This window comes from Pistacia vera, unplaced genomic scaffold (assembly GCF_008641045.1).
Source record: "Pistacia vera cultivar Batoury unplaced genomic scaffold, PisVer_v2 Contig656, whole genome shotgun sequence".
Classification (NCBI taxonomy): Eukaryota; Viridiplantae; Streptophyta; class Magnoliopsida; order Sapindales; family Anacardiaceae; genus Pistacia; species Pistacia vera.
Window position 1 is genome coordinate 1,549,665 of NW_022196508.1, and position 50,607 is coordinate 1,600,271.

General features: G+C 35.1%; 5 protein-coding genes and 1 pseudogene across 5 annotated transcripts; 5 read left to right on the top strand and 1 right to left on the bottom strand.

Moving 5' to 3' along the window:
* Positions 1 to 7,582: 7,582 nt before the first annotated feature.
* On the top strand, positions 7,583 to 9,473 carry LOC116112186 (anthocyanidin 3-O-glucosyltransferase 2-like). Its single transcript, XM_031398361.1, has one exon. It carries the CDS (start codon positions 7,721 to 7,723, stop codon positions 9,212 to 9,214), a length of 1,494 nt encoding a protein of 497 aa, XP_031254221.1. The 5' UTR covers positions 7,583 to 7,720; the 3' UTR covers positions 9,215 to 9,473.
* Positions 9,474 to 11,122: 1,649 nt separating this feature from the next.
* Positions 11,123 to 13,008, top strand: LOC116112068 (anthocyanidin 3-O-glucosyltransferase 2-like). Its single transcript, XM_031398253.1, has one exon. The coding sequence runs from the start codon at positions 11,220 to 11,222 to the stop codon at positions 12,672 to 12,674; it is 1,455 nt and encodes a 484-aa protein (XP_031254113.1). The 5' UTR covers positions 11,123 to 11,219; the 3' UTR covers positions 12,675 to 13,008.
* A 4,833-nt stretch (positions 13,009 to 17,841) lies between these two features.
* On the top strand, positions 17,842 to 19,929 carry LOC116112067 (pentatricopeptide repeat-containing protein At2g03880, mitochondrial-like). The gene is given in 3 exon segments (XM_031398252.1): positions 17,842 to 18,115; positions 18,118 to 18,403; positions 18,405 to 19,929. Coding segments are annotated over 3 exon segments (1,743 nt in total). The 5' UTR covers positions 17,842 to 17,907; the 3' UTR covers positions 19,654 to 19,929.
* A 4,843-nt stretch (positions 19,930 to 24,772) lies between these two features.
* On the top strand, positions 24,773 to 27,415 carry LOC116112148 (uncharacterized mitochondrial protein AtMg00810-like). Its single transcript, XM_031398327.1, has 2 exons — positions 24,773 to 24,875; positions 26,910 to 27,415. Exons 1-2 carry the CDS (start codon positions 24,773 to 24,775, stop codon positions 27,413 to 27,415), a joined length of 609 nt encoding a protein of 202 aa, XP_031254187.1.
* A 7,889-nt stretch (positions 27,416 to 35,304) lies between these two features.
* Positions 35,305 to 37,229, top strand: LOC116112191 (anthocyanidin 3-O-glucosyltransferase 2-like). Its single transcript, XM_031398366.1, has one exon. The coding sequence runs from the start codon at positions 35,305 to 35,307 to the stop codon at positions 36,787 to 36,789; it is 1,485 nt and encodes a 494-aa protein (XP_031254226.1). The 3' UTR covers positions 36,790 to 37,229.
* A 5,502-nt stretch (positions 37,230 to 42,731) lies between these two features.
* On the bottom strand, positions 42,732 to 44,157 carry LOC116112168 (annotated as a pseudogene).
* Between the last annotated feature and the right edge of the window lie 6,450 nt (positions 44,158 to 50,607).

Consider the following 50,607-nt stretch of genomic DNA (forward strand, 5'->3'; position numbering starts at 1 on the left):
AACCAATCGTGTTATCGGTTTCAGGACATTATCTCTTGTAAATGTATTATGAATAAAAGAAAGTGTTCTTATTTCACATGTTGATTTTCTGCTTCATTTATATTATATTATATTTAATATTGCATGTGAAATGTCCGAATGATATGGATCTTCAGACGATCAAATCATCAAAGAATTCCCTACGCAAGTAATGTTAATTGGGCGATAACATTGCATAGTAGGCATGTTGAATGTCTCCATTGAATATCATGTGATTGTATTAGTGTGGGTGATTATAAAAGGTATGTCACTAAGGTATTAGCATGGATAAACGGTTAGTGAACTGTTTATCGAATACGACCGATTACGATGAATCACATGGATGTGATCAGTGATGCATCGCAGGATTGTACTAGTGTGTTACTCATCCTTAGACCAGAGACATCACGGTTGGATTCAACATAGGATGCATATGGTTCATATGGTGTATAAGCACGAGACTAGTCATGTCTTGTGTAATAAGCCAGTTTGGTCATATGTTATTCATGTACAAAGACAAGTGATGGTCAAGATGGGATCCGTTAACTTAAAATAGTCCAATCTCGAGTTCCCAGACGAATGTCAATAAACATTGGAAAAGAGAAATCTCTGGCTAGAGTATAATGAATGTTAGATGAAAAGTAGTTTCATGTTGACAAGTTCCATTGTATCGATTGACAATTCGATTAAAGATTAAGTTAAAGGTTTTGACATACCATGAACCATTCATTATCAGGATTAGATAACAGAGGGATTTGACTACACGGTACGTACGATCAGAATAGGTTCATTAGAGTTTACACTTCATTGTGGTTTAGAGGTTATGAAACACTGCTAGACGTCTACCATAATCAGTTGGAGTTTCGATTATAAAGAGTTATAACGAAACATATCCAAATCTTATATTGGGCCCACGGCTAGATTACAGTGAACCAAAATGTCCACACATAAAACCAAGCTCAAGGAGAGAGAGTAATACATATCATTAATCAGATTAATGATGTTTGGATGTAAATAGTTGCATCAGAATTAATGTATTGATGAGAATGATTATCCATAGATAGCTAGCACAAACCAAGGCTAATAAGGATTTATTAAATATTATTATTGAATCGGATTTAATAATGGGGACAAAAGTGAATTGGTTTTATTCTAAAGAGTTAGAATATTTAATGGGATTAAAATTTGGGCTAATTATGAATTAACCATAAAACCAAGGACTTGACATAAATGCTCTTTTCCAAGATTAATTTTAAATTGTTTGAGGACTTCCCAAGACAATTTAAAATTACACTTTGTGCCCATGGTATATAAACCAAGTGCCCTTGATTGAATTAATATTTATTAATGTGATGGATGAATATTAATTAGGGGATAATCATGGGTGTATATTTAGTTTTCCCAAAAATATTTGATATTTGGGCATGTAATATTCTTTCAATGGCTTGTAATAATAATTCATTTTATTATTAGTTTGTTATCCAAGCCTGCGTGTCCTAAATTGGTTTATATAATCATACGACCGAATGGAGGATGGAGATCCGAACAATCACCAGATGAAGATCTGCAAGGAGTGATAGAATTAGGTGAATAGTTTACCTAATTAGGATGTATTTTCAAAAACCCCCCATGATCATCCCACCATGTTTTATATTTATATGGATGCATTTGAATTGATGTATGTGATAAATGTAAAACATTTTTTTTTTTAATCAAAGGTTAAACCTAATAATCTCCCTAACGAACAATATTAGATCTAAGCGTTCCATTATGGGCCAATTAATTCTTTCACATAAAATTAGAGAACCCAAGATTTATATTATGTGAGGGATGCTAATTTTATAACATGGAATTAATTGTCTTAGTTCTTGGATAGAAATTTTCATAATACCCAAGATTTCTATTGTGTGAGGGTATAATAGAAATTCTATTTTAAGAAAGCATAATGGGTTGGATTTAACTAGTCTAGGGTACTAAGATTTCTATTATGTGAGGTATCCAAAACTAGAGGCAATGAATGAATCATACCTTATATAGTGATATAAAAGGAAATAGTTTCCTACTTGTTAAATTTAATTGACCAAGATTTCTATTATGTGAGGTTTAATTAAATTTAGCAAGAATTTGATTCCCTACTAGAAATTTATTCCAACAAAATTTCCAAATCGTCATTTAGGGGAGTATGAGATTTGAATAAAATAGTGGGAGCTAATAAGATTACGATTAAAGGGTTTAAATTTACAAGACACTAATAAAACTTATATTTTTCCTTGCAGTCTTTCAGTATTTTTGTGATATTTAGTTAATGAAAATGAGCAATAACTGGCTTTTGATGATTCTCGATGAGAACAAGTTGATCGGACCAAATTTTAATAATTGGTTATGGAATTTGAGAATTGTTTAAAATTCCGAAAAGGTCAAGTATGTCTTGGAAGCACCCATTCCACTTTCTTTACCTCCTGATGCCACACCGCAAGAAAATGAAGTTTTCGAGAAGGGGCAAGAGGATGTTTTTGTAGCTTCTTCTAGTAAGGCTAAGAAGAAGCAATAGAAGCAAAACAAAGGTCCAAAAGTTGGGCCACATAAAAGCCTTTTAAGAATGATGCTTCTAAGACCAAGAAGGGCAAAGAAAAGGTCGATGATAAAGGAAAGTGTTTCCACTGTAAGAAAGATGGACATTAGAAGAGGAATTGTCCTCTTTATCTGTAGAGCTTTAAGAAAGCTCAAGCAGGTATGTTCCATTCTTATGTTATAGAATTTGAATTAAATGTTAGTTCAAATGATCATTCTTGGATATTAGATTCAGCTGCTACATCTCACATTTGTGTTTCATTGCAGGCACTACGGAATACTTCTGCACTGTTAAAAGGTGAAGTCATTTTGAAGATGGCAAAGGGAGCAAAAGTTGTGACTGAGGCAGTACGAACTTGCAATTTGACATTGCCATCGGGACACGTTTTGTATTTGTACAGAACTTTGTATTTTGCCAAAGCAATTAGAAACCTCATTTCTACTTTTGTTTTATGTAAATATGGTTACAAAATACAGTTTAATGGAAATGAATGTCTAATTTATTTTGGAAATGAATTAGTTGGGAAAACAATTAATACAAATGGTTTGTATGTTTTGGTAATGAATGATTATGACATAATTAATACCATTACAAATAAGAGATCTTGAAATGAAATTAATCCAAAATTACTTTGGCATCATCGATTAGGTCATATAGGAGATAAAAAGATAATCAGGTTAGAAGCAAATGGGCTTTTAAGCCTATTGGGTTCAGAACCCTATCCAACTTGTGAATCTTGTCTTCAAGGAAAAATGACCAAATGGCCCTTTAAGGGTAAAGGGGAAAGATCCAAAGAATTTCTAGAGGTTATACATTCAGATGTATGCGGACCATTTAATGAAATGGCTCGAGAAGGTTTTCAATACTTCATTATCTTTACCGATGATTATTCTAGGTACGGGTATTTGTATTTAATGAAATATAAATCTGAATCTTTTGAGAAATTTAAAGAGTTTAAGAATGAAGTAGAGAAATAGACTGGAAAGAGTATTAAGTCTTTGCGATCAGATCATGGCGGTGAAAACTTAAGTACAAAATTTTGAGATTTTGTAAAGGAGAATGATATAATATCCCAGTTGACTCCTCCTTATATGCTGCAACATAACAGTGTGTCTAAGGAGGAACCGTACTTTATTGGATATGGTACGGTCGATAGTAAGTTTTACGGACTTGCCAACGTCACTATAGGGATTTGCCCTTGAATCCACTGTGCATATTCTGAATAGGGTACCATCTAAATCTATTGAGATAACACCATATGAGATGTGGTATGGTAAACCACCTAGTCTCAAATATATGAGAATTTGGGTTGTCCAGCTTATGTCAAGATTGTCAAGACAGATAAGTTGGACGTTAGATCTGAGAAAGGTCGGTTTATAGGGTATCCCAAAAATAGTTTGGGATATTATTTTTACTTCCACACTGATCAATGAATTTCGATCAGTAGGAATGCCCACTTTCTTGAGAAAGAGTTTTTAGAAGAGTGTGGCGCGGGAAAAAAAATTATGCTCCAAGAAGAGTTCGGGGAGCCTTAGACCGAAAATACTCAGATAGGTGGTCCTTCTCAGGAAACCTTAATACCTGAAATGATTTCGATTCGTAAATCATCTAGAGTATCTCGACCTCCAGAAAGATATGGGTTACTTCATGAAGAGATTTTTGAATCTATCATGATTGGAGAAGTCAGTCATGGGGATGATCCTAGAAGTTATGAAGAAGTGATATTAGATATCGATTCTGGAAAATGGCTAGAAGCTATGAATTTTGAGATATAATCCATGTATGCTAATCAAGTATGGACTCTCGTTGATCCTCCTGAAGGAATAATTGCTATTGGATGTAAATGGATCTTCAAGAGAAAGATTAACAAAGATGGAAAGGTAGAGCCCTACAAAGCAAGACTGGTTGTGAAAGGGTATACTAAAAAACAAGGGTTGGATTATGAGGAAACTTTCTCACCAGTCGCTATGCTTAAATTAATCAGAATTATGCTAGCCATAGCTGCACACTATGATTATGAGATATGGCAAATGAATGTCAAAACAACATTCCTCAATGGATTTATTGAGGAAAATATCTACATTCAACAAACTGTAGGTTTTGTATCTAGTTCTGAAAGAAATAAAGTGTGCAAGCTGCATAAATCCATTTATGGGTTAAAACAAGCTTCAAGAAGTTGGAAATCCGGTTTGATGAAATAATCAAAATGTTTGGTTTTATAAAAAAATCTGGATGAACCTTGTGTTTATAAATGGACAAAGGATCATGCAATCATATTTCTCATACTGTATGTAGATGACATACTATTGATGGGAAATGACAATGGGATGATGATTGAAGTTAATATGTGGCTATCCGGAACTTTCTCCATGAAAAACTTGGGAAAAGCAACCTACATCGTAGGAATTCGTATCTATAGAAATAGAACGAAAGGATTAATAGGCTTATCCCAAAAGATGTACATAGAAAAGATGTTGAAAAGGTTCGGCATGCAAGACTCCAAAAGGGGAATTTTGCCTTGCAATCACAAAATTCATCTTTCAAAAGATATGAGTCCAAAGACTGATAAGGAGCATGAGCGGATGCGTGGGATACCTTATGCTTCAGGTGTAGGTAGTCTCATGTACGCCATGCTATGTACTAGGTTTGATATTGCATATGTTGTGAGTGTTACAAGCAGATATTAGTCCGACCTAGGGTAAAAAGACTAGTCAACTGTTAAGACGATTGAGAAGAACTAAGGATCTAATACTAAGTTATGGAGGTTCAGAGTTGAAAATTGATGGATACTCTGATTCCGATTTTCAATCAAATGTGGATGATAGAAAGTCTACATCCGGGTTTATTTTCACATGCAATAGAGGTACAGTCAGTTGGAAGAGTTCAAAACAGTCGACTACTATTGATTCCAATATAGAAGCTGAATACATTGTCGCTTCAGAAGCAGCAAGGGAAGTTGTCTGGATTCTCAAGTTCATGATTGAACTTGGTGTGGTTCCAAACATGGTTTATCCGATAACCTTGTACTGTGACAATACTGGTGCTATTGCACAGGCGAAGGAGCCAATAGCACATCAGAAGTCAAAACATATTAAGCGTAAATATCACATTTTGAGAGAATTCGTTAGAGCTGGGGAAATTTTGGTACAGAAAACACCTTTAGCAGAGAATGTAGCTGACCCACTCACTAAAGCGATGACACAGAAGCAATTGGACTATTGTCTTGAGAAAATAGGTATTAGATACTATAGCGATTGGCTCCAGTGCAAGTAGGAGTTTTGTTAGTGTATGCCCTAGGAACCAACGTATTGTCGGTTTCAGGACATTATATCTTGTAAATGTATTATGAATAAAAGAAAGTGTTCTTATTTCACATATTGATTTTTTGCTTCATTTATATTATATTATATTATATTTAATATTGCATGTGAAATGTCCGGATGACACGGATCTTCAAACCATCAAATCATCAAAAAATTCCCTACACAAGCAATGTTAATTGGGTGATAACATTGCATAATAGGCATATTGAATGTCTTCATTGAATATCATGTGATGGTATTAGTGTTGGTGATTATAAGAGGTATGTCAGTAAGGCATTAGCATGGATAAACGGTTAGTGAATTGTTTATCAAATACGACCGATTACAATAAATCACATGGATGTGGTCAATGATGCATCACAGGATCGTGCTAGTATACCACTGATCCTTAGACCAGAGACATCACAGTTGGATTCAACATAGGATGCATATGGTTCATGTGGTGTATAAGCACGAGACTAGTCATGTCTTGTGTAATAAGCCAGTTTGGTCATATGTTATTCATGTGTGAGGACAAGTGATGGTCAAAATGGGATCCGTTAACTCAAAATAGTCCAATCTCGAGTTCCCAGACAAATGTCAATAAACATTGGAAAGGGGAAATCTCTGGCTAGAGTATAATAAATGTCAGATGAAAAGTAGTTTCATGTTGACAAGTTCCATTGTATCGATTGACAATTCGATTAAAGATTAAGTTAAAGGTTTTGACATACCATGAACCATTCTTAATCATGATTAGATAACGGAGGGATTTGACTACACGGTACGTACGATCAGAATAGGTTCATTGGAGTTTACACTTCATTGTGGTTTAGGTGTTATGAAACATTGTTAGACGTCTACCATAATTAGTTGGAGTTTCGATTATAAAGAGTTATAACGAAACATATCAAAATCTGATATTGGGCCCACGGCTCGATCACAGTGAACCAAAATGGTCACACATAAAACCAAGCTCAAGGAGAGAGAGTAATACATATCATTAATCAGATTAATAATGTTCGGACGTAAATAGTTGCATCCGAATTATTGTATTGGTGAGAAATGATTATCCATGGATAGCTAGCACTAACTAAGGGTAATAAGGATTTATTAAACATTATTATTAAATCGGATTCAATAATGAGGAAAAAAATGTATTGGTTTTATTCTAAAGAGTTAGAATATTTAATGGGATTAAAATTTGAGCTAATTATGAATTAAACATAAAACCAAGGACTTGACATAAATGCTTTTTTTAAAGATTAATTTTAAATTATTTGAGGACTTTTCAATATAATTTAAAATTATACTTTGTGTCCATGACATATAAGCCGAGTGTTATACCATTTTCATATATTTGAAAGAATTAAAACAAAAATCACTCTTTTTCTCTCACTCCCTTGGCTCTCTTTTCCTTGATTTGTGTGTATCATATTTTTAGGTTATCCAAGTCCGCTTGAAGACTTATGACTCCAAGAAATAAAATTAAGTGTTGAATAGCAAAAGCATAGATCATTTTCCATCATTTTCATATATTAATATTTTAATATTTTAATTGTTTGTATTCTACTGGCATCCATCAACTTGTCCATTATTTCTATGCCTTTTCAATTTATAAAATGCATGAATCCCACCGGCGTCTCTGGGAGTCAACAGTCCTTCTCTGCTCTTTGCACTGCTAGCAAAGCACTGATATCATCTCTTACTAGCTGTCATTTTCACGTATGGCAAAAAATCATCATTTACAAATTTTTATTTATAAATCCATTAAGCTTCATATAATTATACTCACAACCAACAAAAAAAATCATCAATCATCCACACAATGAACAAGAAAGTTGAGCTCGTCTTTATTCCTACACCAGGCGTCGGCCACCTGGTCTCCACCGTGGAGCTAGCCAAGCTCCTCGTCCACCGCCACCAAGACCTCTCCATCACCGTCCTCATAATGACACTACCTTCTGACACCAAAGTCAATGCCTACCTCGACTCACTGTCTGCACCCAGCCGTATCAACTTCGTTCATCTTCCCAACGATCACGTTTCACTTCCAGGATCCAACCCCAGAAAATTCTTCCCTTCATTTATTGAATCTCATAAACCCCACGTCAAACAAACTGCCTCTAAGCTTCTTCACTCCCAGTCAGCCTCCGATGACTCACCCAGACTCGCCGGGTTCGTTCTCGATATGTTTTGTACATACATGATCGATGTTGCTGATGAGCTTGGACTTCCTAGTTATATCTTCTTCACGTCGAGTGCAGCGTCTCTCGGTTTGACGTTTCACGCGCAGTCTCTTTATGATGAGCTCAACAAACACACCGCTGAGTTGAAAGACTCGGACACTGAGTTGAAAGACTCGGACACTGAGTTGAAAATTCCGACCCTGGTTAACCCAATTCCTGCTAAGATTATGCCTTCTCTGTACTGGGAGAAAGATTGGTCTATGATTTTGTTAGAGCAATCGAGGAGGTTCCGAAGGGTTAAGGGTGTTGTTGTAAATTCGTTTGCAGAGCTGGAATGTTATGCAATCAAGTCCATTTATAATGGTGATACCAACATCCCGCCCGTTTATCCTGTGGGGCCCATTTTGAATCTTCAGGGTGATGGCATTGATCACGGGTCAGGTGGGTACACGACAAAATTAGAGATCATGGAGTGGCTTGATGATCAACCACCATCATCGGTTGTGTTCCTATGCTTTGGGAGCATGGGAAGCTTCAATGAGGATCAGGTGAAAGAGATTGCTTGTGCGCTCGAGCAGAGTGGGCATCGGTTCTTATGGTCTCTACGTCAACCTCCACCAAAGGGTCAGTTCGCCACACCGAGTGACTACACTAATCCAACGGACGTGCTACCGAAAGGATTTCTCGATCGAACGGTCAAGATTGGAAAAGTAATCGGATGGGCCCCACAAGTGTCAATCTTAGCCCACAAAGCGATCGGAGGGTTCGTATCACACTGCGGGTGGAATTCAACGCTAGAGAGCGTATGGTTCGACGTTCCAATTGCCACATGGCCGATAGGCGCCGAGCAACAATTGAATGCCTTTGAAATGGTGATTGAGTTGGGATTAGCGGTTGAAATAAAAATGGATTACAGGAAGGATTACTCAGGAGAGAATCAAATGATTGTGAGCGCTGGGGAGATAGAGAGAGGGATCAGGAAATTGATGGAGAATGATAATAAGACAAGGAATAAACTGAAGGAGATGAACGAAAAGAGTAGAAAAGCCATGATGGAAGGTGGATCTTCATTCGCTTCATTGGGTTGCTTCATGGATGATGTGATTAGCAATTTGGATGTTCACAAGAATTGATTCATTCAAAAACTTGTAATTTCATTTTCCCTTTTTGTGATAATCAGTTACATGGATTGCGGAACTCAGAAAGACCATGTTTACTGTATAGCACATCATCATCTATAACCATTATAACCTTATGAATAATGGCCTTATGTGATAAATGTATAATCCTGTAAAGGGTTGTTCTGTGATGTTGGTGATGGTGGTAGTATAGTGATTCGTGGTGTTGAATATGCTTTTAAGCACTAATTGTTAATATGTGCTTTTGTATTGTGTTGTTGGTGAGGAGTTTGTTTTCATGGAGTACTTTTGTCGATTTGAGTTAGAGTTGTTCAATTCTCATGTTCTGCACTTCATTCTCTGTTGTACTCATTGGCAGAGGGCTGAAATCCACATAATTGTATACGCCGTAAACGCTATAAGGGTAAAATCTGAGTGTAACAGTGGCAATTGATCATATAATGATTTGGGAAACTGCAGAAATAACTTGAGCATTATGTTTATACTGAGAAAAAGTTAATAGATATATTGGGATGGAATGGGTATTAGATTATTTGTTATTAAGCTCTGTTTAAGGGATTTTAGGGAATTTAAGGCTTTGTTTATTTCTTCAACTTATATTATCCAATTTGAAACTTGATGATGCATGAACTCCAATCTTTATTATTTGTGTGCTGACAAAATGCTGTTGCAGTGCATTGCCTTTAATTTACCTTTTTAAAATTATGGTTTTGCTCTATCATGATACCATGCTGAATGTTGCATATAACCTTTTCCTCTCAGTAGATCACCTCTGCTTGTGTTTCATTATTTCCTTCCCCCATGAGAGATCCCCTCAGCGCTAGAACATATAACCTTTTGAGTAAATAGAACCTGTTTCAGTTGTTATCAGTACTCAACGGATTACATGCAGATCCCTTAGTGGTGACTAGTATTGGTGCAATATCATATATTTTGTTGGTAATTTCGTCTTCCATTATCACATGATTAGTGACTTTTACAATGGATTTTTCTTGATTAAATGACTCAGCTATGTGTTTTGTGCTTTCTTTGCAATTTTTCTCTTTTCTTCTTGCAAAAAACAGTTGAAATTATTGGGTTGGGAAGAATTGGCATGGCTATTGCGAAGAGAGTATTAATGCATTACGAAGTTACTCATTTCTAGTTTTTTAATTATTATCACAGTAATTAAAATTATTATGGATAATTTTTTTTTATAAATTGAGTGATAAAAAGTTTACCAAATAATTATTTAATATTATTTAAACTGAAGAAAAAAAATTAATAATCAAGTAATAAATATTTTCAAAAATATAGTATCAAACCATTTTGTCTTAAATTTTTTAAAATATATATATATATATATCAAATTCGATTTTATTCAACATAACTGAACTCAAATCACGTCTGAGAATGAGAATAACATTTAAAAAATAAAAAAAAAGGTAACAACAATCCCAATATTCTTCTTTTTCTTTTCGAACTCAATTTAGTAGTTGTGTAATAAATAACAACATTTCCAATCTTTTATAAAAAACCTTCGTATAATTTTACTGCCAACCAACAAAACGAATCATCAAATCATCCACAAACAAACGTCCACACAATGAGCTCGTCTTTGTCCCTACACGCCTACACCTCAGGAGAGATGAGGGTCTCAGGCATAATAAGCCTGAAAAACTTGGTAAGCAAGGGAAGTCTGTTAACTGTGCTTATGTCCATCTGCACGTAGCTGAGTTGATAGTGATTTTGATTGGTCCCAGTGCCTTTGAAAACATCATTTTGATAAAATATGTGAACATAAATCACTCAGACTTATCGATCTTTTTACTTGCATACGACAAGCATTTAATTATAAATAATTCTCAACCTCTATTCGCTGTTAGCAAAGCACTGACATCATCTCTGAGTTATCGTCTTGCTTTCTCAAATAATTTTTTTATATAAATTCCATTCACTTTCATTCAATTTTACTCACAAAAATCAAAAACAAATATAATCCACACAATCAAAAGGTTCAATGAACAACAAAGCCGAGCTCGTCTTCATCCCTACACCAGGCGTCGGCCACCTCGGCTCCACTGTGGAGCTGGCCAAGCTCCTTGTCCACCGCCACCAACGCATCTCTATCACGGTACTCATCATGAAATTACCATCCGACTCCAAAATTAACACCCATCTAAACTCACTCTCTGCTGGTGACCGCATCAACTTCGTTCATCTCCCAAGCGACCAACTTCAAGGATTCGACCCCAAAAGGTTCTTCTCTTCGTTCATTGAATTTCATAAACCCCTCGTCAAAGAAGCCGTCTCCAAGCTTGTTCACTCCGAGTCAGCCTCCAATGACGCACCTCGACTCGCCGGGTTTGTTCTCGACATGTTTTGTACAAGCATGATCGATGTTGCTGATGAGTTTGGAGTTCCTAGCTATATTTTCTTCACGTCCAGTGCAGGTTTTCTGGGTTTGATGTTTCACGCGCAGGCTCTTTATGATGAGCAGAACAAACACACTATGGAGTTGAAAGACTCGGATTCTGAGTTGGAAGTACCAAGTCTTATTAACCCAGTTCCTGCTAGAGTTTTGCCTTCGGTATACTTGGAGAAAGATTGGTCCATGATTGTGTTTGAGCAAGCGAGGAGGTTTCGGAGAGTTAAGGGTATTATTGAAAATTCCTTCATGGAGCTGGAATCCTATGCGATCAAGTCTTTCTCAAATGGTGAAACCAAAATCCCACCCGTTTATCCTGTAGGACCCATTTTGAATCTGAAGGGTGATAGCATTGATTTAGGGACAGGTGGGTCCAAAACAAAAGCAGAGATCACGGAGTGGCTTGATGATCAGCCGCCATCGTCAGTTGTGTTCCTGTGCTTCGGGAGTATGGGAAGCTTCGATGAGGAACAGGTGAAAGAGATTGCCTGTGCGCTCGAACAAAGTGGGTATCGGTTCTTATGGTCTCTACGTCAACCTCAACCAAAGGGTCAGTTTGTCGCTCCGAGTGATTACGCAAATCTAACAGACGTGTTACCAGAAGGGTTTCTCGATCGAACAGTTGGGGTTGGAAAAGTGATCGGGTGGGCTCCACAAGTGTCGATATTAGCCCACAAGGCAATCGGAGGGTTCGTATCGCATTGCGGGTGGAATTCGACCCTAGAGAGCATATGGTTTGAAGTTCCAATGGCGACATGGCCGATGTATGCGGAGCAACAATTCAATGCATTTGAGATGGTGATTGAGTTAGGATTAGCGGTGGAGATTAAAATGGATTATAGGAAGGAATTTTCGGGAGAGAATCAGATGATTGTGAAGTCAAGGGAGATAGAGAAAGGGATAAAGAAATTAATGGAGGATGAGAACGAGAGAAGAACAAGAGTGAAGGAGATGAGCGAAAAGAGTAGAAAAACCATTATGGAAGGTGGATCTTCGTTCACTTCAGTGGGGTGCTTCATTGATGATGTCATGAGCAATTTGTCATAAATAATTATATTTACAATAAACAATGTTAAATTAATCAGATACTCTTTATCTGAATCTCCTTTGTTGTGAAATATATATTCTAATCCATAGGCAACCATTTATCTTCAGTTGAAACACTCGGATACTGAGTTGGAAGTATACAGTGTCTTGTTAACTCAATTCCTGTTAGGGTTTTGCCTATCGTGTTGTTGGAGAGAAAGAGCGGACTACGGGAACAACCGCCGTCATCAGTATTGTTTCTTTGCTCTGGGAGTATGGGAAGATTAGATTTAAAAAAATGAATGAAGGGGGTGTAAGTTTTGCCTTTTTGGAGTAAACCCATTAATGCTTCTCACGTTGTTTTCCAGTTTCCACACATCCACCGACGCTATCAAACAAATCTTTCAAACCATATCTTGGCCAAGATGATGGTAGACTGCCAACAGTTGGTTTAGAAGATGGGTTTTTTTTTTTTTTTTTTTTGATAAACTTTTATTTTGGAAGATATTTAGCTAAATTAAGTTAAAAAATAATATAAATATTTTCAAAAAATATATCAAACACATTCTCATAATTTTATCCATTAACTAGGTATCGGGTATGCACGTTGCACAGGTACGTTTATTTAATATTTTTAGAATAGGCTGTAAAAATAATTTTTATATATGTACAAGTTTTAGAGTAAATATAACTTTTATATACGTATAGAATTGTGTTAACATAAAATTAATAATGGTACCTTTATAATTATTAATGTCAATTAATATTATGAAGATCAATTATTTGAACTTAAAATTTATATTGAGTTCATCTTCAGGTTTGCTATTGATGCTTTTTTATTTTTATATATTTTTCTTGAAAATGGCTAGATTTTTGGAATGTTTATGCAATGTACTTATATAATTATTGTTAGTACTCATCCAATATGTAAAGATGAAAGAATCAAATCAAAAGTAAACGTGTTACGATGGAGAACAATTTTCAATCAATTAATGAGTAACACCAAAATCAAGATAAAATTGAATATAGAGAATAATACTTTTATTATAAAAGACATAAGTACATCATTTTTTTATACAGTGAAGTGAGTTTGGACAATATAGACTTTATTTCATATTTTTCTTATAGTTGTTCAGTTCCTCTAGTGCATATGCATACTCTCTTTTGTTTAGGTTATAAATAACATCCATGGTAGATTCCATGATTTGTAACAACTGGTCAATGACTTCTGTGCTCTTACAGTATGTAGATCATCCAGATTGGTCTCAACTTTTTTGAAAATCTTTTTCAATTCCGGCATTCCCTAAAAAATGTATAAACCAATTGCAGAAACAATATACAATCAATTTTTATAAATATATAGAAACAGTAACATGAATGTGTAAGTATAATTATCATATGTACTCTCGACATATCAAAAAAAAAAAAAAAATTTAGTGGTTTTTATATTCCTGCAAATATGTATCATGGTTTTGTTTGGGATTTTGTATTTTAGGATACAAAAGATGTAGAATGTTTATACCTTCTGGTTTCCTCGGTGGAGAATTATTGTTGTTGAGGTCGTTGCAGGTATTCGCTGCAGATTCTTCTGGTTGTGATGTTTTGTCAGGCATCTTCGAATTAAGTTTTGGAGAAGAAATGAACAATTATAGTGTATAGTATCTGAAGAAAGTTAAATGGGTGATTGATGTCAGAGTATTATTTATAGGAGAATAGGATACAAAAAGATGGAATATGAACAGACATCTGGTAATAAATAAACGTGTCGATCGAAAAAGGGTTAATAATTATTTGAAAAAGGTAATATGAAACGTTAGTAGATTATCTGTACAATATTAAAGAAAATCATAATAAATATTTTGTGAAGCATGTGGCACATTAGTTAGGTAGTTAATAATGGTTAGGCAATATGTTGAGTTATTATGATAAACAAAAATGTGATTTACTGATAATAAAATCTTATGGATACATTTTCAAAGGGTGGACAATAAATATTTTGTCAAGTATCTGTAGACGTAAAAATCTACATGTACGGAAGGAGGGTCTGATCCCGTGAGGTTGAGGCCACTAGCGATCCGTTGCACCTGCACACGTAGAGAAATAAACGCGTGAAGCGAATGGGAAACACTAGGGTGGTGTTTGCCGTAGGCACTCCGACGCTCAAGTCAGCAAGGCTGAAAGAGACTAGTATAGTGAGGGCTAGGAAGTAGAGAGGTTACCAGAAGTCTAATCGAAGACTGTGACTACGGCAGTGATGTGAAGCTCTCAAGTAGAAGCTTCGGGTGTGAAGGTGTAGTGTCATCTCCCTTGTGAGAGGGTTGACCTCTGCTTATATAGTGATTGTCTGGTCTCCCAGTCCTTGTGGGAGTAGGAGTCCTAGTGTGACTCTGATACGAACCCTAGAAGAAATAAGGCGATGGTGAGCTGTCTTACCAGTGTTCGAATAGGAAGATGATCCCGAACAGGAAAGTAACCTCGAGTAGGAAAGTGATCTGAACAGGAAGGTGACCTTGAATAGGAGATTGATCAGGAATAGGAAAGTGATCTGCAGGGGCCATGGGCTCTGAACTCGCATATAGGTCCAAGAAGTGAGCTGGGATTGGGAGGCTCGCGCCCAGATGGTTTGGGCTGGCTGTATCTCGTATCAATGGGTTTAATCCGAATTGGATCGCATCGAGATTGGGCCTGGTCTCTTCCATATTGTCAGGCCCGTTTTCCTATTTGGGCCAAGGACGATTTTAGGCCCTAACAGTATCAAAATAATATTTATAGCCTTTATTTTTTTTTTTTTGAACTTTCAATTTAATTACCTAAAATTTGATCTTCAGAGTAAGGATGGTGGAGATATATAGCATAAGGGAAGGAAATGAAATATTAATTCTTTTAAAATATACATATAAAAAGTAGAATAAAAGACATATATGGAATTTATGGCATTGTTTTAAAACCTGGATCGGAGGGCAACCCGTTTTGCTGCTCGGGTCACGGGTCAACCTGTCTAATTGGTTCGACTGGCCAGTTGGACTGATGACGTCAACGACAATTTTATTTTTTAAAAAATACTATTAATCCCTTAAATTTTAATATATTACAAAAATTCCCCTAAAAAGTTTAAATTAGTCCCTAAAATTTTTACTTGTTTAAAAAATGCCCCCCCCCCAAAATTACCAATTAATCCCTAAACTTTTTGACATATCTCCAAAACACCCCTATAAAATTACAAATTAACCCTTATAATTTTGAAATATAACAAAAACTCCTCTAAGACCTGAATCGGACCGAAGAAGCTGTCGGATCCTGGTTCGACTGGCTAGTCTGGTCTGGTTTTTAAAACAGAGATTTATGGGATGCAATAAGAAAACATTTTAATTTTACAATTTGGAAATGGGGTATCTTGAGAAACGAGGCTAGTGGGATGCCAATAGTAGCTCCACTCCTTCGAAAATTGTTTCACGAAGATAAAAAGGCTCAATGAGTTAATGGGTCACGAATCCACAAGTCTAACACTAAAGCCTAAAACGTACAAGCCCAAGTAAAACTAAAGAGGCCCAAGAGAGAAGATTAGTTGAAGTTGTAAAATTACCAATTAATCTCTTTGACCGCTAAGCCAACTCTTTAGGGTTTTATTGGGTGCTTGTTATCTACTAAACTTATGAGTGTCATCACTTGAGTTGTGGAAAATGCATGAAAACAACCATCATAACCAAATAAACCTTCAACAACCATAACTCTTGATCTATAAAATTGGAATTCTATTTCAGGCTTCTTCATATTGGTTCGATAAACACAGATTCAACTAATTACTACTCAAAATAATCAACGTGTAAAAATGCAAAATATCAACAAAATTTTGCATGAAACAGGAGACAAAATAAATAGAGAAAAACAGAGCAGCTCATTTTACTAGTACAGTTTCAAACAATAATAGTTGAAATGCAAATCATACATCTAGCAAGCTCAAGTGACATAGTATTAGTGTTTATACATTAACCTTAAAAACAATAATCCAGTTACAAACAAAAAGATGAAACATTACAGCAACAAGAAGCCGAAGGCAAAATCATGCAAAAACAAAAACACACTTTCAGAAAAACTTATCACAGGTAAACCTCTTTAGCAGGAGACTTTGAATTTCTTTTGGAGGATTGGCCCATCAATAATAAATGTTTGGATGAATTAGTTCCAAGTTTGCTCAGGAATCAGCATATCATACTCTTTGTAAATGTAGATCTACACGTTTTTGAATTTAGAATGGCAATCTAACCCATAACGGCAACGCATCAAAACTGAAATTGAATCACTCTCCCACTGAAGCTTGTGCCATTTCTCAGCGAAAGCAAGATTACCCTTCTAAGTCGTAATCGAGGAAGAGCCAAAAGCTTCTCCTCATTGATACAAGAAAAATATTTCTTGCTGTTCCTGGGAAGTATGACAATTGAAAACCATCAAAATATCTAATTATAAACAGAGCATCCAGCTTGTCGAATGTAGCTCCTAAAATATGTGGACAACAATCCAATTATAAACAGAGCTAGCAAAATTTAATTAGTTTCAAATATCAGAGAACAAAGTTGGTTATGTAGAAACAAAAGTTTAAGCATTGGTTACAGGTCTAAGCGGGTATGAATCCAAAACGGGTTCAAAATATTAGACCTCTACCTTACCCTATACGGGTAGGGTAGACCTGCGAGTGTCCTTACTGTTCACTTTAAACCCCTACAAAAGTTATAGGTTGAATTGATGACATTTTCGAAACCAAAAGGTGGTCACCCCAAAAAAAAGTCAAACACACGGGGTTAAAGGTGTATATCTTAAACCAGCGGCTGCTCACTAAAGTAAGAGTGACTGAAAGACCAAACATACAGGGGTTATGGTTTCATTTCCAAAACCAACGGACACTCACAAAAATAACCAAACACATGGGGGCTTTAAAAAAAACCCCTTCTCATTAGGCAAAGAATTTAAGAATGATATATATACATACCCACTTTGAGTTTTCCGTTGAACATAGATGGACAGTTCAGTTGTTCCAAGTTTCAATTATAATCGGCAAAAGGAAAAGAAAATATAGGTTCTTTAACTGGGAAATGCCATGAAAGCCATTTCAAAGCTGAAATGCATAAGAACTTCACTTTCTAGATATTATACTTCCACACCAAATGATTCTTCTAGTAAAGAGATCAAACCATCAGCTTTGATTGATGATTTCACCAGATTCTGCTACCAAAGAAACCTCCCAAGAGCCATCAAAGCTATGGATGCCATGCAAATCCACGGCCTTCATGCTGATTCCATCACATACTCTGAGCTCATCAAGTGTTGCTTGGCCCGTGGCGCTGTTCGAGAAGGCAAACTCGTTCACAATCACGTCTTCTCAAAAGGGTATGAACCCAAAACGTTTTTAATCAACATTTTGATTAATATGTACGTGAAGTTTAATCTCTTGGAGGACGCTAAAACATTGTCGATAAAATGCCTAAGAGAACCGTTGTTTCTTGGACAACAATGCTATGGGCTTATTGTAATGCTAAGATGAATGACAAGGTGTTTGAGTTCTTTATTTTGATGCTCAGAGAAGGTGTTAGACCGAATATGTACACCTACTCTTCCACTTTGAGATCTTGTGTTTGATTACTCAATCTTAGGCAGCTTCATTGTGGAATAATTAAAGTTAGTTTGGATTCTGATGTGTTTTTTAGGAGTGCTTTGATTGATGTTTATGCCAAATGGGGTGAGTTGAAGAATGCACTGTGTTTTCAGTGAGATGGTGACTGTAGATTTGGTTGTTTGGAACTCAAACATTGGAGGGTTTGCTCAGAATAGTGATGGCGATGAGGCTTTGAATCTTTTCAAGAGAATGAAGAGGGCTGGTTTTATGGCGGATCAGGCCACGCTAACAAGTGTTTTGAGGGCGTGTACTGGATTAGCGCTGTTAGAATTGGGGACACAAGTCCATGTTCATGTATTGAAGTATGACCGAGATTTGATACTTAACAATGCGCTTTTGGATATGTATTGCAAGTGTGGTAGCTTGGAAGATGCAAAGTCTGTTTTTGATAGGATGGTAGAGAGGGATGTGATTTCTTGGAGCACCATGATTGCAGGGTTGGCACAGAACGGGTACAGCCGAAAGGCGCTGAATTTGTTTGAGTTGATGAAAGCCTCAGGTTTAGGACCGAATTATATTACAATTCTTGGTGTTCTATTTGCTTGTAGCCATGCAGGGCTTGTAGAAGATGGGTTGTATTACTTCCAATCTATGAAGAAGCTTTATGGGATTGAACCAGAAAAGGAGCATTATGGCTGTGTAATTGATCTTCTTGGAAGGGCTGGAAGGCTCGATCAAGCAGCTAAGTTAATACATGAGATGGAATATGAACCAGATGCTGTGACATGGAGAACTTTGCTGGGTGCATGCAGGGTTCACCAGAACACCGATCTTGCTATATATGCTGCCAAACAGATTCTAAATCTAGATCCCCAAGATGCAGGAACATACATACTGTTATCTAACATTTATGCAAATTCGCAAAGATGGGACGACGTAGCAGAAGTTAGGAAGACCATGAGAGACAGGGGAGTGAGGAAAAAACCAGGGTGCAGCTGGATTGAAGTAAATAAGCAGATTCATGCTTTCATTTTTGGAGATAGCTCACATCCAAAGATAGATGAAATCAATAGGGAGCTCAACCAGTTAATTCACAAATTAGTAACAGTGGGTTATGTGCCAGACACAAATTTTGTTTTGCACGATCTTGAAGGAGAGCAAAAAGAAGACTCAATTCGATACCACAGTGAAAAACTGGCAATTATTTTCGGTTTGATGAGCTTGTCAAGGGGTAAGACCATCAGGATCAGGAAAAATATTAGGATATGCGGCGACTGTCATATCTTTGCAAAACTCACAGCAAAGATGGAGCATCGAACTGTAGTGATCAGAGACCCTGTCCGGTATCATCATTTTCAAGATGGAATTTGCTCCTGTGGAGATTACTGGTAGCAGATGTTAAAGAAACGCTTGAAACGTCACTGTTACTCTCTCAGTGTCGAACAGGAACACAAAGCTTCTGCATTATTGAGATAGTCATGTAGATTCAAGCCATTTTGAAGCTTAAATCCAGAAAAAATAAATCGTAAGTATTACTTCTTAGTGATCATTTTACTTAAGAATGGTCAATGAGGTTGATGGACATGATCACTGCTCATAACAATCTGAATCTAAGTCGGCTATGACCCACCAAAGATATTGATGGCATGACCAATATATCAGTCTAGTGATGGCAATGGGCTGGGCCGAGGCCGGGTATCCCTTGGCCCAGGCCTAAGCCTGACCTTATGACACAAACCCAAGCCCGACCCGAGACCGTTATGGGTATGATAGGCAAAGCTCAAGCCCGACCCAACAGGTTTTTTATAACTGTAGACCTGGCCCAAGCCCAACTTTTTTAATAATGTTTATTTTCAAATATTAATAAATTTCAAATATTTTTTATATTTTTAATTTTAGAAATAGTTTTTAAATATTAATTGAAGCTATTTCCGCAAATAATTTAAGTAATAAGTATGCAATTAAAACTCCAAAATATTTTATTATATTAACTTTTCAGCTGTGCATAATATATTATGGTGAAATCCATTTTTATAAATTGAGCCAAACCCATCTAACTCATTTAAAGGCAATTTTAACGTGTTAAACCTTCAATATGGAATGAAAATTGAGGTTAGGGTTTGGGAAAAATGGATATATATATATATATATATATATATATAGGATAATATTGGAATTAAATATATAGTATAAGGATAAATTAGTAAAATTAATACTAAAATTTTTGGGAACGGGTCAGACTAGGCCTAAAGATATACCCATGTCCGGTCCGTACCTGAGGTCGGGCCTTAAAATCAAGTCTAGGCCCAAGCCCAAGCCTGTCAACCTCGAGTAAAGCCCGCCTCTTTCGGGCTGGGCTGGGTACCCAAAAATGTCGAGCCAATTGCCATCTCTATATATCACCTTTATTAAAGAAATGATAAATAATATGTAATTCTTCCATGATGCTGCCATTTTTCGGTCATCAGATGGATATTAAATGCAGATGAACACTATATGCAATTTGGAATGAGAAATGATATAAAAACTACTAGTATGCTGTCGCAAAAGCAAAAATCCTTTACCATAACATTCAGCAAACAACACATTAATCGGAGAGGTTGATGGTGCTTCTGCATTAATCAGATAGTCATGTGGTATCAAGCAATTTTGAAGCTTAAAGCAAGAAACAAAAGATCATTAAGAATTATTTCTTAGTGATCATTCATATTAAGAAGGGTTGATGAGGTTGATGGTGGGCATGATCACTGCTCATACCAATTTGATTCTAGGTAGGGTTATGAGCCACCGAAGAAGTTGACTATGTGGCCAATAAATCACATGTACTGAAGAAATGATAAATAATATGTAATTATTTCCTGATGCTACCATGTTTCGGTCATCAAATGAAATATTATATGCAGACTGGAATGAGAAATGATATGGCAATTACTAGTATGCTGTTGCAAAAGCAAAATCCTTCACCATTTCATTCAGCAAATAACACATATAACCGGTCCTCATACCAGATTGCTTCCTTATTTATTGATACATCAGAGGGACATCTATTGACCTCAACTCCCATCTGTTACAACGAGGCCGAAACTGAGATCATGACGACTTGAGAGAATTAGGAATGTACTGTGCTGGTTGCTTATTACAACTCATCTCTTGAGACTTCTTCCTTTGTGTGATGAGCATAAGATCCATAAGCTTTAATTATGGATTCGTAAATTTCAATCTCTTTCAGGTTTACATTCTATGGTAGAATTTACAAATTTTTTAAATTGTTTTAATAATTAGCTACAACAAAAGATTAAAGAAAATCAGAAACAGTAATATATATCTTGCCAAAGAACATATTTGTCCAAGTCCGCCACATAACTTGGATTCAATTTAGCAATGCAAACCTGCGAGGAAAATTTTAAAATCTAAGAAGTTTAAAGCAATAGCAAATACCGAGACTCCGCATAATAAATTTTTTTAATTCCTGTTTCAAGTTGATAATAAAGGAGAATACTATAATATTGACAATTATTTTAGAAAGAGAGATAGTTATTTTCTCAATTCAGCTTGTTTATCCTCAAATCCCTTCAGAGTTCAGAACTTCAATATAAACATTATCTTGTTTAAATTGAAGTATTTAGTAATGAAATTATAATAAATTAAAAAAGAAAAAAATAGAACCAATTAAGTGGCATGGGTTTCATCATTTGGTCCTCCACTTCAACTCTGGGCTGGGTCATATTGGGTTCTAGAAATAGTGGATGAACCCGACAACTATTGACTCTGCATACTTGTCTTTGTCCGAGTACATCTTTCGTTGCGCTGAAGTTAAATATGATATTTGTACAATAATACTATATTTATAAAGGAATCTTATAAAGAAATGAATGGAAGAATGAAACAAAAAGTCAAACTCATTAAACTCACTATTTCATTCATTTTTTGTCACATCACTTTGTATGAAGATCTTTATAAAATTTATTCGTAAGTGTAATATTACTCATATTTGTATGTCCATCCTCAACTAGCCTAGTATTCATACAAGGACGATAGGCCAGTAAGATATGATCTGGATTATTCAAGTTCTTGTGATTTATGCTGAGACCGCACTGCCAGCTAGAGCGAACTTTGTTACCGTAATTGTCTTTAAAACGGTAACCATATGAGATATCAAGCTCGTTTGAGATTTCGTCATCATTCTCTCCAAATGCAAAAATAACAGCAAAAGCGAATCCCATGAACCTTCTATTGTAACAATCCCAATGCTGAGGTGGCTAAATAATTATAATTGAACCTGAGCTTTGATGCCTAAACCTCTCAGGAATTTCGCTCCCAGGTAAACATAACAGCACTCCAGGTATTCTATCAAATACCTGAAATATGAAATTCATGATATCTGATGAGAGAGAGAGATTGTGCGGGTGAGAGGGACAAAGAAAGAGAGATTTAACCTTTTCGTAGCAGAGTCTTAGTGCTACAATCGCCATTTGTTTGGTTTTTTGATGTAAATCTCCTAAAATGTTGTCCGCATTCTGATTCAGCTTAGGCAGTTCATAAAACTCAATCTTAATAAACTTATTAACCTCATGTTGCAGACAATATTCAGATATTATTTCTAGTTCCGTTTCATCCAATATCTCTATATTTGATGGAGGCTTTGGTAATGATTGGAGTCGACAGCAAGATCTAGCATCTAAATATACTGGTGCCAGCGGAAGCTCTGGTATTGATTGAAGCATATCGCAGTTCTGTAGGTAAAGACATTTCAGCTGAGATAGCTGCTTTATACTTGAGGGAAGATGCTCAAAATTGTTTCCACGGAGATCTAAACATTTCAGAGAGGATAAACAGCACAGATCTTCGGGAAAGTCTGTTATATTGCAGAAACATAAACTTTAAGCGCGTAATTTCTTTCCAATTTCGGGGAGAGAATGGTAATTGAGTTATAGGAACTCTGCAATATGAAACACGAAGCCAAACAAGAAATTTCAACTCGCAAATAATAGCTGAGATACTTTTCAGCCTTCTGCAATATGGTAGATGTGTTAAGATTTTCAAATCTTATATAATTAGGTAAATATTATCAAATCTTATATAATTAGGTAAATATACATCTTAGAATATTTTAAATATTATATAATCTCCTAATTATGTCAGATAAAATATTATGAAATTTACAATTTACATAATTAGGGGATTTAAGAGATTATATACTCCTTATATAAAGAGTGTAACTTTTTAGTAATAAATCAATGAATTGAAAATATGCAATTTTTCAATCACACATGATATCAGAGCCAGGTTCTGATCTAAAAAATTGCTTGTAGAGCAACTGTCAGAAAATTCATTGGCAAATAACCATTCATCCAGTTGTCGTCAATCCAAGAAAGAGAAAACAACCTCAGCCAATCAAACCAAACCATCACTGATATCTCATCTAAACAACCATTTTCCAACCAACCTACTCCATTCTGGAAAAAACTGACCGATTTGCCTAGTTTTTGCCAAGAAGCCAACACCAAACAACTCCAGAAAAAGTCCAACCATCAAATCCCCCAAATCACCAACAACCAATCCTCTAGACTTTGGTCACAACAATCACTCCAAACACCAACACACACAACCAAACCATCACTGCTATACCACCAGATTATCCAATTATAATCCAAAACACCAAAATCCCATCAAATCCCACCACTAAACAACTCACATCACCCAATCAACACAAGCAAATCAAAACTCAAACCCAATCCACTCAACTCCACCAATCCTTATCTGTCACCACAAACCACCATCACAAAACAACAAAAGAATACCAAAAAATATTTCCAGCCACCTCCAAACATTCTGCGAATTTACCTAAGTCACCAAGTTCCTAAACACCCATATTTTCAACTACCTGTCGCAACTTCTACCAAATCAAGAACCAACAGCCATATTTTCAACCACCAAACACCTAACTGCCCAGAAAAAAAAAAAAAAAAAAATCAAAACCCCATCAACTTTGGCCACTACCAACAACCAAAATACAAAGAAAAAAAACCAGAACTCCAAACAAAGTCAGCATCAAGCCGATGCCAAATTCCAGCCACCTTTAGCCAATTGTCCGATAAACGATCCAGTTTCCGCTAGTTGATCCCGATCATCGATTTGCACAGTTTCCGCCGTTGATCTGTTGCCACCGAAACTAATGCCGTTGATTTGACGGCTGCTGCTGAGAGGAGCCACCAATTTATTTTTTACCGTGAGTTTGTTTTTTATTTTTTTACGAACTCTCTCTTTCCTTTCGTTTTTTTAACAAAAAAAAAAAGAAAGGTAAAACAAAAGTGTCAAAAAAAAAAAAAAAAAGAGGTCAAAAGTCAAAGTAGAAGGTAAAAAAAAGAGGGTCAAATAGTTCCAAAAAAAAAAAAGGGTCAAGGTCAACAAAGTCAAACAAAAAACAGGGGGAGGATGTGTGGAGAAATTCTACGAAACTCGATCGGTTCCAAATTTGGAAGCAAGTTACTTAGAGGCGACTAAACCCGACATGCTCAATGACGACAAAATAAAAAGTTCTACTGATGTTGTTGTGGAAAAGAAAGCAGATGTCCAACAATCTTCATCATTTGTAGCTACTGCTGGAAATGATGGTAAGTCTTTAAATATGTGTACATTTGTTTCTAATAGTGCATGGATAATTAATTCTGGTGCTACCGATCATATGACATTTGATTCTAGGCATGTTTCTAACCTTAAGTCATCCTCATAAAACTTTGTTTCTACTGCTAATGGTGAATCCAACCAGGTCATTGGGGAAGGTTTGTTAACCCTAAAAAACTCTTTACACTTAGATTCTTGTTTGAAAAAAATGATATCAGTAACTTCTGCTGTGATGTTTGTGAACTATCAACAAGCCACGGAGTCCCATTTCCAATAACAATCAACAAAAGTCCAAGTCCTTTTATGCTTATACATTCAAATGTTTGGGGGCCATCACAGGTTACTACTTTAGGTGGATCCCGTCGGTTTGTTACTTTTATTGATGACTGTACAAGAATGACTTGGGTATGTCTAATGAAATCTAAAGGGGAGGTTAATTTACTCTTGCAGAGATTTTACGAAATGGTTCGTACTCAGTATAATGCACAGGTTTAGGTCATTCGAAGTAACAATGGAGAAGAATATCATAGTTCAGATCTTTAACAGTACTTGGCAACACACGGTATCATTCATCAGACTACTTCTCCCAACACACCCCAACAAAATGGTGTTGCTGAGTGAGAAAATCAGCACTTATTAGAGGTCGCTCGTGCCTCATTAATATAGGCTCACATGTCATTATCCTTTTTGGGAGAAGCACTTACTTTTGCAGCCTATCTAATCAATTGGGTACCCTCTAGTTCTCTTCAGTTCGAGACACCTTTTCAGGCTCTTGGTAAAGTAGTGAATGTTCCAATGGTCCCGAACTTACCGCCTCATGTTTTTGGCTGTATCGCATTTGTTCACCTCCATAAACATCAACGCAACAAGTTGTCCCCTTGTTTATTGACATGTGTTTTTGTTGGGTATGATGTTCATCAAAATGGTATCGATGTTGTCATCTTCCAACTCAACAAATGTTTGTAACTATGGGTGTTGTTTTCCATGAAGAGTTGATGTATTTTCCTTCTGAGTCTGAACTTTAGGGGGAGTATTGTCAAGAACAAATTCAGACTCTTAACTATACTGTTCAAGATGTGGGAGACCATGAGTCACAAACTAGACCTATTGTTTAACAAGAAGATGAAGTGGATGATGGTAATGGGGAGGTGGTATCAAACCCATCCGTAGAAGCTTCTCAATCCGAGTCTCTTATTCTTGGTATGTCACAACCATCATTTGTTGAGAATGTTCATGATTTAGAGTCTGAACCAATTAGGAAATAGTTACCACCACGTAGTACTACAGGGATTCCCAAACCAACATATGAACCAGAGCTATCTAGTAAAGTCAAATACCCCCTGAGTCATTATGTGTCTAACCATCGTCTTTTAGAATCGAATATGTCATTTGTGAATCAATTATCTATTGTATCTATTCTTAACAGTGTGTAGGAAGCTTATCTGATCCAAAATGGAAAGCTACTATGAATGAGGAAATGTAATCGTTACAAAAGAATGAGACTTGGGAAATTGCTGATCGTCCACCTGGAAAAAAGACTATTGGATGTCGATGGGTTTACACTGTGAAGTATAAAGCTAATGGTACAATTGAGAGATTCAAAGCAAGATTACTAGCAAAAGGGTACACTCAAACCAATGGGATCGACTATACAGAGACATTTGCACCCGTAGCTAAAATCAACATGGTACGTGTCTTATTATCTTTGGCTGCAAACTTGGATTGGCCATTACAATAGTTTGATGTGAAGAATGCTTTTTTACATGGAGAATTGTCTGAAGAAATCTATATGGATCCTCTACTAGGGAGTATTTTACCAGTGAAACATAGCCAAAATGTATGTAAGTTAAAGAAGTCACTATATGGGTTAAAACAATCTCTGAGGGCATGGTTTGGGAGGTTCACCAAAGTTATGAAGTTTTTTGGCTACCATCAGAGCAATTCAGATCACACACTATTCCTTAAAAAACAGCAAGGAAAGATCATTGCACTTATTGTATATGTGGATGATATGGTGGTTACAGGAAATGATCCAGAAGAAAGGAAGGCTCTGCAAAAGTACTTATCAGAAGAATTAGAGATGAATGACCTAGGTTCTTTGAAATATTTTCTCAGAATTGAAGTGTCTCGATCTAACAGAGGTTTCTTTCTATCACAAAGAAAGTATGCCTTGGATGTGCTACAAGAAACTGGTATGTTAGCATGTCAACTAGCTGATACACCAATCAAAGTAGGCTTGAAATTAGGAGTCGAGACTGATCAAGTACCAGTTGACAAAAGGAGATACCAGAGACTTGTGGGAAGATTAATGTATTTGTCTCACACTAGGCCAGATCTTGCTTACGCATTGAGTATAGTCAGTCAGTTCATGCATAATCTTGGAGAGCAGCATATGAATGCAGTTATGCGTATCCTGAGATATTTAAAACATACTCCTAGAAAGAGAATCTTATTTTCTAAAAATAAGGACTACCAAAATATGCATGCATATACTGATGTTGATTGGGCTGGAGCAATGGATGACAGATGATCTACTTCTGGTTATTTCACTTTTGTAGAAGGCAATCTAGTCACGTGGAGAAGCAAGAAACAGAATGATATGACACCAGTTAGTAAATACGGGTACGGCAAAAAAAAGGTACTGGAATTTTACGGGTATAATACGGAAAACGGTGAAAAATACGTTTATAAAAATTCGGCCATAAAATTTGGATACGGAAAAAATACGGTACGGGTATATATGGGTTTAATACGGTGCATTGTTAATAATACGTTTTGAAAAATACGGCAATATCAATCTTAGTTTTAACACTTTTATGGACTACTTGGTTAAAATTAATATAACATTTCAAATGCAAAGTATTCAATTAACCAATAACACAAATACACTATATAAATATAACTGATATTCAAATTATAGTCTCCATACTCAAACACAATATTTAGCCGAGATTCAACTATAGTGTCAAATCAAACACAGTCATGACAAAACCAATTGTTTACAAAACTTACAAATACACCCTGTAGTCAGTTTACAAAAATTATAAATGTACCATGTAAAAGTTAAAATTATATATTTTATTAAATTTTTAATTTTCTCCCTCCTTTCTCTTCTCTTTCGTTTTCTCGTTCTTTTCAAAACTTTCTTCTCTCTTTCTTCTATAAGTTTCTTCTCTTCTTTCTCTTTGTTTTCTCCACCTTCTTTTCACTTCCTTTTTAAACCTTCGTCTCTTTTGTATGAACTTATGTCTATTTTATTTCTCTTCCCTTCTCTTCTCCCCCTCTTCTTCTTTTTCTTCTATTCTCCCTCTGCATTTCTTGCCGACCGATGACTGACCACAGTTGGCCACTGCGTGTGGCCAAGATCTGTTCCCCCTTACACCGTTCTTGGGTTTTGTGTTTTGTGCTTGTGATTGGTTCACATGATTGGGTCCGCTGATGTCCTCAGCCTCATCGCTCTGTAGCTTGATTTGTGACTATGCAATCGTCTCTGTTGCCTGAGCAACTGTCTTATGGAAATTTGTTTGTTGGAGTCGGTTGTAGGGGTTGATAGCTTGTTTGCTGGATTTGATTGTTATGTGTTGATTGTGGGAGTTGATTGCTTGTGGAAATTTGTGAAGAATTGAGGAAGAAGAAGAACCGAACTGAGAAAGAAGAAGCGAAGAACTGAAGAAGAGAGATATGTTTTAATTTTTAGTAAAAACCCACTAAAACGACGTCGTTTTGGGGGTGAGATTTTGTTTTTGTTTTTTTTTTTCAATAATTCGCGAACTATTCGCGAATTATACTAGAAGCCTTATTATACGCGAATTATATGACAGATTTTACAAAATACGTATACGTGCATTTTATACACGAATTATACAGCTGTCTATACAATTCGCATATAATACGCGTTTTTACTAACTAGGGCTATGCGCTCAATGCTAAAGCAGAATTTAGGGGAATGGAACTTTTGATTTGTGAAGCTTTGTAGCTAAGATTTTTACCACAAGATTTGGGTTATCAACCTAATCAACCAATCCAGTTATATTGTGACAATAAAGTAGTATGTGATATTTCTCACAATCCAGTTCAATATGATCGTATAAAGCACGTTGAAGTAAATAAATTTTTAGTCAAAGAAAAACTGGATGAAAAGATTATTGAACTATCCAAGATTTGATCAGATGATCAATTGGCTGATATTTTTACCAAGGCTGTCTCCAAACGTATTTTCTTACAAGTGTTAGACAAGTTGGGCATGTGTGACATTTACGTACCAACTTGAGGGGGAGTGTTAAGATTTTCATAATATTGTGTAAATCTTTTGTAATCAGGTAAATATTATGTAATCTTTTAGTTATGTCAGGTATAAGATCTTAGAATATTCTAAAGATTATGTAATCTCCTAATTATGTCAGACAAAATATTGTGTAATCCACAATTGACATAATTAGGGGATTTAAGAGATCGTATACTCCCTGGATAAAAGGTGTAACTCCTTAGTGATAAATCAATGAATTGAAAACATACAATTCTTCAATTAAACAAGATGTAAACTAACTAGATTAGTTAGACGGGAAATGAATGAGGGAACCTTGTCTATTGCAGTTCCGTTTAAATGTAAATATTTCAAATTCCCCGAAATTTTTGGAAATTCTTTGAGATAAATGCAGTGGGATAGACTAAGGGTGACAAGCGATACAAAATGAATGTCACTTGGAAATCTTTGAGTACTCTTACAGCCTTTCAGATTTAAGTCACGGAGGTTGACCAGATAACGGATAGGTGAAGAAATGCAGCAAATGTTGTACAATTTGAAACCAAAACCGTGCTGAAACTAGGGGTGTTCAAAAGCGGTTAACCGAACCGGTTAACCGCTTTTTTGAACCGAACCGGTTTTTCGGTTCGGGAAAATTCCCGAACCGAAACCGAACCGGTTTAGAGGGAAAACCGGTTTTCCGGTTAACCGAAAAACCGGTTAACCGCTTTTTTTAAAGCGGTTAACCGGTTTTGAACCGGTTTTCCCTTTTTTTTATAAAACTTATTTTTTTTATTTTTTCTTAAATTAAATTGTAAATATAAATAATACATATCCAAATAAAAATTAGACATTCATATATATCCATTGACTACTACTAACGATACATTAAAAATATTATTATTTTTTATTTTTTATTTAATATATAATATATAATATTATTATTTTTTATTTAATATATAATATTTATTTTTATTTAATATATATATATATTTTGTAAAACCGGTTCAAAAAACCGGTTTCGGTTAACCACTTTTTATTTTTTTCCAAACCGTTAACCGAACCGAAAATTCGGTTTTTTGAATTTTTCGAACCGTAACCGAACCGTTTTTTCGGTTAACCGGTTTTCCGGTTCGGTTATCGGTTCGGTTCGGTTTTTGTATTTTTTTGAACACCCCTAGCTGAAACACAAGAAAATTATCCAATAAATTAATAAATCATTAAAATTAACATATTATCTATATGTCCACTTACTTAAATAATATTTTTAACAATCAAAATCAATCCATCGTACCTAACTATCAACACATTATAAATAATGGGATTGGAAATTTTCTTTAATTCACAAAATGCACCTTCCCATTCTTGTTTTCTCTTTTGATATAGGGAGGAACCTAATACTTTAAGAGCTAATGGATTGCCATTGGCATAATCAGTTATCCTCCTTGACAACACCTTAAGGTCCAAATTTGGATGGTTGGTTTTAAAGGCATAATTGCAAAAGAGTTGAAGAGCTTCATTCTCGTCCAATCTCTTGACTTCATATTTGTGATTCACTCTATAACTACAAAGCACTTGTTTATCTCTTGTAGTTATAATGTACTTCCTGGACCAAATTGAGGAAGCCCTCCGATTAAAAATTCTAGTTGTCCAATTTCATTCACATCATCAATTACAATTAAAACCCCTTTTTTTTTTTAGCCCTTTCTTAATAGATGCAGGTATATTAGGGAGAGCCTGTTTTCAGGCTTTCTTCTAATATTTGAGAAAGAGCTTGATTTCGCACATGAACCAATCCCCATATTTTTTATTCTTCCCTAACATTTGCAATGAAACAACCTTCAAATTGAATACAAATTTTATTAAACACTACTCCGGCAATAGTTTTTAAAAGCTGGCAACTCAATATGTAATAATGATTTCATATCATCAATGCGTGAATCTATTCCAACTAGGCCTTCACAATCACTTGAGGGTGATACCTCATTCAATTGCTTCAAAATTTCTTTGATAATCTCGGCTACAAGTTTAGACTCCGGCCTAGCATATATGAAAAAGAAAAATGCTGAGTTAAAAAAAATGCCATGATAGATTAGAGATACCAGAAAATTAGAAATGAACCTAATCATATTTAAGCTAGTGAGATAACGAAAGTAAAATTTTCATATATTTGGAGAGCTAATGAAAGGCATGCACCACATGGTCCTTACTATGTAAAAGTTATAGAAAGTTTTACATATACAGAAGAGGCAAACTTACTGTATCACCGTTGAGTCCATTCCACATAGATTTGATGCTTCAGTCAAAGCAGCCCTCCATCTTTGCACTTTTGCTCGCATAACCTTCAGGTTTTGTCCGTGCTCTCCAAAAGCATCCTCAAAGCTTCGAGTTTCATTCCGTACACTTTACATGATAAAAAACTGGTATAACTATTTGGCCATTCATGTTCTTATACTCAATAATCTCTACAAGTTCATCCAAGCACCAATTGGAAGATGCATAGTTTTTTGAGAAAATGATTACTGCAATCTTTGATTCTTTAATTGCTTTGGTGAGTGGAGGGGAAATATCATCTCCTATCTGAAGTCCTTCATTATCAATGAAGGTTTGAATTTGTTTTTGACACAATGCAGCATAGAGATGACTAGGAAAGTTATCCCGATTATCCTCTCCTCTAAAACTCAGGAACACTTCATATTTGGATTGGAGGATAATGGAGGAAGAAGATGATAACGAAGCCATGCAAAAATGTCTATTTGGCAAGATCTCTGGAGAAGAAACAGAGATTGTACAATGCAAAGCTCAATGTAGAAATGACCGGTTCTACATTAATCATCCATTAAAATGGAGCTAAAATTTATATTGTAGGACAATACAGCTCACCTATGACAAAACACAAACATTTACATTAATTTATGTAAGATAAAGCACAAAATTGTGGACTTCAGTGTCTGAACTTTTTATTTTATTCATAGGACGTCTACCTACTTGACTATATCCACATCAAATTAAGACTGTATTTCTAACTAAGGACGTCATATTGTAAAGTCACAGGGCAGGTGAAGACAGATAACATAAATTTATTGACGCTTGATTGCAGAAATGAAATTTAATAAGACTTGAAATATCTCATTAATCATTTAATAAGAGCTGGATTATTTGTTGTCTTAATAAATTCCCTTAAAAAGATTTGATGAAGTAACTTGTGGAATTCAAATTTTGAACTTAACCCATCTGAAAGAAATCTTCCTTAATTAATTTCTTTTTCTTTTATGAGCTCTATTAGAAGAAGTCATACCAAACATACCCTTAGATGAAATAAGAATACAAAAATCGCTTAGTGCATTATGCATATGATATATTAAATTGACATTATAAATTACTTTAAATAATTTATTCCGATATATCAATATAATATTTGGGGTATCATTTCTTGATGGCTCAAGAAAATATTCCGTCATTCTATAACTTTTTTTTTTTTTCCACCCAATAAAGTTGCTTCTTCTAGTGAAAAAATAATTAAAAAAGACCAAATATCAACAAAATATTAAGGGTCCATTTGGTTCATTATTCTGATAGTTTTTAGAATAATATTTTAAAAAAAAAATTAAATTGGATGGGTATTACGATGTAGGATTTGAAAATTAAAAAAAATACCTCATATGTTTGTTTATTTACTAAACACATTTATAATAAAATATTAAAGTTAACAAAAACACCCCCAACCCACCTATTAAATACGGACAGCTGGCCACCACCGCTGGAGGGTGGTCGGAGTCATCGTATATCTTGACCATCGTTGACGACTAGATCTTTGGCAGTAGATCTGGCCTTTTTGATATGGCCAAAGAAAGTTAGGTCAACGCATTACCAGCCAGATTCAGTCGGTAGTGTACCATTATACTAGATTCCAGCCAACTTCTGGCAGTGGTGGCCCAAAATATTTTTTTTAGAAATTGTAAAAATACCCCAGCAACCCACATTTACCAGATTCCGGCCAACTTCCGATAGTTGTGGCCAGAATCTGGTAAATGTAGGTTGCTGAGGTGTTTTTGCAATTTCAAAAAAAAATATTTTGGGGTATTTAGTTAAATTAATAAATTTATGGAGGTTTAAAAGAAATTAAATAATATAAAATAATATTTTGAGAATAAGTTAATTTTACTGTTTAATTTTATTGGAAATCATTTCTGGGTTTAATACTTTAATTCAACAACTGTAGATTATTCTATGATATTAATTTATTTTCTTGCGCCAATTGAATCACTTCTTTTGCACAGACTGAATCACTTCTTCCAGAATGAGTCCATCGAAAAACAATAAAAAATACAAATTCAATACGAAGACAGTTTTCCAATGTTAATACAATACAAAAAATAATAGCAATCCAATACACTTGTTATTAATTCACATCTTTGTAATGTTAATGCAATACACTTGTATTATTATTATTATTATTATTATTAATTATAGACGATACAATAAATACCAATCCAGTGTGTAAAGACAAAGCAATTTGATTGTCCAATGTGTCAAAATTGAGTAATTCTAGATCTTCCAAAATATGCCACATGATGAATAATCCGCATGGATATTTATGGAGAACAACCAGCACAGGTATTTATGAATCTTAGAGTTAAGAATATCTCATTAAACCACACATCCAATGTGGCAAGAGATAGCAACCCTAAACCAATTTTACCTTTGGACCTGGAATACCAATTCAGCAATTAATATCTTTTACAATATCACCAATAAAATTCAACCACATAACAACCACAAATCTTATGTATCAAAATAAAACAATTCTATCGAGTTACATGAGTATTCAGCTTTATATATATAGTACATGTTTTAAGCCATTTTAATAATTGAATTATGAAAATCATATGTATATTACATTGATTTAACTAAATATTTAAAAGCTTTTCTGACAAAAAGAAACCTTACTACTGGAATAGGGAAAACGTTTTTTTTTTTTTTTTTTTTTTTTTTTTTTTTTTTTTTTTTTTTTTTTTTTTTTTTTTCTTTTTCGATTCATATTTCATAGTCATGTCGCTCATGTGCAAGTCAGCACCTCATTTATTAATTTGAAATTTATACACTTAATTATAAATTAATCTAGATTAACTTATAATTAATTATTATCTCCATTTTGATTTTTTAGTACTATATTATAATTTATTCATTAATGGGGTCGAACGACTTGCACATATCCAAGGTTTACCGTAATGATAAGTTGATACCCAAAAGGTTTTGAAACGACAAATAGGTACCTTTCATCATGTTCTGTTAGTGATTTCTGTTTATTAATAGTGAAAAGACTAAAATGCCCTTAAAAGTTTGAATTTTAGTTTTTTATAAATTTAAAAATTTTTAAAAAACCCCCTAAGTTTGCTAATTTAATTAAACACCCCCATATATAAAAAGTTTCTTAAATGACAAAAACACTCCCACCACCTGCAATGCCAGATTCTGGCCACCATCGCCAGAATCTGGCTAGTAAATTGCATTACGACACAGACTCATCAGATCTATGTCGTAACGTGCCGATCTGGCCTTTTCCGACCAGATCCGCCACAGATCTGGCTGGAAAATGCCAGATCTACTGCTAGATCTGACCGTCGAGGCTGCAAAACTCCATCTGTAGCGTCGACGGCCAGATCTGGCCGTAGATCTGGCCTTTTCCGGCCAGATCAGCCACGGATCTGGCCGAAAAAGGCCAGATCGGTGCGTTACGACACAGATCCGACGGGTCTGTGTCGTAACACAATTTTTTGGCCAGATTCTGGCGGTGGTGGCTGAAATCTGGCACTGCGGGTGATGGGGGTGTTTTTGTTATTTTACAAAAATTTTATATATTCGGGTATTTAGTTAAATTAGTGAACCTAGGAGGTTTTTTAGAAATTTTTAAATTTATAAAAAACTAAAACATCAAACTTTCAAGGGCATTCTAGTCTTTTCACTATTATCAAATGGAAATCACTAATAGAAAACATGACGGAAGATACCTATTTATCGTTTCAAAACTTTTTAGGTACTAACTTGTTGTTTCGGTAAACCTTGGGTATGTGTAACGTTCTCCCCATTAATGGTGGCAAACCAAAGCACGTCACGTAATATCTGGTTTGTTATATAATTGACAATTTTTCATTGGCTTTACCATTTATAACAAAATGTCAAAAACGATGAAGAAAGCTGAGCTGGTGTTCATCCCTTCACCGGGCGTCGGCCACCTGAGATCGACGGTGGAGCTGGCAAAGCTCCTCCTCCACCGGGACCACTGCCTCTCCATCACCGTCCTCGTCATGCAGCGACCCGTCGACAACAAAGTCAATCCCTACCTTCACTCACTTGACAATGACATCAACATCATTCGCCTCCCAAACGTTGATCCTTCCCCTCCAAAATCATCTTCTCGGATTAGCTCCTTCAATTCGTTCATCGAAAGCCACAAACCCAACGTCAGAGAAGCCGTCGCTAAGCTTGTTCATGCCGAGTCAGCCTCCGATGACTCACCTCGACTCGCCGCGTTCGTTCTCGACATGTTCTGCACGAGCATGATCGAGGTTGCGAATGATTTTGGAGTTCCTAGCTATGTTTTCTACACCTCGAGTGCCGCTTTTCTGGGCTTGAAATTTTACGCGCAAGCTCTTTTTGATGAACAGAAGAAGCTACTCACTGACTTGAATGACTCGGAAACTGATTTGGAAGTACCGGGTCTTGTTAACTCAGTTCCAGTCAGAGTTTTGCCGGCCGTGTTGTTAGATAAAGATTGGTCTACTGCTTTCTTTGAACAAGCGAGGAGGCTTAGAGGAGTGAAGGGTATTATTGTGAATACATTCATGGAGCTGGAATCGTATGCGGTCAAGTCTTTCTCTGAAGGTAAGATGATCAACGTCCCACCTGTATATACTGTCGGACCCGTTTTGAATCTCAAAGATGATGGCAATGAACAAGGATCAGGTGGGTCGATTACAAAATCAGAGATCATGGAATGGCTTGATGATCAACCGCGGTCTTCAGTTGTGTTTCTATGCTTCGGGAGCACGGGAAGCTTTGATGAAGATCAGGTGAAAGAGATAGCTTCTGCGCTAGAGCACAGTGGGCATGGATTCTTGTGGTCTTTACGTCAACCTCCATCGAAGGGTCATATTGGTTACCCTAGTGATTACACAAAATTGAAGGACGTGATACCAGAAGGATTTCTCGATCGAACGGCTAAGATTGGGAAGGTGATTGGATGGGCTCCACAAGTGTCGATCTTGGCCCACGAGGCGATCGGAGGGTTCGTATCACATTGCGGGTGGAATTCAGTGTTTGAGAGCATATGGTTTGGTGTTCCAAATGCGACGTGGCCTATGTATGCTGATCAACAATTCAACGCTTTTAAGATGGTGATTGAGTTGAGATTAGCGGTTGAGATTAAAATGGACTATATAAAGGAGATTTCTGGGAATAGTCTAACAATAGTGAGTGCAGAAGACATAGAGAAAGGAATAAAGAAATTAATGAAAGGTGATGGTGAGATAAAGAAAAGGATGGTGGAGATGAGTGAAAAGAGTAGAAAGGCTTTGATGGAGGGTGGATCTTCGTTCTCTTCATTGGGTTGCTTCATTGATGATGTTATGGAGAACATAGGATCAAAGGTACCAAATTAATGTTAATGTATAATTCAGTTTATTGTTATAATTTTAGTAGTGATATGGAAATGAGAACTAAATAAAGTAAATAACAAGGACCAAAGTGAGAAAATTAAGAGATGTGATTGATATTGCTTAGTTTCTCAAAACTTTTTATGGTTAGAAGACGAGTGATGTTAGGTCACAATCCAATCTTACAATCTTCTCTCATAATCTTCGACACGCTAGCTCATCATTGGTTAGTTCGTAAATGGACAGACGAACCCATACAAGTAGGTGGGACCTATTTTGCAAGCTAACCAATGACAAACTGTCATGTCAAATGTTGTAAGATTGGGTTGTAGATCTAGTATTACTCATTATCTTCGCCACTAGATTAGTGGTGGAGATTCACTATTTACAATATTTATTAAAATATCCTATGATTTAGATTATAAATTTATATTTTTACAATGAAATATTTATTTTATATCCAATATATAGTTCTTTTACAATTAATTAACTATCTCATTGATTTAGATTTTAAACATATAATAAAATGTATAATTATAAATATTTGAAGACATAGAAAGATAATTGATATAAAATTCAAAATATACAGTATATGGACTTAAATTACTGAAAAAAAATAATGAATAATAATTTAACTAAAGGTGGTGTTGTGTATGATTTTTCCACTAAGCTTGGGCTATCGCGGGGATATAGCTCGACTTAGAATCAATATGACTCCACCGGTTGTCCGACCCAGCATAAGCTCGTCAACATATAGCTCGACCTAGCACAAGCTAGTTGCAAACAACTCGAATAATTATTCAATCAATTCTCAGATAACCTCAGATCTCAGATATTGTAGGAATGACTGGATCAACAGCAATCTTTGCGCGATCACAACGCCAAATCGTGACAATATCGAAATTGCAATTCAGATCAATTGTAATCCTTTTATTTTCGCTCTTTCCCTTGTACAAACCTTGTATATAAACCTCCTCAAATGACGAAAAAGGGGTGACGACATTCCCACAGAATTCTCATTGTAACTCTTACAGCAAAAACAAAACACAGTGGACGTAGGCTCAAGAGTTTACCTCGCCAAACTACTTTAAAAATTTTCATTGTCATTTACTTTATTACATTCAATACTTGTCTTTCGCTGATTATCCGTAATTAAAGGTGGAACAAATGGGCTGGGTTAGGCAGGTCAACCCTAACCTGGCCCGCATTAAAGAGGGTTCAACCCAGACCGCCTTATAGGCGGGTCAGGTTGAACCCAACCCGCATGCAACCCCCGAGCAAGCCGGGTTGTTATATGGCAACCCGGCGACCCGGCAAGTTGTTGTTTTGTTTTTTCTTAAAGAACAAAGCCGAAAAAAAATAAAAATAAAAAATTAATTTTTTTTTTTCAAAAACCCATTTTACCCTTAAAATATAGCCGTTTTATAGCAGTTGGAGGGGTCATTTTTGTTTCCCAGTTTTTTCTATAAATGGGCCCTAAACTTTCATATTTTCTCACATCTCAAATTCTCTCATTTTCTTTAATCTCTATTGAAATCTCTCAATTATTCTCTTTGTTTGTCAATTTGCTCTCATTTTCATTTTTATTAGTTTTTGCAATTTTCAATTCATATTTCCAAATTCAAATTCTCCTTCTTTAATTTTTGTATTTCTTCTATATCAAATTTTTTTTTTTTTTTAACTACAATGGATATATATTTTCATCCCGTCAATTCCGATGATGAAGGAAACTACTATCCTAGTCCTTCTGAATTTACTAACATAAATGCAGTAGATTCAAATAGTCTCTCTTTCTCAGTCTCAGAATCTGATACACCTCATAATATTCCCCCAATTCCTCCCCATGCTGCTATAGCTCCCGGTGGTTCTAGAGGTCATCCTCGTAATCGTCATCCTCGTCCAACTTCATCTCAAGCTGAAGCGGGTTCATCAACTGCTATCGAAAGCGACAACAGACACACATCATACGTTTGGGCGCATTTTGATAAGTTTTACGAGACAGAAGATAGAGTTCCGGTGAAGAAAGCAAGATGCAAATATTGTGGAAATGTTTATAAAGCTGATTTAGGTAATGATACTAATACTTTAAAAAGGCATGCTAATAAACATATTGCTCATGGAAATAGAGAAACCAATCAAACTCAAATAACTAATATGAGTACTACTTGGCGTTATAATTCTAATGTATATAGAGAACAATTAGCTTTATATATTGTTGCAACTGATCAACCTATTAATATAGCTGAAGATAAATATTTTGAAAGATTTATAAAAAATTCATTTTTCCAAGATTTAAAAGTTATTCTAAAACTGAAACTAGAAATGATTTAATAAAATTGTTTTGGAAAATGAAATTAGAATTAAAAAATAACATACATAGTTGTCATGTTAGTGTGGCTCTAACTGCCGTTATTTGGAGTGGTAGAGCTAAACAAGATTATATTTGTGTGACTAGTCATTATTTTGATAACGAATGTAAATTAAATAAATCTTTATTAGGATTTAGATTAATGGATGTGGATCATAGTGGTCAACAAATTTATATAAAATTGTTGAAGTTTTAGAAGATTATGATGTTATTAATAAAGTGATAAGTTTAACTCTAGATAATGCAAGTGCTAATAGTACAGCTATAGATTTTTTTAAAATTAATTATCTGTTTTATAACAATTTGAAGTTTTTTCACCAATATTGTATATGTCACATTATTAATTTAATTGTGAAAAGTAGTATGAAAACAATTAGAGATAATATTGATAGAATTAGAGAATCTTTAGCTTTGATTACTAGTAGTAATAAAAGAAATGCTGAATTTCAAGATGCTTGTATAAAATCAAATATGTCTCCTATAACTTTTGCATTAGACATGCCTTTTATATGGAATAATACTTATTTAATGCTTGATTCATGTTTACCTTATGTAAATTTAATTAGTTATTTTGTAAGAAATAATAGAGATCCTCATTATTTGATAGAAAATGATTGGTATATAGCTAAAATATTTCATTCTTTTCTTAAAAATTTTTACCAATCCACTTTACAACTTTCTGGTGTGTATTATCCTACTAGTCCATTAGTAATACATACAATTATAAAAATTTTAGAGTTATTTACAAAAAAACAAAAACAATGAAATTTTAGGGGGACCAATAAAGGCAATGACAATTTTTTTTTTTTAAATATTGGAAACTCATTCATTTTCTTTATTGTTTAGGTGTTATATTTGATCTTAGAATTAAACTAGCAGATTTAGAAAATGGTTTAGACACATGAACTGAAAATTTACAAAACAAAACATATGCCAATCAACTAGGAGAGGTCAGAGATTGTCTTGCAGATGTATATTTCCAATATGAAAACAGGTATGGGAACCCGTAAAGAGGCGAAATACCCAGGGAAATTGCATCAGAAGAAACAAATGAAGACTTTTACTCCTAGAGTGCACTTAATAGGCCGAAGAAAACCCGAATTCGAAGCACAACCTTCTCTTCAGAAGCCCCAACAACAACAACTAATATATTGTCCTCAATGTAGTCACAGAGTAATGAGCTTTAACAATATTTGGGAACCCCCGAAATGTTACCAGCAGATCCACAACAAATAGTCAACTTTGATGTCTTAGAATATTAGAAAACTAGAAAATGTATTTTTCCGGTATTATCAAGACTTGCCTTGGATGTTTTCGCTATTCTTGTCTCAACCATCTCATCCGAACAAACATTTAGTGCAAGTGGAAGAATTTTAAATGAGAAGAGGACTAAACTTCCACAAAAAATGATTGAAGTCCTCATATGTCTTCGAGATTGGGAACGGTAGCGCCATCAAGATCAATACGAGGTTGTCGACGATACTTTAATAGAATCATTTCAATTTTGTAATGTAGATGATACGGATGATGGAGGCCCTATTCAACCCTCAAATTAGTTGTTTTGTAAATTGTAACTTATAAACTAATTGTCAATTATTGCACTCTTTTTTCTTTGCCAAGTTTTTGTCCCATTGGATTTTTCTGGGTGAGGTTTTTAACCAGGCAATAATTGTTGTAATTGCTTCTTTTTTTTTTTTTTTTTTTTGATAAAGAATAAATCTAATTTTTTTTATATTACAATTTTATTGTATTAAAATTGAATTAATATTTGAAATGTTAACAAAAAAATAATAATTTTAATTTAATTGAATTATTGATATTTGAAAAGTTAACTAAAAACAATTACATTTATTCATTTGAAAAGTTAACTAAACAAAACAAAATAAAATAAAAAATCAAAAAAGGGGGCTAACCCAACCCGGCCTAGCCCGCAGCCTAACTCGGCGGGTTAGGGTTGGCAGGCCAAGCTAGGCCAGCCAACCCTAACAAGTGGCGGGCCTAACCCAGCGCACCAAAACCAGTAACCCGCAGTGAGCCAAGAGGGTTACTTTTCCAACATTATCCGTAATCATGTGCACATCCATTTTGATCCCATCAAAGTCGATCGGAATTCTTTGGTACAGATTTCTATATCAACAGGTGGTATTGTTATAATAACAAATGAATTATTATATAAATAAATAAATTCTAGAATTTATCATGTATATATAGGCAATGAATTGGTACTTGAATGAATTTGTTATTCATAATATATATATATATATATATGTATACACACACACACACACAATAATGCTAAATGTACAAACAACTCTTACAAAAATTTGTGTACAAACTAATATGGCAAAAAATGAATGGAATAGTGAACATGATGAGTTTTATTTTTTGTACCCACTTTTCTATTCATTTTCTGCCACATCAGTTTGTACATAAATCTTTGTAAGAATTGTTTGCACATGTAGCATTACTTATATATATATATATTCTTTAAGTCATTTTATGGATTCTTCAAACAAATCACTCTTATATAAATTGTAAAAGATAGTATTTATGTTAAAATTAAATTTCTATAAATTATGGATGTTAAATGAATGAATAATACTACACTTGCAAAGAAATTTTACAAAGATCTTCATACAAAGTGATGTGGCAAAAAATAAATGGAAAAGTGAATTTAATGAGTTTGACTTTTTGTTTTACTCTTTTATTCATTTTTTGCTACCTCATTTTGTATGGAAATGTTTGTAAAATTTCTTTTTAAGTATAGTATTATTGTAATTGAATTAGAGTGTATTTCCTCCTTTACCCTATTATCTAACTATCTAAGCCACACATCTCCAGCTGAAATGTTAACACCGTCTGCTAACCGCAACTGGGTGCCCAATACGCCTACCCGACGCTAAAAATATTTCATCCCCAAACCCCGATAAGTGAGGAGAAAAAAAGAAAAAGAAAAAAAAAAAAAGGGAATCATTGATCGTTTCAGTTTCATTTTCTCCTTCGAAATCCTAACATCCCTAATCAAAGTTTGGCTCGATAAATCTTCAGGTATTTGATTTATAATCTTTTATTGTTTCAAAATTTCTCCCTGCTTTCTCAATTTAATAAATGGATCAGTTTTTATTTCCCTCTGGTAACTGTATTTACGGCGGTCTTTCTTTTTGAAGATTTAATTTATGTCGTTGTTTCAAATTTATAGGAGTGATACATGATGATCTTTATGCTCTATAATATATATGGATGTAATTGCCTTAAGATCACTGTGTTGAAAATGAAGGAAAATTGGAAGTGATGCTTGAATCTAAACCAAACAGTAATGTCGTATAATCTCAATTGCTTACATAAGGTTACCGGTCTCCACCGTAAGGCCACCTGAAACGCCTCTGACAGCCACTAAAACCTTTCCTCTAAAAGTCATAAATTTTTAAGTCTTGAGTCAACAATTTAGTGGATTATTAATTCAACCTTCGCCCATGGTCCATGCGTAATTAATTATTATGATAATCTCAATTAACCACAAAGTTTAAAGCACACCATTCAACTGACAAAATTGAAAAAACAAAAAACTGTACAGAAACAAAAAAAAAAAAAAAAAAAGACAGCTATGGTTTAAGCCCATTTAGCCAATACAGACATGCAGCTAGCACCAAGCAGGAGAGAAATATTGACTGCAATTTGAAGCCCACTATTGGTTTGAACCTTTGTGTTCATGAAATCAGCGGCAAGAAGATTCACAAGTGACATATATATTAAGATCCCGGCTGATGCTGCATTAAAAATACCTTCAACAATTAGAGCTGTGGGACTATTCTCTTTGTACACATTTGATATTCCTATCCCGATCGCTATTCCAACTGGGGTTGTCAATGAGAAGAACAACACCATAATTGCAATCGCTCCAGACTTGAATTTTGCCTACATAAATCAAACCAATTATAATAATTCAGATGTGTTTCTTGGGAAACCAAAGGGTCAAATTGAAGGACCAGGATTCTGTTCTCATGGAAGTTTAAATAATACCTGAGCGATACAACCTCCCAGCCCCATGCCTTCAAAGAACTGGTGGAAAGTCAAGGCAGCTACCAGAGGCCTTATAGTTTTTGGACTTTCGGATGCACCCAATGAAATCCCTATTATCACTGAGTGCACTACAATTCCCAACTCCAAAACCTATCATAAAGTTTCATATCATAAGTATAACCATATGATATGATAGTAATGTTAACAGATTCAAAATCAAACTTGAGATATGATACGATGTCTAAGAAGCTCTGAATCATCCGAAGGGATGGCACCATGAGCGTGTCCATGAGTTCCATGAGTATGAACATGAACATGACCTTCATGCTGTTGAACCATCTCTTCATCTCCAGGATATTTTCCGGGTTTAGACTTATTGAAGTGAGACTTGGTGTAGTAAGAAGTTGCAGATGCATCCACCATCAGAGTTCCAATCGTTGCCATCATCGCAACAAATCCTGTAAAAAGTTTCCCCATGGATTTTCGTTCAAACATGGCGATGTCAAATTCTCGAACGCATCAGGAAGAACGTGGATGAACCCAGTTGACAGTATAACTCCTGCAGCAAAGGCCTTGATCACGAAGAAAATATTCTTTTCCGGACGTAAAGCTTCAAAGGATTTTCCCAGAATCGGAAGACAAACTCCAATAGCTCCTGCAACAAGAATCGAGGCGAAGGCTCCAAGTTTGTATTTGAGTGCCTGAGTCTTATCGCGGCCTTCTTCTTCAATATCACAAGTGCACTTTCCAAGAACAAAGGAAGGAAGAATTGAAATGATGAGAAGACAAGCAAAAAGCTTGTAAAGTGGAAGATGACGATCAAGAAAGTCGGTGTTCATAATTTCAGATTTCAGAAGAAAGGGAATTATGATCATATGAAATTGTCCAAAACTGAGTCCATTATATTTATAGAAGAAGGAGAAATTAAAACTCTGTAATTCTTATGAAAATTAAGATGATGAAGTTGATAACCATGGTGAAATCATAAGTGGAAGTAATAGGAGAATTGCACTTAGGAATCTCAAAGATTAATGAAAAAAAAAGTGTGGAAAACAAGACGACATATTACAAGGAATCATTTAAGTCTAAGCGTCAAATACAGGATGTCGAAACTATGTATAATAATTGTAGCATTGAATTTTCTAGCGACCTATCTTAATATTTTTAATAATAATAATAATAATGTTTATGGCTCCTTATTATGTTTTATATTTACAAATATGGGTAAGGAGGTTAATAAATTCGTGAATAAACATATTATTATTGTTTTAATATTTACTCTTTGTATTCAATGGTTGTTATTAAATTTTTTACTGTCCAATTTAGCATTAATTAGGATTAAATTTAAGCCGGTAGATAATGGATCCCCTTTATTCTTTTTTCTTTTTAGTTTGAAAATATAACTATTAATTAAAAAATATTTTCATTGAATTAAGTTCATACTGTTGAGAAAATATAATTTAGCATTAATTAAGATTAAATTTAAGCAGATAGATAATGGATTCCTATAATTATTGGTTCTTATATTTTGTATATGGATAATTACAGTTATTATTCTAGTCCTAAACTTTAGGATCTAAAGCTTGTATGTTGGTTATTTATGTCTATTGATTGCGAAAAATATTGAAGCTTTTCTCTTTAATCTCTTGTTTCTAACTATTCCTCTGTTTTCTAATCATACTAGAAAACCGCATGCTTTCAATTCATTAACAATTACAAATTATTAATTTCTTCTATAATCCGGTCAAATAAAATTGACTTGTACATAAGTGAAACATGCGGAATGATCTTAATAATAATAATAATAATAATAATAATAATAATAATAAATTTGAACTGTGGCAGTTGCTCCGAACACTAACCTTTAATCAATTTTTGGAAGTATGATTGGATGCCAAATTAAGTAATCAAATAAAGGTATTAATATGTTAATTAATCTTCATATGAACTGGTTAGTCAAAACATTTGGATGTTGCTAATGCAGACCTGGCCAGCCAGAGACGAAACTTCTGTATTCCACTCAACTTTAATTTGTCAAAAAGACTTAAAAGCGATACTGGCTACTCAAACACGGGTATTCTGACGTCCTTTTGCTTGTCTCATATTCTCACGTCACTGTACAGTGGTTCCACGTTTGAATCTTGGTTTTGGAGATGAAAAAGAAAAACTAAAGGTGGAACAAATAGGCCTAACCCAGCCTCATTGGAGAGGGTTTAACCTGGACTGTCTTATAAATGGGTTGGGTTGAACTCAACCCGTATTACAATTTTCGGACAGGCCAGGTTGTTATTTGTTAACAATAATTAACCCAGCGGGTTGTCTGGGTTGGTCAAAAAAAAATAAAAAATTAATTATTTTTTTTAAGTTTTCCTCATTTTTTTAATTTTTTTAGTTAAACTATTATGATTGAACTCTTATAAATAATTTTACACAATAATATTAAACTATACTTCTAAATCATAAATATTAAAATGTATAAAACTTCATAATATTTGACACATTGTTATTATTATTTTTTATGGTACGTAAAATATAAAAAAATTAAATACTGAAATCTTATTCTTAAATTTCCATGTCTTGTATAAAATATAATTCATTCTTATGCTAAAGTTTCATCAATTGAATGAATAAATCTAATTTTTTTTATATTAAATTTTATTGTATTAAAATTGAATTAATATTTGAAATGTTAATTAAAAAAATTTAATTTAAAATTTTTTTAAAAAAAAAAAAAAAAGAATTAATATTTGAAATGTTAATTAAAAAAATTTAATTTAATTTAATTATTGATATTTGAAAAGTTAACTAAAAAAATTACATTTATTCATTTATAAATCGTTAATTATTTATTTGAAAAGTTAACTAAGTAAAACAAAATCAAAAATTAAAAAAAAAAATCAAAAAATGGGGTTAACCCGGCCCGACCTGCAACTTAACCCGGCGAGTTAGGGTTGGCAGGTCGGGTTGGACCAGCCATTCCCGCAAACATGGCGAGCCTAACTCGGCCTGCCTTTGTTGGCGGGCGGGTTAAGACCAACCCGCCAAAAGTAGTAACCCGCCGCGGGCCGGGTCAGGTCGGGCCGGGCGAGTTACTTTTCCAACTCTATGAAAAACTCGTTGATGTAGATCAATATTTTAAAACCCAACTCGAGGTGAAACCCGGCAAAGTTTCTAGGTCCTGGGTTGACCCGTTGACAAAAACTTTTAAATTTATGCAAATACGCCCTTACATTTAAGTCCCATGTGTTTGAACTTTATCAAACACACCCCAAATGCAAATCGACCGGCGACTGATTGGTGGCGGTGGCACCCTAGATGCAACCCCAATCGTCCCTTGAGCTGATTTTCATTAAAATCTACCCAAGATCTAGCCGAAATAGGTTTGATTTCGGCCAGATTTCACCGACACCGGCGTCGACATTCCAGGCCAAATCTCATCCACGCCGGCGTTGACAACCCTCCCCATCACCCAAGAAACACTCCCCTATTCCTCCCGACCAAAACCCACCTCACCCCACCCCCGTTAGCCTCACCAATCATCGGCAAAATCCCATTGTTGCCGCTGCTAGATTTATTCGATTTCCGATCGATTTACTCACCGGATATCAACGCCGTCACCACCATTACATTCACCGGCACTTAGTCTTCAAAAGCCCCAACCTTCTGGCCATCGATTGTTCGCCAATCATCCTCCCAAATCTTAGGGTTTTGGGGTGAATCGGAAAAGTTAAACCCGGCCCGTTGAGGCTTCCGGGTCCCAGTTCAACTGGCCAAACCAAGCCAAGTTTTAAAACAATGATGTAGATATCTAGAGCATTGTTTTAAAAGTCGGACCGGAGGGCAACCCACTCTGCTATCTAGGTCACGATTCAACTGGTGACATCATCACACATCATGATGACGTCAACACATATTTAAAAAAACCTGTTTTTTTTTATTTTTATTTTTTAATAAGACAATAACAATTTAATTACTGTCTAACATGATTCAAAGTTTAAATTTAACAACAATTCCAATATAATTTAAGTATTTAACAATAATCCAAAGTCTAAATCCAAACAAAATATTGTATTTATATATTAAATGACAAAATACATAATAAGTAGGAATTTAATTCCCAGACCAGAAGCCACTAAACATAAAAGTAATCAAATTATAATTTGATGATGAAATTTCTAAATCAAGGTCAGAGAATACAACCAAAATATGGCAGGGACAACATTCCAAAATCAAATATACTCGTAAGGTGGGATTTACAATAGAAAGAATAATGATTTCATTCAATAAAATATATTTGGAGAGCTAATGAAAGGCATGCACCACATGGTCCTTACTATGTAAAAGTGATAGAAAGTTTTACATATATAGAAGAGGCGAGCTTACTTTATCACCGTTGAATCCATTCCACATAGATTTGATGCTTCAGTCAAAGCAGCTCTCCATCTTTGCACTTTTCTCCAAAAGCATCCTCAAAGCTTCTAGTTTGATTCCGTACATCTATGGCTTTACATGATAAAAAACTGGTATAACTATTTGGCCATTCATTTTCTTACACTCAATAATCTCTACAAGTTCATCGAAACACCATTTGGAAGAAGCATAGTTTTTTGAGAAAATGATTGCTGCAATCTCTAATTCTTTAATTGCTTTGGTGAGTACAGGGGAAATATCATCTCCTTTCTTAAGTCCTTCATTATCAATGAAGGTTTGAATTTGTTTTTGACACAATGCAGCATAGAGATGACTAGTAGGGGGCGTTTGGTTGGGGGTTAAGTGGGATTACTGGGGTTATGTCATCTTATATTACTTGATTACCATGTTTGATTGTCAAGTAATATAAGATACCAGTAATCTTTAAATATCAATAGTGGTTACTATTGGTAATATAATAGGTAATCTGATTATCTCCATTTTCTTAGGTATTCTGAGATTACCAGAGTTATCTTTTTTTGTTACAATTTTATCCCTTATTAATAAAAATTTTGGACAATAATACCCCTACTTTAAAACAAATTTACATAAATATTCTATTTCAATTTTACCTTTGTTAATTAAAATTTTGGACAATAATACCCTTATATTTAAAATAATTTACAGACCACCACTCACCCAGCCACCACCGCCACTACCACCCAGCCACCACCACCGGCAACGGCCAACCACCACGGACCACCGCCGAAAAATCGTCAGAGTCCTTGAAAAGGAATGAAATTCCGTGGGAGGCTCCGGAGGCTTCGATATGGCCGTTTTCAGCCATATGGATGGCCGAAAACGGCCATATCAGGCCAGATCGATGGAACTGGCCGTTAACGGCCAGGTCTGGGCTAGATCTGGTCATTAACAGCCACGGACATGGCCGTTAACGGCCAGATCTTGCCTAAACCTGGCCCATAATGGCCATCGATCTGGCCGGAAGTGGTCAGAATAGTTCTGGCCATTTCCAGCCATATTGAAGCCTCTTCGTCACGGTGAGGTACTCACGGGTGCTTTCGGAGATTTTCGATGGTGGTTTGCGGTGGCGACAGGAGGTGGGGATGTCAAATTAAGACTGTATTTCTAACTAAGGACGTCATATTGTAAAGTCACAGGGCAGGTGAAGACAGATAACATAAATTTATTGACGCTTGATTACAGAAATGAAATTTAATAAGACTTGAAATATCTCATTAATATTCATTTAATAAGAGCTGGATTATTTGTTGTCTTAATAAATTCCCTTAAAAAGATTTGATGAAGTAACTTGTGGAATTCAAATTTTGAACTTATTCCATCTGAAAGAAATCTTCCTTAATTACTTTACCGCAGCTTCTTTTCTACATTACAATTTTAAGCTGATTAGTTATCTAAATTCTATCATATAAAAAAACAAGAATATAATGTTTATTAGTTTGTCTGGTTGTGCTAATCTATTGATTGAAGGGGCTTTTTTAAAGTTATAAGTACTTTTAACGGAGAACAACATTTTCCCACCCAAGGTATGGCAAAACGACACTTTCCCACCCTTCGTTAGGTTCTGTTATGTTTTTCTTTAGTATTTTACTGAAAATATGAAAATACACTTAAATATTTGACTTCATAAATTTTTTATTATTTTTTAATTAGCCAAAAAATCAAATATTAAAAAGTCAAAATAGTAATAATAATAATGAACCCCATCTAAAAAATTAGAAATAATGTTATGAGATTGTTTAAAGTTAAAAGACCTTAATATTTATTTATTTACAATGTCATCAATATCTCATCACGATTATTCAATAATTTATTAAATTTATAATGTTTTTATTTTTATTTTTACTAATTAACACAGGAAATCAATATTCTTAATTAATTAAATAAACAAAGGAAAAAAGATATATTTACTCTTGAACTAATAAATAATCGAGAGTAAAGACTATGACTTAACTAAATTTTAATTTATAATAAACTAATTAAGAAATAAACTATTTGAGGGTATTTTTATCTTTTCAATTAAATATTAACTGAAAACATTAACAGAACCTGAAGAAGGATGGGAAAGTATCATTTTGAAACTTGATGGGTGGACAAGTGTCGCTTTGCCAAACCTTGGGTGGGAAAATGTCCTTCTCTGTAGACGTAAAAATCTACCTGTACGGAAAGGGGGGTCTGATCCCGTGAGGTTGAGGCCACTAGCGATCTGCTGTACCTGCACACGTAGAGAAACACACGCGTGAAGCGAACGGGAAACACCAGGGTGGTGTTTGCCGTAGGCACTCCGACGCTCAAGTCAGCAAGGCTGAAAGGCTAATATAGTGAGGGCTAGGGAATGAGAGATTACCGGAAGTCTAGTCGGGGACTGTGACTACGGCGAATAAGCGAAACTCTCAAGTAAAGAGTCTAGGGTGTGAAGGTGTAATGTCGATGTCCTTTGTGAGAGGGCTGGCCTCTGCTTATATAGTGGTCGTCTGGTCTCCCAATCCTGGTGGGAGTAGGAGTCCTAGTGTGACTCTGATGCAAACCCTAGAAGAATTAGGGTCGTGGTGAGTTGTCTTACCAGTGTCCAAATAGGAAGGTGACCCTGATTAGGAGAATTAACTGAGTAGGAAAGTGATCAGGAATAGGAAGGCGACCTTGAATAGGAGGTTGATTAGGAGTAGGAAAGTACTCTGAAATGGCTGTGGGCTCTGGATTCGTCCATGGACCTAGGAAATGGACTAGGTTTAAGAGGCTCGTGCCCGCGTGGTTTGGGTCGGCTATACCTCATGTCAAAATAGGACTAATCTGGCTTGGGCCTCTGTAGGACTGGGCCTGGTCTTTCTTCACTAGTGGTCCTATTTCCCTATTTGGGCCAAGGACGATTTTTGACCCTAACATTCTCCCTACTTTAAAAAAAAATTTAGGCTGTTTGGTTATATTTCAAAAGTGTTTATAAGTTAATTTACGGCTTGTGGCCCTTTCTGGGCTTATTTACATCCTTA

Excerpts from the sequence above, each read along its gene's own strand:
- LOC116112068 (XM_031398253.1), top strand. The coding sequence starts at position 11,220 with ATGAACAACAAAGCCGAGCTCGTCTTCATCCCTACACCAGGCGTCGGC.
- LOC116112148 (XM_031398327.1), top strand. The coding sequence starts at position 24,773 with ATGCTCAATGACGACAAAATAAAAAGTTCTACTGATGTTGTTGTGGAA. Across the intron at positions 24,876-26,909 it reads AGCTACTGCTGGAAATGATG|GAAATGATCCAGAAGAAAGG; the intron begins GTAAGTCTTTAA and ends TGGTGGTTACAG.
- LOC116112191 (XM_031398366.1), top strand. The coding sequence starts at position 35,305 with ATGTCAAAAACGATGAAGAAAGCTGAGCTGGTGTTCATCCCTTCACCG.
- LOC116112186 (XM_031398361.1), top strand. The coding sequence starts at position 7,721 with ATGAACAAGAAAGTTGAGCTCGTCTTTATTCCTACACCAGGCGTCGGC.